The sequence below is a fragment of the Rhinopithecus roxellana genome, chromosome 8 (assembly GCF_007565055.1).
Source record: "Rhinopithecus roxellana isolate Shanxi Qingling chromosome 8, ASM756505v1, whole genome shotgun sequence".
NCBI lineage: Eukaryota > Metazoa > Chordata > Mammalia > Primates > Cercopithecidae > Rhinopithecus > Rhinopithecus roxellana.
In genome coordinates, this window is record NC_044556.1 from 116,761,160 (window position 1) to 116,833,248 (window position 72,089).

At 42.7% G+C, this 72,089-nt stretch overlaps 2 protein-coding genes across 4 annotated transcripts; one reads left to right on the forward strand and one right to left on the reverse strand.

Moving 5' to 3' along the window:
* Positions 1–15,971: 15,971 nt before the first annotated feature.
* On the forward strand, positions 15,972–31,370 carry POGK (pogo transposable element derived with KRAB domain). Of its 3 annotated transcripts, XM_030936415.1 has the most exons (7): positions 15,973–16,352; positions 17,699–17,832; positions 23,498–23,624; positions 24,380–24,478; positions 25,807–26,609; positions 26,664–27,292; positions 29,476–31,370. In XM_030936415.1, the coding sequence occupies exons 2-6, from the start codon at positions 17,701–17,703 to the stop codon at positions 27,276–27,278; spliced, it is 1,776 nt and encodes a 591-aa protein (XP_030792275.1). In that variant the 5' UTR covers positions 15,973–16,352; positions 17,699–17,700; the 3' UTR covers positions 27,279–27,292; positions 29,476–31,370. The 3 variants fall into 3 exon arrangements, with proteins under 3 accessions (XP_030792274.1, XP_030792275.1, XP_030792273.1); XM_030936414.1 differs by having other exon boundaries at positions 15,972–16,515; positions 25,807–27,292; XM_030936413.1 differs by having other exon boundaries at positions 15,975–16,352; positions 25,807–27,292.
* Positions 31,371–33,672: 2,302 nt separating this feature from the next.
* On the reverse strand, positions 33,673–53,320 carry TADA1 (transcriptional adaptor 1). The gene is made up of 8 exons (XM_010373376.2): positions 53,030–53,320; positions 46,655–46,746; positions 46,335–46,400; positions 41,027–41,124; positions 39,405–39,614; positions 37,369–37,520; positions 35,288–35,450; positions 33,673–34,884 (listed from the first exon to the last, which is right to left on the reverse strand). Exons 1-8 carry the CDS (start codon positions 53,101–53,103, stop codon positions 34,732–34,734), a joined length of 1,008 nt encoding a protein of 335 aa, XP_010371678.1. The 5' UTR covers positions 53,104–53,320; the 3' UTR covers positions 33,673–34,731.
* Positions 53,321–72,089: the final 18,769 nt, after the last annotated feature.

Below are 72,089 nucleotides of genomic sequence, written 5' to 3' on the forward strand. Positions count from 1 at the left end.
AGGAAGGTCAGTTAAAGGAGATATGAAAAGCCATTTAATTGCACACTTAAAATGGGTGAATTTATGGTATATGAATTATATCTCAATAAAACTTTTAAAAAAACTATTGAGAAAATCTGTAAGGGAGAAAATAAAGGAGCTATGAAGACAACGACAGATCTTAAGAAATACTTCTAGATTACTACTAACCTAACAACTTTAATGGAATTAAATTGTATCATTTTATCTTCTCTCTTCAATTTTGAATGACTGAATAAAAGTCATTTTATTTCCTTGCCTAGCAAGCCTATCCACATTGGTAACTCCAACACCCATTTTTAATAAATATCCGGTACCTGATTCTCTCAGTTGTTCTCCAGTGATGAACCTGCTCATGAGGGCCAGTTGTTAAATTTTAAGGCCTTTTGTTAAACACAGCCATCAGTAAAAATCAAACTAAACGTAAAATTAAATAAATTAAATTAAATACATAGGTGATAAATACCTCAAAGTTATCCCTTCCCCTATGACTTTACTACTGTTATTATTATCTATGCTCTGAAGTGTATTTATATCTACTGAGGTTATTTATGTCTATTGGAGAGAAAAAGACCATCCTGTGCAAGAGTCAGGAATGGCAAGAGAAATAGGAAGAAAGGAGGAGGCTGTCTGCCACTGTTAGCTATTAGTATTGTTATCACTGCTGCCGTTGTTGCTACCCGGAGACACAGAGCCCCACACTGTATAACCTATGACACCCTTAGCAGTTGGCACCCTTCTAAGAGTTCATCCCAAAAGATCTTGCACACCATGGCCCAAGAAAGCCTGGTCACCAACAAACTCAGAATTCCACAAGGCTCAGAATTTCCAACAAGCTCAGAATTTCCACAAGGTTCTCCTCTACAGTTTTGTCCTTATCTTTTATTTCTCCTTCCAAAGATAGCAATAATGTTTTGCAGCCCCTTAGAATGTGTTGTTGTAGATGGCAATTCTTTGTCCACCAGCTTGGTTCTCTCCTCTACTCTAAGAGAGACTGAGCTCCAGTAGAATCTGTCTGTATTAGTCTATTCTCGCACTGCTATAAAGAAATACCCGAAACTGGGTAATTTGTTTAAAAAAAAAAAAAAAAAGAGGTTCAATTGGCTTATGGTTCCACAGGCTGGACAGGAAGCATGACAGCATTTGTTCCTGGGGAGGCCTCAGGAAGCTTTTACTCATGGTGGAAGGCAAAGTGGGAGCAGGCATCTTCACATGGCCAGAGCAGGGGGAAGAGAGAGAGGGGGCAGGAGCAACACATTTTTATTATAAACAACCAGATCTCATGATAACTCACTCACCATCATGAGAACAGCACTGAAGGGATGGTGCTAACCCATTCATCAGAATTCTATTCCCATTAACCAATCACCTCGCAACAGGCCCCACTTCCAACACTGAGGATTACAATTGAACATGAAATTTGGGTGGGAACACAGATCCAAACCATATCATTCTGCCCCTGGCCCCCCGCAAATCTCATGTCCTTTACACATTGCAAAATACAATCATGCCTTCCTAACAATCCCCCAAAGTCTTAACTCATTCTAGCCTTAATTAAAAAGTCCAAAGTTCCATCTGAGGCAAGGCAAGTCCCTTGTGTCTATGAGCCTGTAAAATGAAAAATAAGTTAGTTACTCCCAAGAAACAATAGGAGCACAAGTATTAGGTAAATACTCTCATTCCAAAAGGAAGAAATCACCCAAAAGAAAGGGGCTACAGGCCCCATGCAAGTCTAAAACCTAGCAGGGTAGTCATTAAATCTTAAAGCTCCAAATATAATCTCCTTTGACTCCATATCTCATATCCAGGGAACACTGGTGTGAGGGGTGGGCTCCTAAAGCCTTTAGACAGTTCCACCCATGTGGCTTTGCATGGTTTGGCCCACACAGCTGCTATTACAGGCTGGTGTTTTCCAGGCACAGGGTGCAAGCTGTTGGTGGATCTACCATTCTGGGATCTGGAGGACAGTGGTCCTCTTCTCACAAATATATTAGGCAGTGCTCCAGTGGGGACTCTGTGTGGGGGCTCCAATCCCAGATTTCCCTTCTGCACTGCCCTAGTAGAAGTTCTCCATGAGGGCTCTGCCACTGCAGCAAGATTCTGTCTAGACATCCAGGCTTTTCATCCTCTAAAATCTAGGCAGAGGCTTGCAAGCCTTAGCTCTTACACTGTATGCACCCACAGGCTTAACACCATGTGGAAGCTGCCAATGCTTATGGCTTATACCCTCTGAAGTAGCAGCCTGAGCTGTACCTGGGCTCCTTTTATCCACAGCTGGAGCTGGAGCTGCCTGGATACACAGAACAGCGTCCTGAGGCTGTGCAGAGCACTGGCGCCTTGGGCCTGGCCCTAGGAACCATTCTTCCTCCTAGGCCTCAGGCCTGTGATGGGAGGGGCTGCCACAAAGTTCTCTGAAATGCCTTGGAAGCCTTTCCCCTTGTCTTGACTATTAGCACTTGGCTGTTTTTTTTCCTTATGAAAATTTCTACAGCTGGCTTGAATTCCTCCCCAGAAAATGGACTTTTCTTTTCTACCACAAGATCTGGCTCCAAATTTTCCAAACTTTTACACATTGCTTCCCTTTTAAATATAACTTCCAGTTTGAGATCATTTCTTTGTTCATGCATATGAACATATGTTGTTAGAAGCAGCCAGGCCACATCTTGAATGCTTTGCTGCTTAGAAATTTTTTCTACCAGATACCCTAAATCATCACTCTCAAGTTCAAAGTTCCACAGATCCACAGGGCAGGGACACAATGCCTCCAAGTTCTTTGCTAAAGCATAACAAATATGACCTTTACTCCAGTTCCAAATAAGTTTCTCACCTCCATCTGAGATCTCATCAGCCTGGACTTTTTATCCATATCACTATCAGCATTTTGGTCAAAACAATCTGCCAAGTCTCTAGGAAGTTCCAAACTTTCCCTCATCTCACTGTCTTCTTCTGAGCCTGTCACACTCTTCCAACCTCTGCCCCTTACCCAGTTCCAAAGTCACTTACACATTTTCAAGTATCTTTACAGCAATGCCCCACTCCTCAGTACCAATTTTCTGTATTAGTCCATTCTGGCACTGCTGTAAAGAACTGCCTGAGGCTGGATAAGTTATAAAGAAAAGAGGTTTCATTGGCTCATAGTTCTGCAGGCTGTACAGAAAACATGGCAGCATCTGCTTCTGGGGAGGCCTCAGGAAACTTTTACTCAGGGCAGAAGGCAAAGTGGAAGCAGACATCTTCATACGGCTGGAGCAGGAGGAAGAGAGACAAAAGGGAGGTGCTACACACTTTTAAACAACCAGATCTCATGAGAACTCACTCACTCAGTCATGAAAACACCACCAAGGAGATGGTACTAAACCATTCATGAGAACCCTATCCCCATGATCCAGTCACCTCCCACCAGACCCCACCTCCAACACTGGGGATTACAATCAAGCATGAGATTTGGGTGGGGATACAGATCCAAACAGTATCACTATCCAACTTGCATTTTTTTTCTTTTACTAATCTAGTAATTCTAATGGATGTAATAGATCACATGTTATGATACCATTGCTTGGCTATTTTTGTTAGTTAACAATAAATATCTTTAAGCTTTTATCATATTGTAAACCTTCTGAAGTTTCCATAAATTATAAATGTAATTATCACACGAAATGGCCTCTTTCCCTCGGGTTCTCTTGAAATCCTTTTGGTCTCACCTATACTACTTCCCCCTTTAGGATCCTCTAACCTTTGAAACTTTTTGTAAATCTAAAGGCTTTTGAAGAATAATATGAGGCATATTCATTAACTCCTTCTCTTCTTTCTACTTATTTCAACTCTGCACCCACCTCCTGCTCCAGGAAGCCTCCCCTAATCACTTTAGCTCCATCTTGAGCCACCTGTGGGAAATGGAGTGCAGTGGTTAAAGGAAACGTTTTGGTCTTTGGTTTGTTTAGGGCTCACACACCAGGCATAGAGACTTCTCTTCTGTGGGAGGGACGTCTTTCCTCTTGGTGGGTATGGAGTTGAATAGATAATTACTTTTAAGGACACGTTCGCCAATTTCCATAATCAATATGTATCTAAAAAGATAAAAGCAGCAAAACTCAGGAATAAATATAAAAAATAGTTTTAAATTTTTAAATTTATGAAGCGAATATATACTCCATTAAGGTAGTCCATTGTTAAGTGTTTCTGATGCCTAGAGTATCTTTGTCCCGTCTCTGTCTTCTTTTTTTTATTTTTCCACTGTGTGTCCTTTGTGTTCCAGATACTATGGGAGGCATTTGGCACAGATTGGCTGATTTATTTCTCACTAAAGCAGGAAGTGAGGTTACAAAGGTGGGGGTAATTTCCCCAAGGCCAAAAAAGCTTATCAGTAGCAAAGTTGGTATTACACCCTTGATGTGTCTCATTCCAAAACCCAGGCTTTTTGTAATATTATTAATATGCATTTTTACTAATACGATTCTTATTACTTCTAATAATCCCACCTGATTATTCAACATCCTCATAGTATTTTTTTTCTAGGGGTGCTACAAAGAACAAGTAGGAAGTGAATTTCTTCAAAGGTTGCTTCCTAGCTTATTATCGTGAATTTTACCTCAGTATCTATTTATTGGTGTAATTTAGATACACCTTCCTCCCCTCCCGCGCCCGCTTGGTTCAGAGCTCCTGCCCTACCCAAAATGGACAGCAGAGGGGGCGCTCAGCCTTCAGCCCTCCCTCACTCTGCAGGGTGTGTGGTTGTAGGGTTTGATGCTGTCCTTTCTTAGGTTTCCAAAGCACCTGTCTCAAAAGGAAAGTTTAAGGAGAAGGGGAGAGGGGAAAGAAGTAGAAAAGACTGAAGAGACGCTCCAGAGAGAAAAGTGCCATCGTCACTTAGGCTTGGTGTGGGGAGCACGGAAATAGCACCAATGAAAAATAACAGTGTGGCCAAAGGGGTAGTGGCATTGTGCAGTGCCGGCGGGGACGCCTCTATTTTCCACATCCGCCTTTTAATATTTGATGTTATCATGAGAAGGGCGCTTCATCTACATAAACCTTAGTCTTCTCATCTGTAAAACAGTAGAATAATACCTGCCCTGCTGATTTCATGGGAGTATTGCAAGGATCAAATAAAACAATGAGAGTGAACATGCCCTGAAGTGTCAAATCTTGTGTAGGTCTGGACTGCGGATATCAATATGGAGCGGCAGGCGGCATGGAGGGGAGCTAAGGAAGGTAATAGCCAACATATACTGGTGTTAACCTTGTGCCAGGCCATGATTCAAGAGCTCCATGTGTACTGAGAAACCTAAGATGGTAACCCCCTAAGAGGGTCAGACAAGAACTATGAACCCTCTGCCTTGCTGAGTCACCCAGATGGAAGCAGTGACTGACTTTTTTTTTTTTTCTTTTTCTTTTTTGAGATAAGAGTTTTGCTTTTGTTGCCCAGGCTGGAGTGCAACGCAATGGCGCGATCTCGGCTCCTCAGCAACCTCCACCTCCCGAGTTCAAGCGATTCTCCTGCCCCAGCCTTCCTGAGTAGCTGGGATTACAGGCATGCACCGCCACACCCTGCTAATTTGGATTTTTAGTAGAGACGAGGTTTCTCCATGTTGGTCAGGCCAGTCTCGAACTCCCGACCTCAGGTGATCCATCCACCTTGGCCTCCCAAAGTCCTGGGATTATAGGCGTGAGCCACCGGGCCCCGCCGTGACCAACATTTTTAATAAAAGAAAAAGAAAAAATAGCTGTCTTTGAAGATGAATAAACTCAGTCCTGCCACTAACTGCATCAATCTATTATTAAATATTTCTAAGTTTTGCTTTTCTTTCAGTAAAATGGGAATAACAATACCCACAGTGATGCAAAAATTATGTGAGATAATGCAGTTCCTTCCTCATTTTTCCCATCTTCTTTTTGCTCTAGTAGTTTCTCACCATTGACAGAGCAGAAAACACAGTCGTAGGGGCTCCAGCCCCTACAACCTCATTCTATGGAGGACCATGTCCAGCCACAGAGCCACAATCCCGCGAGATCTAACGTTAGGACCAGTTCCACAGCATGCTCATTTCCCTGCCTACATGGATTTCCGAGCATGATAGTACATTGCACACACCTCCAAACAAAAACTCCTTCATCGAGAACATGTTTTAAATGAAAGATGAATGACTACATTAGGAGACTGCGTATTCTCATACTGGGCACTATTCACAATTGTCTGAAAATCTTGGTTTCAAATAAGCTGCCTTACTATTTATCCATCATCAACTTGGAATGTGTCACATTGAGTGTTCTCATTGTGGGGTTAAAAATAAGGTCACACTGCTTTTTATAATTAGAAATCTCTTCTTTTAAAAAAAATTCTAACTTATTAAGTAGAATTTTAGATTAATTTGGTTTACATTACTGTTAAGAAAAATTATCCAAAACTTGGGAATTAGGCAGAAGGCGAACTGCATGCCCTTTCAATGTGAGACTGGAACTTTGTTTAACAGGCTTACCCCAAAATTACTTGATTCTCTAGTAGACATACCTTTGTTTGACTTGCTATTTATTATTGATTGGGGCCCAGATACTGTGAGGTTAGATGGTAACTTGTAGATTTTCATTAGGTAGCAATGCAAACAATTCCTGTACTATAGAAAAGAGAACCACAAAGTTATGGTTTTATTGGCCAGTATGATATTAACCCAGGTTTGCATATAACCTGGCATTCAACATTCTTTCCTCAGTGCCTAAAACTTCTTCAAAGGATCTTGACACCAGCTTTACCATCTTGCTGATCCCCTTATCAACAAGCTTAATAAATCTTTGATATATGTTCATTCTATTTTTGTGTGAGTATATATTTTGTTTTGTTCTGTTTTGAGACAAGGTCTTGCTCTGTGGCCCAGGCTAGAGTGCAGTGGCACACTCTTGGCTCACTGCAACCTTAGTCTCCCCAGCTCAAGCAATTCTCCTGCCTCAGCCTCCCGAGTGAGTAGCTGGAACTACAGACAGGCACCACCCTGCCTGGCTAATTTTTGTATTTTTAATAGAGATGAGGTTTCACCATGTTGGCCAGGCTAGTCTTGAACTCCCGGCCTCAAGTGATCCACCCACTTCGGCCTCCCAAAGTGCTGGGATTACAGGCGTGAGCCACTGCACCCAGCCAAGTATGAGCATATTTTTCATTTTTAAAGAATTATTCTTTGACATTCCTTTCCCTCCCCTATTTTCCACCACTGCATCAGTGAATGATAGGATAATAAAATTCCTGATTGTATATCACAGACCAGAAGTGGCTGCAGTAAACAAACAGTCTGATTCTGTAACCACTGCCAGAAAAAATAATTAGCTATTCTGTACTAAAATGAGATGTATTATCTTTAGGACAAACAATCTCCATAATCTAATACGTATACATCAAATAACTACTTTCTGAAGGTCATCTCGTCCTGTTCCTGAAGGTATGTTTTGCAGATTTACATTCTAGTATAAACACCAGGAGGCAGAGTTACTCGTGATTTCTTCATCTATTGAGCATTAATTTCTTGTGGGCATCCTATTTGCCATGGACTGCTCTCGCTGCCAGGGTTGCAGCAATTAACACAGTAGACCAAGTCCTTCTACCCATGGAGCTTACATTCCAGTCAGGAAAAATATAATAAATAAACAAGTACATGTAAAGGATCTCAGATGGTGTTAAGTACAATGGAGAAAATGAAGTGGAATGTATGAGGTAGAGAATGTGGGACATGGGAAAGCAACTACTTTATAAAGAGTAATCATGGAGGGCCTTATCTGGATGGGGACATTGCAACGGAGAAAGTGAGAGTGTTCCAAGGGAAAGGAACAGCAAATTCCAAGGCTCAGAGGAAGAAGGGATGGAAGGCCATAGTAGACACAGTAATAGCTGTGAATTGTATTATGCTGATTAGAGAGATTTGAGCAGAGGAAGGACCTCGCCTTTTTAAAACATTCTGGCTACTGTGTTGAGAACAGGCTCTAGGGGAGAAAGGTAGAAGCCAAGGGACCAGCTATGAGGTCATTGTCAGTGGCCTAGTGAGAGGTAATGGCAGTTTACTCAAGGATGGGGATGGTAGAGGAGGACAGACTCTGCATATATTTTGAAGACAAAACCTACAGGATTCACAATGGCTGAAAGGATAAAGAAAGGAATTAAGAATAACAGCCAGATCAATTGAAATTATGGAGCTGTTACTTAATAGAATGGGAAGACTATAGGAGAATAACTTGAGAGTAGAGTCAGGATTTCGTGTTTGGACAGATTTAGTTTGACATGCCTATTAGACATTCAAATAGAAATTTCTGGCAGGCAGTTGGATACATGAGTCTGCAGTTCAGAGGAGAGGTCCAAACTGGAACATCAATCAATGTGGGTCTTGTTTCAAATGTGGGTATGTAAAGCCAGGAGAACAGATGAAATAAGGAAATGAGTATAGAAACAGAAGTCTAAGAAATGAGCCCTGAGGCATTCAAATGGTCAGCTATGGGAAAAGAGGACAACAAAGAAAGCTAAGAAGAAGCAATAAGAGAAAAACAAAGCAGTGATATCCTGGAAGTCAAGTTAAGACAAGGTTTCAAAAAGTAAGTCATGATACATATACTCAAATAGATACTTGTATTCTAACCTTCATAGCAGCATTATTCACAATAGCCAAAGAGTGGAAACAACTCAAATGTCCATCAACAGATGAATGGATAAACAAAATGCAGAATATACGTACAATGGAACATTATTCAGCCTTAAAAAGGAAGGAAATTCTGACACATGCTTCAACATGGATGAAACTCAAAGACATTATGTTAAGTGAAATAAGCTAAACACAAAATGACAAATATTGTATGACTGTATGTATATGAGGTACTAGAATAAGCAAATTTACAGGGATAGAACTAATAATGGTGTTGCCTGCAGATGGGGAATGGAGGAATAAGAAGTTATTATTTAACGGATAGAGTTTGATGCAATAAAAAAGTTCTGGAAATGGACAGTGGCAATGAGTACACTAAACGTAAATATACTTAATGCTACTGAATTCTACACTTAAAAATGTCCCAGCACTTTGGGAGGCTGAGACGGGCGGATCATGAGGTCAGGAGAGCGAGACCATCCTGGCTAACACGGTGAAACCCCGTCTCTACTAAAAAATACAAAAACCTAGCCAGGCGAGGTGGCGGGCACCTGTAGTCCCAGCTACTCAGGAGGCTGAGGCAGGAGAATGGCGTAAACCCGGGAGGCGGAGCTTGCAGTGAGCTGAGATCCGGCCACTGCACTCCAGCCTGGGGGACAGAGCGAGACTCCGTCTCAAAAAAAATAAAATAAAATAAAATAAAATAAAATGAGGTGGCCCAAAGAGCATGCTATGATGAATTTGCTGATGAAATACTTGTGAAACTTGGACAAACCTAATTATCAAGGGACAGTTTCACTTAAGAGGGCAAAAGTTTCACTTCAAAGGAAAGCCTACTGCTCTTGCTTTTAATGGTTTGAATTATGTTTTTATCTTTCATCAGCTGAAGAGTTTGTACTTCATGGTCAGAAACAAAACTTGTAATAAGGGTCAGGCTGAGGTGGCCTCAGATGGAGATGAGGAACTTACTGGGAACTGGAGCAAAGATAACTCTTGTTTTGTTTTAGCAAAGAGACTGGCGACATTTTGCCCCTGCCCTAGAGATTTGTGGAACTTTGAACTTGAGAGAGATGATTTAGGGTATCTCATGGAAGAAATTTCTAAGCAGCAAGGTATTCAGGAGGTAACTTGGGTGCTGTTAAAAGCATTCCATTTTAAAAGGAAAACAGAGCATAAACGTTTGGAAAATTTGCAGCCTGACAATGCAGTAGAAAAGAAAAACCCATTTTCTAAGGAGAAATTCAAGTTGGCTGCAGAAATTTGCATACATAACAAGGAACCAAATGCTTAAAATTTTTCCAGATCAAAATTATTTTACCATGCTTGAGGTTTAGAACTTTAGGTATTCCACCAAACATGTGCTGAAACTGATCTAAAATTACTTATGAAGAAAAGTTTGGCTTTGTCTACAGATGCCTTTTTATCCAGGCCACTTATTTTTTGTAATTTTGTAGTTAGATATCAACTCTTCCTCTGCTGAAGTGGATTCCAAAGCACTTAGAATCTTCCAGTGGGCAATATAAGACACCAGCATTTCACTCTCTCATTAGAGAAGTGTCTCCTTTCTAGCTCCTAGCAAAAGCTAGGCTGGGAGCAATGACATTTAGAGAAGACTAAACAACAAGTAAGCTCCAATTTACCCCTCCAAAATCTCTAAATTCATTCCTTCAGTGAAAATTTGGACACCTAATGGATAAATATTACAGTTCATATATTTATCACCTTACTTAGTTATCTTCACTGAGCCACGAGTTGATGCCATTCCCTCATCTTTCCTTAAGAAACAACCGTATTCATCAGTTATATGCGTCTGATGAGAATTTCAAGTGATTTTCATTCTCTTCCATGAGTAAAAGAATTTTTTTCTAATAAGAGAAGCAGTTTCCAGTCCAAACATATGAAGAATTTAGAAGTAGTAACTCCCATCCTCACAAGAAAAAAATGCTGAACAAACTGAAAATTAACATTTTTTTAGATCTATCAGAAAATGGAGGTCACAGGGCAAGTTGCCACCTCAATAAACGGAGAGATGGGGGAATACAGAGAATCATGGCTTACAGGTGCAGAAGCCACTACTGGAGCCAACACGATAGGAACACTTGTCAGAGGCTCAATGTGGACCTGCAGGCAAGGTAACCTCTCCCCACCAGGGGAGGGGCAGTTGCAGTGGAGCCCCCACACATTCAAATTTTACCTCCAGAAGCTCCATCAGGTTCTCAGGGTTAAAATCAGAGAAAGTTCCCCTAATGCTTTTGGCAAGGGGAATAGGACAAGTAATCCTTTTGAAACAATCCCAGAGCATTCTGTTCTCAACAAAAGCCTGCCTTCAAGGGAAACTATTTTATCAGAGCCTAACCAACAAGGGTTTTCCCAGAGTCTACCAGACTTGGGGAAGGGAAATGCCCAAATCCAGCCTGCTCTTCCTGTCTCACTTAAGGGCGAATGGGAAGACCTGAGAAGCACCTGTGACAGTCCTAGCCCAGGGACACAGGTTCGCTAAGACTGAGACCTAATCTTAGGATCAAAGAATGCTTCTTCTCCCTCCAAATCCTAACACCACATCGTCTAGTAACAGGGGCTTACAGATAAAAGAAATGCAAGCCTCCGACTGCTTTTAGGAAAGAGTCTACAGAAATCCAAAGATGACAGTGCAGACGAAAACACAGGTATGAGAGGAAATTTTAGACTCCAACACTACAAGCACAGCAAATAGTAAACCCAGCCTAAGCTCCAGCCAGATATATATGAAACCTCACACTGAAGGCCTTTTCATCTCAGTTCCTTTTACCTGATAGATCTTGTCTGGTTTTCAACAACAAAAAAATGACAAAGCATGGTAAAGGGCAAAAAAAAAAAAAAAAAGGCAAACAAAAACACAGTCTGAAAAGATAAAGCAAGCATTAGAACCAGACTCAGATATGGCAGATAGTTGGGAATTATGAAAATTGAGATTTAAAATAACTATGATTAATATGCTTAGGGCTCTAATGGAAAAAGTAAACAACATGGAAGAACAAATGGGTAATGTCAGCAGGGAGATGGAAGTTGAAAGAAAGAGGATATTCTAGAAATAAAAACTATCATAACAGAAATAAAGAATATTTTAATGGGCTCATTAGTGTACTGGACACAGGCAAGGAAAGAATCAGTGAACTTGAAGATATGTCAAAAGAAACTTCCCAAACTGAAAATTAAAAAAAAAAAAAAAAAAAAAAAAAAAAAGAAAAAAAAAACCAGAACTATGGGAAAATTATAAAAGGTTTATAATACACACATAACAGAAATATCAGAAGGAAAAGACAGAAAGAGAGAAACAGAAAAAAATATCTGAAGTAATAATAGCTGAGAATTTTCCATAATTAGCAATTGACACCAAACCAAACAGATCCAGGAAACTCAGAGAACACCAAGCAGAATAAATATAAAAAAGTTTACACCTAGAAATATCATACCTGTGATGGCTAATTTTATATGTCAACTTGACTAGGCTAAGAGATGCTCAGATAACTGGTAAAACATTATTTATGGGTGTTCCTGTGAGGGTATTTTTGGAATAGATTAGTATTTGAATTCGCCCTCACCAACATAGGCAGGCATCACCCAATCCACTAAGGGCCTGAATAGAACAAAAAGGTTTTATTGGGCTGGGTGTCCATCTTCTCTTGCCCTCAGACATTGGAGCTCCTGGTTCTCAGGCCTTCAGACTCAGGTTGAATTATAACACCAGCTTTCCTGCCTCTCCAAATTGCAGACAGCACACTGTGAGACTCAGCCTCCATAATCACAAGAGCCAATTCCCTTCTTCTTCTTCCTTCTTCTTCTATACAGAGATACACTCCCCTTCTATATAGAGATACACACACATTTTCCAGCCTTTTCTCATACAGGTGTGACCATGTAACTGATCCCAACCAATGGAATGTGATAAAAGAGACAAGCTTCACTGTAGGGGCAAGAAAAGGGTGTGCCTTTTTCATTTTCTCTCCCCTTCACTCTGGCAGATGGAGAAAACCACAGGCCCGAGATGGTGGCAAAGCCCAAAGACGGAAGGAACACGGATCCTAAATCACGGCATCAGGAGTCACCTGTGGACAGAAACACGCTGGACTATTACATCAGTGGAAATCACACTTCTGTTGTGTTTGTGCCTTTATGCATTTGGGGTCTGTTTATTACAGTAGCTATAATAGTATGACCCTAAGTGTTTTAATTCCCTTTCCTCTTCTAGAGAAACCACTGAGTGTTCCTTAACTCTCTGAGGTGCTCTAACAACACACCTCCTCTCCAAGAACTTCTAAGTCCTTCCAAGGAACTCCCCAGAGCAGGATTTTCCCCATTTTATCAAGATGTACCAGGAATAACTTCCGGCTTTATTGGGCAATATTTTTGAAAAAAGATACAGTCTCACTATGTTGCTCAGGCTGGTTTTGAACTCCTGGTCTCAAGCAATCTTCCTACAGCCACCTGAGTAGCTGGGATTACAGATACAAGCCGGCATGCCTGGCTTCTTATGGGGTAATTTCTAGGGCTAGGGTTCATACCTTGCTCTTTCTCTGAAGTGCCAGAATCCCAGGGAAGAGAAAGATACAGTCAGCAGTGATGCTCCTTCCCCATTTGGTTCTCTCCTCCTTTCCTCCCCAACTAGGATCCCCTTGTCCACATACCTGAGGATATCTACCACAAAATGGTCAATTCTCCTTCTCCTGCTTCAGAGCAACTCCTTGAGGACCAAGGTTGGGAGCCCTAAGGCCAAGGTTGCCTCTTGTCATCATCTCAATAAGCTACACCCTCAAAATTGCTCTATAAGAAGGCACCCCAGAACTCAGTAGCTTAAAACAACACTAATCTCTTCTAATGGTCACCGGTATTCATGTTAGCAAGGATAGCTCTGTAACACATGCCTCCTTCTAATGCCCAAGTTGGAGGGTCAGTGACTACTTAAGCATGCTTTTGTCATAGCAGAGATCAAAAGCTCCCAGAGGTGCAAGGAGAAACTTCTGAGGCCTCTTAGAACCTCGACTCAGGACTCACACACAGTCACTTCACCCCACATTCCATTGGCTGAAACTCACCATAGAAGCAGGCCAAGTGAAGGGGCACTGAAGTACATTCTGCACATGACACCACGGCAAAGGTGTGGCTTATAACTACCACAGGGACACAAAGTACCAAGACTATTAATTCAATCTACAGCAGTTCCCGAGGAATAGAGGTATGTGGGCCAGTAGCTATGTTGACCCGGCCATGGGGCCTCTGCTGAAGGAAATCAGAAATGTGTATTCACCAGGGAACACTACAGTTAGAAATGAGTATTTTGTAAAATTTGAGGCTCTTTGGAACTCCTATGGTTTGTGTACTGTAATACTTCAATAGGAGGAAGGATGAGGTCAGACCAACAGCATCATTAAAGAACTATTATGTTGATTAAATGAATGTTCAGCTGATATTAGCCACCAACTAAGAGAAACCCATCCTACTGAATTACCAGAGTAATGCACTGTCTCAAAGACTGGCTTCAATCACTCCCCGTTCAGACTCAGATAGTCTTATGGACAATGGGAACAATAATAGAGCTGAGAGAATGTCAGGACAATGTATGGTTCAACTCTCTTTTTGCAGATGAAACACCAGCAGAAAGAAGCACAATGACTTAGAAAACCACTTAAACATGAGTCTGCAGTGTATTGTGCCTAAGCCAGCACCTTGCTCCTGGGGTAAGTCTTGTTAGCAATTCAGACTCGTAAAAAGATGGATCCTCTGACAGTAATTGAGATCATGGGACTGTGGGTTCAAAGTCAAGAATTCGGGTGGGTCACTGTTAGTTTCTTCTTGGGGACACCTAATCCAAGCCCATGAGAACATTAGGGCTCTCAAAGACTAAAACTCTAACATAGTAGGGGTGTGTGTGTGTGTATGTGTGTGTGTGTGGCTATCTCATAACTGTATTAATTTCTTTTCTAAGATGCTGCGGTGCCAGCAACATCCCTAGTACCCTTTTCCCTTCCAAATGCCCTCCTCAATTTCTATTTGAATCTGCCATTTCCTCAGAAAAATTAAGAGGGCAATGTCAATCAATTCAAACTAAGATGTCACTCCTGTTCTACAAATACTTACTTTATACACAAAAATAATTGTTCATTAAAACAAAAAAATAAATTCTAGCCTCCCTCCCAATATTTGAACGATCTTTTCCACCCACAGATTAGATCTTCTATGGTCTTGGGTTGTCAGCCGTGGTTGCACTTCAAAGACGTGCATGTCATGTCATGCTACATTTTATGTATTAAGAGCACAGTGCACAGTGACCTCTCCCATGACAGAAAGAAGTAAATTTCACATATAAGTAGTAGTGGTCACGAAAACTTGGAAAGACAGGTCTTTTCCAACAGACATTCAGGTCTCAGGGACAATCTAAAGAGTTTGACGGACTCTTTCCTTTACCAAAGTTTTATCAGGCTTAAGCCCTCTTCTTCAGCAGGCCTCCACCCTGGTCCCCTGACCACTCACCGCCCCCCCCTCCCCCGCCCCGCGCCGAACCTGTGTCCTGCCCAGCTCTATTTTAGCAAGAATCCTGCTAAGTCAGGTTAGAGAGAAATCACCACCCTTGATATCTGATCACCATGGATATCTGATCAAATTTCTCCTTCCCCCACCCTTGATACCTGATCGCCCTAGCCTGCCTTCAGCAAGAATCCCTCTAGGCGCTTGATGTCCATCTACTGACCCCTTCATTCTGCTCTTTGGCTATACATCCCCAGCATTCCGTGTTAGACCTCATCTCTCCCTAGTGTGATCATCTTTACACCTATAGCAATAACCCTGTATAAAGTCTTCCTTACTGTTTTAACAAGAGTCACAATAATTTTTTCTTCAACAAGTTCTCAACAAAAACCCAAACCCAGAATCATTTTCTGGAATGAAAAGGGCTTCAGGGCTTCTTGGGTCACTTTTGTTGTATTGTCCACAGGGCTGGGAGTAAACAACTCCTTTGGACGTTCTGGAGAAGAAAGGTCCTTCTATACACCTACTTCGTCCAATGGATTACATGCTTGGGATTCAACCAACAGCTACAAAAATCAGGAAGTTCCTTCTCCATGCATATGAGGAAGTTCTGGACAGAAGCCTGCTGCCAGAATACGAATATTCTTCCTCCAAGACCCCTCCTCATGCCCCTACACTCTCTTGCCAGTCTAGTGTTTCATTCCCTGAAACACGGCGAGAGCGCCTGGAGAGCTCGTCCAAGCAAGTGCAACCCGCTGGTGACTGCAAATGAGCACATGGAACTGTGCGCCCACGCTACGCTCAGTTAAAATCAATCCGGGCTCTTCCTGCCTCGTCCACGCCGAGGTCACACGCAGCACTGAAAGCGGCCTGCAGCGGGTGGGGCAGGAGAAGGCCGAGGGCACGGCTGCCCAGGCCCGCGAGGGACTGCCCGGGCGGCGCGCGGACCGGCCGGAAGCCGCGCCGAGAGGAGGGCCCCGGAGCTCGCGCGGACGCCGTCCCCCGGCGCCGCCGAGGCCTGCTGACATCAGCCGCGCTCCTCCCCTCGCCTCCCAACACCCTCAGCTCCGGGCCGGACCCTCCCTCCTCCCACCACGTGTCCTCCCCGCTCCCTCCCGAGGGGCCGCGCGCACGGGAGGACGGAGAGGCGGAAAGGATGGCGCTGTGACAGCCGGGCCGGAGCCCTCACGTCCCCACCCCGCGCCCTGGCCGCTGGGCCCGGCGGTGAGTGCGCGCGGGCGGGGGCGGCGGCGGCGCGGCCCCTCCCCCGGGTTCCGGGCGGCTGGGCCGCGGCGGGGGCGGGGGCGCCGAGGCTGCGCCGCCGCCGCCGCCTTTGTTGCGGGCCCGCCGGGGGAGGCGGGCGGCGCCGGCTCTCGCCGCCCGGCAGGTGCGCTGGGGCCGGGAGGGGGCCCGGCGGGGAGGCGGGCCGGGCGGAGGGGGCGGCGGAAGCGCTCCCGGCGCGGGGCCGCTGAGAAAGGGAAATGGGGCAAGATGGCTGGAAAAATCCGAACGCTCCCGGGGGCGCGGCGGCGGTGGCGCAGGCGGGGCAGGGCGGGCGGCGGCTCTGGTTGCGGCACCTTAGCGCGGGGCGGCGGCCCCTCCCACCTCTGTCCCGGAGCCGGCCGGGAGACCGCGGCCAAGTTCGGGCCCCAGCTGCAGGCATCTGAAGCCTAGACCCATCCATGCCGCGTTCGCCCATCTTTTTGGAAATATCGAAGGAACCGACTTTGAACTCCGGAGGGATCTTTTCTTTGGAGGTTCCCCGATGCAGCCCTGAAGATGCACCCGCACTCCACACCTAGGAATTGCCCGCGCCCGTAGAGGGCAGGAGCGCGGCCCTTTGTACTGGCCAAGAGTCAGCGAATAGGGAATTTGCAGCCCAGAGGCAATGGGTCATTTCCCTGTCGGGGTGGGCCACAGCCGATTTCTGCACCTTTTTGGGTCTCCAGGCATACCCCTCAGTATGTTTCACTGACTCCTGGGTTTGCAAAGTCCCTAAAGGTAGAATGACCCTATTTTCTGAACCAGCTCGTGGACAGAACCTTTGAATTTGGAAAATCCAGGCGATGGGCCTCCTGAGCCAACCGCTCCGCCCATGCTTAACTGGCTTCTAGCACCCATTCCAGTTGAGTAAGTGTCCAATCTGTGTTCAGACACCTTCACTGATAGGAAATCAGCACCCTTCCCCTGCCTCTGATTCCTGTTTGGGTGGCACTGGCTGCGAGAAAGTATTGCCTTTCTCACTGCTTAAAACCTTTTCCAGGAATATTTACCCACTGGCCGGCCTCAGTTCTGCCGTCCGGTCTCTACAAACCAGTCTGGGTTCTCTTCCCCAGATAGCTTTTTAAATATTTGAAGGCAGCCAGATGCGTTATCTACCCATAGCCTCTCTTATCACAATTAAACATGTCACCCTGTAGCTTCCTGGCCGACCCTGTTTCCTTACTTCCCTCCAGAGGGAACAGTGCTTGGGGCTAAAGAGGTTTGTATGTGGCTCAGCGTCTCCCATCATAGGCTTTGGGGAGGTCACAGTGACACCTGGTTTTTCTGAACCTGAATCTTGCTTGCAGAGATGGAGTCCACAGCGTACCCTCTCAATTTGACCCTAAAAGAAGAGGAAGAGGAAGAAGAGATTCAGAGCCGGGAACTGGAGGACGGCCCGGCAGACATGCAGAAAGTACGAATCTGCTCTGAGGGCGGATGGGTAAGTAAGAAGGTGTGGAGTCCACACAGCCAGCAGAAGCAGGCCTGAGAGCCCAGCTTGCTTTAAATCTCCTCCTCAGACAGACGTGGGAAGTAAAAATAGCCCAGCCCGGTGTGTTTGCATTCCTGAGAAAACAGCTCTGTGGCTTTAAAAGGCAGTGCAAAGAATGGAGGAGGTGGTTATGGAAACAGTCCCTCAGTCATGTAGCTTGTCATCGTTCGATTGGAAGTCCTAGAAGCCAAGACCTTGTCTCTCTCGTTCACCCACTTTTCCTGCACTGTGTTTGATGCCAGGCACATTGTAGGCACCAAGTAAATGTTGGTTGACTTACTGCTGGTTGAAGGGAACCATTTTAAATAAGACTCAAGTCATTGGGTTGACATGAGAGCTTAGGCTAGTTGATTCTGTGTGAGCACCTCTTACCACAGTTCACACAGGAGAGCTGCCTGTCCAGCTGGCCTGGATAGAAATGGTGGGCAGCAGGGAATATAGAGATTCAGGGTATACACACAGGATAGTATGATAGAGGTCAGTGTATACAAATGCAAATGCAGTAGATATTTATAGTTACAGATAGTTATTCACAGTAGTTAACTGGACTCCGTGGTAATTAGGCATGAATAGTAAACATTTTAAATAAGCAACAAATTGACATTCCTTTTCTCTGCTTATTTTCCATTGTGTATAAACATTGTCAGTATACATAATATCCTTTGCTTCCATGAAGAGCCCCTGTCCATACAAGCATGGTACTTCTAAATTGTTCTCTACCACATGAGGGAACTGGGATGCAGAAAGATTATTTGCCTTGCCCTAAGGATACACATGAACACTGACATTTGTTCTTCAAAACAGGTCTCCTGAGCTGCACCCTTAAAAGTAATGCATTTTACCATATGTATGCTATACCTTAATTTTTTTTTTTTTTTTTTTTTTTTAAATCAGTGCAAGCACAGGCTCTCAGTTTGCCAGTCTAGCTGTGGACGCTGCGCTGCCTTTGTCTCATCAGTGTTCTTTGCCCAACACATCCTTCTTCCCAATTCTGATCCAAGCAGGCATCAGGTCCATGTAGCCTGGAACAAGACCTCAAGGCAGTCGAAACTCAGGGCTTTGAGGCTCAGTTGGTCAACCCAGAACATCTAAATGGAGAGCCTTAGAGAATAGGTGCAATAAAAGTGAATGTGTTGGGACAGTGAGGAATGAGCAAGATGAAGACCAACCGTGCTTGGGTGGGGAAAGAAGGAAGTAACCAGAGGGGCTGGAGGAGGGACTGCAGCAGCTGGTGGTGCTGGGGATTGGGCATTTGTGGCCTCCAGGCAATCGGCCATCCATCCACAGTTACCAGGCACAGTGTTGGGCATAAAGAGAGGCTTTTTTCCTGATGTAATTTCCAGTCTTGTGAGCAAGACAGGGAAGTAAACGTAAGTAATAGTAAGCACAGTCTGCACAGTGCAGTGGTGGAAGTCTGCAAGGATGCATCAGGAGCCAAGAGGGGCATGCCTCATTCAGGCTGAGAACTCCAGGGCCTCCTGGACAAGGCCTAATCTTGAGCAGTGAGCAATTTTGCCCCCACCCCTGGACATTTGGCAACATCTGGAAACACTACCCCCTTTCCCCACCCCTGGATATTTGACAATATCTGGAAACACTTTTCGTTGTCTGACTTGATAGGGGTGCACTGGGGACTGGGAGATCCTCCTGGCATCTAGTGGGTAGAAGGGGTGCTGCTAGACATCTGCAGTGCACAGGATGCCCCCCCCCCACCCGCCACCCACACACATACACACACACAACAAAGAAGTAACTGGCCCAAAACGTCAGTTGTGCTGAGGTTGAGAAACCCTGCTCTAGAGCATTAAATTAGAAGAAAAGAATCTATTTTAAAAATACGTATTTTGGTTATAGAGAATTATGTTAGGGTGATCAGTGAAAGCTTTTCAAGGATAAGAACTATGATAATATATTAGGATAAAATTCCATAGACTTGAAATAGAAATACAATTTTAAGTAGAAAAAAAAATGTACTTTGAACCGAGTCTTAGTCATGATGGAATCAGCCAAGGGAAGGGGAAGGGGGTTGCGTTCCAGGCAAGAGGACAGCACAGGCAAAAGCTCTGGGGAGAGGAACTTGTGTGCATAGTTAGTTAGGAGCAGCTCCTGCAGCTGGAACCTGAAACTCATGGCAGGGAGAGGAGGGGGATCAGGCATAGGAGGCCAGGCCAGGGGCCAGAGCCAGCCAGGAGGACATGGAGTGTTACGCTGGTGAGTTTGAGCTTTCTCCTTAGCTCTGTGGAATGAGGCCTTAGCCCATCTTTCTAAGGGAGGCCTCAGGCTCTCTACAGCCACCATGCTAAGGCCTGTGTGGCCTGCTAAGAAAGCAAAGCTTTGGCATCAGACTTTTTAGCTCTGTAACCTTGAACAAGTTACTTAAACACTCTGTTGTTTTATGGGTAACGTAGAAGTGAGGTAGTGATCCCCATGTCCCTAGTTCAGAGGATTCAGTGAGAGAATATATTTATATGATTGAGTGTCCTATACAGTGCTTGGCACATAGCAGGCACTCCATCAGTGGATCAGTACAAACTCACTCCCCTGAGATCCCTGCATCTTTGCTGGGTGGCTGCAAGGCTTTAGTGAGGCTGGGCAAGGTGTAAACACTTTACAACATTTACCCTTTGAGATAGCGTTAGAATGCCAGCTTCCTTAGCAGAGCAAGGCAGTGCACACAAGCTAGAGGAAGAACACTTATCCCGTGAGCCCTTGATCTTCTGAGGAAAGGGAGGAGGGCAGGGATTGAGGGTCCCTACCTGCAAGGCCAAGAAGGGGTGTCTAGAGGTGGTACACAGACTGCCTGACTTCTCAGTTTTGCCCAGGGCCGGCCCTGTTTACCTTCTGCTGTGTTCAGCCAGATAAAAGGCCTCTGTGGAGCGAGGGGAGGCCTGCGCAGCAGGGCCTGGCTGAAGGATCACTCCATTCTCACAGAGGCTTGCTGTGAGGAGAATTTCTAAGCCACTGTACTGTGCCTCTGGAGCATAATGTGGGCTTGTTTGAAGATCCTCCGTGGCTCAGTCATCAATGGGAGGAGATGAATCCTGCACCAGCCCCCAGCTTTCTTCCTGCAGCTTCAGGGCTCCTGGTACCTGATGTTTTTACCAGGCCTAGAATATGTTACCCCCCTAAGAGTATTGATGGCCCCTCTGAAATGACAGGCATAGCCAGTCCTGTTCCCATTTTATCAGCAAAGGGAAAGGGACTATAAATAGGTATGGCCTAGATCTGGAACTTCCCAGGGAGAAAAAAAGGCCAAAGAGACAGTTCTTTAAAAGCCTGGGAAGTGGGAAAGGAGTGGGGTGGAAAATTCTTGGGCTGACTGGCTTTCCAGGGCAAGGAAGTCTGAGGAAGGCCTGGAGACAAATCCGTTTTACCTCCTTGTATTTCACACTGAGATTTTCGTCCATTCTTACTCCAAAGAGTAGGCTCCGTTTTGTGACAGATAAAATGTAATGATTCTCTGAAACAGTTCCAAGTGGAACAAGAGAAGGGAAATCCAGAGAAGATTTGCCTAGATCGTATATTCAAAAACACATTTTTCAGTGACTGCTAGCTACAGGAAGTGTCCTGGGCTTAGGGAGGCAAAAAGGAGTAAGTACAGGTCCTGCCTTCAACGAGCTCAGATTCTAACGGAGGGAGCAGACAAACCAACCAAAAGAGTTCTGCAGTGTGATGAGTGCCCCGGGAGTGTGGAGCCCAGGGCATCACGGGGATGTTTGGGTGTGCTCACAGCATGGCACAGAGCAGCCTTCTTGGGGAGCAGGGATTTGGGGCTGAGTCCTGGAAGATGGGTGGGTGTCCGCCAGACCAAGAAAGGGGAGGCCCTCCAAGGCCAGGGGAGAATATGGGCCAAGGTGTAGGGGGCATCGGGGAATGGTTGTTCAGGGAACTGTACACAGCTGAGTACAAGCGGAGCACAGAGCTGGGGAGAGTTGAGGGTTAGTCATCAGGGAGGCAGCTGTGCTCGGTATTGCTGGATCCTTGCGGTCAGGCAGTGCTGGGTCCAAGTCGCAACCCCACCATTTATTGGCTATGACATTAGCCTGGAAATGAGACCTCTCTAAGCCCATATTCTCCTTGATTAAGTAGGGGCATGGTGGCTCACGCCTGTAATCCCAGCACTTTTGGGAGGCTGAGGTGAGTCAATCACCTGAGGTCGGGAGTTTGAGACCAGCCTGGCCAACATGGTGCAACCCCGTCTCTACTAAAAATACAAAAATGATTACAGGTGCACGCCTGGTGGCGTGCACCTGTAATCCCAGCTACTAGGGAGGCTGAGGCAGGAGAATGGCTTGAACTCGGGAGGCAGAGGTTGCAGTGAGCCAAGATCATGCCACTGTACTCCAGCCTGGGCAACAGAGCAAGACTTCATCTCAAAAAAAAAAAAAAAAAATAGGCATATCTGCTCCTCCACAGGCCCGTTGTGGGGAATAAATGAAGCAGTTACAGGCCCTTTCCTAGTACGTGCTTCCTATGTGTGAGGTGCTGTGGAAGGTGGGGAGAGAACAAGGGGGCTTCCTTCGGTCAGGGAGGAAAGGCCAGTGTGACCGATGGCCTGAGCCCTGAAGTGGCTGCAGGCTGTATAGTGTATGGACACTAATTTTCTAAACTGAGGAAAAACAATATCATAATCACCCAGACCCAAGATACAGCTTTGGGAAATAGCTTTGAAGGCAAGAATACAAAATAACCAGACTGAAACAAGCTGTCCAGTGCCTTCTTACCACTAAATAGGATGAGCTTTGGAGTAGGAGTTTTAATGACTGAAATAAGACATACAGTTAAAAAGAGGAGGGTGGTTTGGGTGGCTTGGATGCCTTGGGCTACTGAGGAGCCCCCTGGTACTGGGGCCAGGAAGCAGAGGAACAGGGGAGGGATGGAGTCTTTTGGGCTTTCTGCTTACCTGGTCTAGGATCAAAGTGAATGAGTTTGCTCTGGCATCTCATTACATATATTAAGCTCTAATTAGCCCTTCGTTCTTACTCTTCGTGCTCTTGTGGATCGGAAAGGCCAAGTAGGGCCCCTTCTCTCAATGGCTCTACTCTGGGCAGCTTTGGGTTCCAAGTCTAACACTTTGGTTAGTACCCTTAGAAATGCAGTGCCCTGGAAACCCACAAAGATCCCATGGAGGGCAGTGATCCTATTCAGATTTACAAACCCAACTCACCCCGCCCAGGGCCGAGGGTCTTTTTCTGGGGTGGGAGGGAATTGGGGGTGAGTGTGTTGGTGGGACACTTTGTCTGGGTGTGGGTGGCTTAAATCTTGGGTCAGAGGTGAGCCGTGAGCAGCTCTCACCACAGCGCAGGAGGGTACAATGTCCCAGTGTCCCCCAGCCAGTGATCATGATCGGGAGTTTTCTTCTCAGGGTGCTGCTCACCTTATCTGAACGGAGAGTGGCAGCCGCAGTGGTGAGCACAGAAGGACTGTGCTCTTGCCCTCGTTGGCCTCCAGCAGCTGTATGAATGTGGACAGTCCATTTTCCCCTGCATCAGGGTCCCTCACCTGACCTGTGAGAGGATGGGCTGTCCCAGGCTGTCTGTAAGGTCCTGTCCGCTCTGAAAGCCTGTCTGCTTGTGCCTGTTCGTCATTGTGAAAGGGCTGTTCACTCTTCTAGGTACCGGCCCTATTTGATGAGGTGGCCATATATTTTTCCGATGAAGAGTGGGAAGTTTTGACGGAGCAACAAAAGGCCCTCTACCGGGAAGTCATGAGGATGAATTATGAAACTGTCCTGTCCCTGGGTAAAACTTTGTTTTCCTTTGTCTCCTGGAAGCTCTGAGCCCAGAGAATTGTTTCCATGCCTCTCTTCTCTGGTATATCCAACATCCCTTTCTCCTGAACTTAGACTCTGCCTCCTCAATGTCTGTGCCCATTTAATTTCCAGTTTTTGATTTGGGCAGAATATAAATATTGTGTCATCCTACTCAGCAACCCGTGCTGCCTCAGAACTGCCCCCATTCAACCCAGGCATTCACATTTAAGGAAAAAACCATATAACCTTAGAAATGTCACCATGGATCTGGGCCTGTGCCTCACTGTTCCTTACGAGAGAAGGCAGGCATTGATGTTACCCTGCCAGCCTCAGAAGTTTGGGGACATATCCTCCCAAAGACTGTTTGCTCCTCTCCCGAGCCCCCGCCCCAAATTGATATCACACATCTTATCAGCAGAATGTAACCATTTGAAGAGATTTCCCAGTTTGCTCATACAGGTACCAAAATGTTAATTGGATCAGCAGCTGCATTCACCCTCTTGCCTGCTAAATGCAGTTCTTTTATTATTGGTGCCAATACCATCCTCATTAGGAGAGATCTACCCATTCCCTTGGACAGACCTATTTTCCATTATCTTTTTTCTTTAAGTATCCCTGAGCCTTTTTCCCCTTGTTTTTCACAGAGAAGGGGAGAGTGGCTCTTAAGTATTTTAAAGTACTTATTTTGGTAGTGCTCCAGGACAGTAATACACAGCTGTTACCTATTTTATTTCTTATAAACAGAATTCCCATTCCCTAAGCCAGACATGATCACCCGGTTGGAAGGGGAGGAGGAGTCTCAGAATTCTGACGACTGGCAGCTCCAAGGAGGCACCTCTGCAGGTACTACAAGTAAAGCAGTTCAGCATCCATCCAGCTGGGAACATTGTGAAGTGGGATTTTCAGTGTACATTCCATGGGGTATTTAAGAGGTAGAAGGATTATGGGCTTTGGAGTTTTGAAATCTCCCTTTGCAGTGCTAAATATGTGACCTTAGGCAACTGCTTTTACCTCAGAGCTTCCATTCTTCCTCTATCAGCTCTGAGTAACAAGACTCGATGTATGACCTTCTATGTGGATGAAGCAAAATGAGGCTTGTGCAGCGTTTGGTCCAGTGCGCCTTCTAGCTGAACAGGGCTACCTCAGTAGTGTACCATATGCCTCTGCAAACTAAGAATAGTGAGAGGAAGCACGCTTCCTGAGTTACCTGGCTTCCTGTCCATTTCATACTGGATAGAAAAAGCATTAGCAGTCATAGTATACGTTTGAGCAAATGTATCTAAGAAGTACCTAGTCCTTTGTCAAGAAAAATGGTTATTGAGGCCGCAGTTGAATAAATACAGCATTGCTTCCAGACTGCCAAAATAGTTTTGTCTTTTCTCCAGAAGAGTTTAAAATCCCGTATTTCACTGACTCTGAGACATGTTTCTTCCCCCATTGCTTCACTGTCTCTGAAATTGAGAATGCCTCTTAAAATCAGTGGCATGTCATAGCTTAATTAGTAGTATTTTCTTTCTTAATGGCACATAATGATACATCCTACAACTGATGGCATTTTAGTTTGGGTGAGATAGGGTAATTTCCCCAAGTCATACTCAACTTCTGTGACCGCCTTCTAAATATAAAGTGAAACTCGGTTCCACCGTTAATGTGCAAGAACTAATTTTGTGCCTTATAAGCTTAACTTTGCTAAGTGTGGTTTTTGCTATAGGTTTTCTTGGTTCTAAAGGGATATGATTCAGGCCATGATGTGTCTCTGTAATATTATATGGTAATATGGTTTACATTTGGCTTCTCATTCACATAAAAAGTATTTTGACACAAACATGGCCCCCAAATTATTTGGTCCAAGCTTGGTGCCTCTGTTCAATTCTCAGCTCTGCCACTTTCTGGCTTGTCTCCCTTGGTATATTATGTAACCTCTGTAGCCTCCCCTTCTTCATCAGCAAAGAAGGAACAGTGATACTTAGAGTTATTAAACGAAGTAGGTGTGGGTATTCCATATAAATTGTCATATGGATAAGGACTTAGGCAATGTTATCTGTTATTAAAGTTACTATTTTTGGTGAACCTCAGAGTAAGGTATTCTTAGCATTTCAACTCCCCAAAATCAGGGTATAAGCCGTTTTACTTACTGGCATTATTTTTGCCCCTCACTATTTGTCTCCCAGAAAATGAAGAATCTGACGTAAAGCCTCCAGACTGGCCACACCCAATGAATGCTACCTCCCAGTTTCCTCAGCCTCAGCACTTTGACAGCTTTGGCCTCCGTCTGCCTCGGGATATCACAGAGCTGCCCGAGTGGAGTGAGGGGTACCCCTTCTATATGGCCATGGGCTTCCCAGGGTATGACCTCTCTGCTGACGACCTAGCTGGGAAGTTTCAGTTCAGCCGGGGCATGCGGCGCAGTTACGACGCAGGGTTCAAGCTGATGGTGGTGGAATATGCCGAGAGTACCAACAACTGCCAGGCTGCCAAGCAGTTTGGAGTATTGGAAAAGAACGTTCGAGACTGGCGCAAAGTGAAGCCACAGCTTCAAAACGCCCACGCCATGCGGCGAGCATTCCGAGGCCCCAAGAACGGGAGGTTTGCTCTGGTGGACCAGCGTGTGGCCGAATATGTCAGATACATGCAGGCCAAAGGGGACCCTATCACCCGCGAGGCGATGCAGCTGAAAGCTCTTGAAATCGCCCAGGAAATGAACATTCCAGAGAAAGGGTTCAAGGCAAGCTTAGGTTGGTGTCGAAGAATGATGAGAAGGTATGACCTGTCTCTGAGGCATAAAGTGCCCGTGCCCCAGCACCTGCCGGAAGACCTGACTGAGAAACTCGTCACTTACCAACGCAGTGTCCTGGCTCTGCGCAGGGCGCATGACTATGAGGTAGCTCAGATGGGGAATGCAGATGAGACGCCCATTTGTTTAGAGGTGCCATCACGGGTAACTGTTGATAACCAGGGCGAAAAGCCTGTCTTGGTCAAGACACCAGGCAGGGAAAAACTGAAAATCACAGCAATGCTTGGTGTCTTGGCTGATGGGAGGAAGTTACCTCCATACATCATTTTGAGGGGAACGTATATCCCCCCGGGGAAGTTTCCCAGTGGGATGGAAATCCGCTGCCACCGGTATGGGTGGATGACTGAAGACTTGATGCAGGACTGGTTGGAAGTGGTGTGGAGACGGAGGACAGGAGCGGTGCCCAAGCAGCGAGGGATGCTGATCTTGAATGGCTTCCGGGGCCATGCCACAGATTCCGTGAAGAACTCCATGGAAAGCATGAACACTGACATGGTGATCATCCCAGGGGGTCTGACCTCACAGCTTCAGGTGCTGGACGTCGTGGTCTACAAGCCACTGAATGACAGCGTGCGGGCCCAGTACTCCAACTGGCTTCTGGCTGGGAACCTGGCTCTGAGCCCAACCGGGAATGCTAAGAAGCCGCCCCTGGGCCTCTTTCTGGAGTGGGTCATGGTCGCATGGAATAGCATCTCAAGTGAGTCCATCGTCCAAGGGTTCAAGAAGTGCCATATCTCCAGCAACTTGGAGGAGGAAGACGATGTCCTGTGGGAAATCGAGAGTGAGTTGCCAGGAGGAGGAGAACCACCAAAAGAATGTGACACTGAAAGCATGGCTGAGGGCAACTGAAGGGAAAGGGAAAGGTAACCACTCAGGAATAGATACTCAATGCCTTTGCTGATTGACATGCCCTTCTCCCTTTCCATTATTTTTCTGTTTTTAAGTTCACTTAGAGCCTACAGTGCAGTACTATAGATCAGGGGTCTCCAGCTCCCAGGCCACAGACCATACCAGTCCATGGCCTGTCAGGAACTGGGCTGAACAGCAGGAGGTGAGCGGCATTACCACCTGAGCTCCACCTGTCACATCAACAGCGGCATTAGATTCTCATAGAAGCACGAACCCTGTTGTGAACTGCGCATGCGAGGGATCTAGTTTGCATGCTCCTTATGAGAATCTAATGCCTGATGTTGTGAGGCAGAACAGTTTCATCCCAAAACCATCCTGCTGCCCCCCATCCCGCATGCCCTGGGTCCATGCAAAAATTGTCTTCCATGAAACCAGTCCCTGGTGCCAAAAAAAAGTTGGGGACTGCTGGTATAGATAACAGACCATTAGCATTTTCTCCTTTATATGGAACATTTATTGTTTGATTTACTTTGTTTCTATTTTGCTCTGTGGCCTGGACCCAGAAACACTTGTATAATAGGTGAAATGAACAAAGAATGAGCTGCCAGAACATCTGAGGGCTGTAAAGTTGAAATTATTTGAGCCCAAAGAAGCATAGTCTGGCATTGTTCAGTTCACACAAAATTTTGTCTGAAAAGCCAACTTTTTTCTTTCCCTTTTAAATTATGCTGAACATTGAGGGCCAGTATGTGTAACTGTGTAACTGACATGCTGGGACAGTTGTACTCACTTTTGCTGGCCTGTAGGACCGTGACATAGGGAGAGCATTAAGTGTGCCTTCAGTACAGTGTCCTCTGGGCCTCGGGTCTCAATCCTGGAGCTGTCTACACAGTATGCCACCAGCAAATAAGAATAATAGCTTCTGCTTGCTTTTCCCTCGGGAATTCAGGGTTTTTGTTTTCTTTTAAAAACATCTTAGTCTCATTATGACCTTCACATGGGCTATTACAATAATTTCCTGTAGTCAGCAGATGTCTGAAGGAAGGTATTTTTAAACTGAATCTTTACACCAAAAAAAGAAAACAGGGTGCATATCTAGGACTCTAAGTGAGTAAAGTTTGAGGGCTGAAGACAATAGGCCTGGAATTTTCTGGGTTGAGTACACAGGAAGAGCAGCTTTCAAAGGAAAGTAGGAATGGAGGCCTGAGACAACACTAGTGAAATGACCCCACCCACCTATACCTCCAGAAAGGAGGAGGATGAGCATATACAGCAGCGGGGACACGCACAAAGAACAAACAGTTCATTTACCTCTTTGTTCTTATCTCCCTAATTATAAATTAATTTGATCCTCTAGACAGTGTTTTATATGAAGAAAGAAGCCACCTCTTTCACAGAGGACCTGAAACCATCAACCATCTTCACACATTCTTTTTCTTTTAATTAGGTGTTTCCATCTTCCTTGCTTTTTTCTACAAATGAAATGCTAATGGGAGCCTTCTTTTACCCACTTCAGCTATATAAGTCTGTATGTGTTTCAAAGAGTGACTTACATCTCCTTCCTTGTCCCCAAATTAAATTGTACTCATATTGCTGAATCCCACTGTAATTCTGGGATCCCTGGAATTACAATAGAGCAAGGATAAGTTCTTACTATTACATTCAAAATCACCAAAATTGCTTTTTTTCCCCCCTTGTGTCCTCCATGTTTTGAGAAACCCAATGAATCCTGCTTCCCTTTTCTGCTGACCCTTATATTGCCTACGTTGGATTTCAAACTGAATTACACTGAGTTTCCATCTTTTCCTCATTTACCTTTTGCTTTTCCCTCTCCTTGTTAGATAACATTTTTGTGCACTTTTAATTTCCTAAGCTCCTTACCACTTCAGGGACATGATTAAACACTTCCAGAAGAGGAAAGGAGAAAAAGCGATGCTGAGTTGCATTCATGAATGTTGGCCTCTAATATTGGTCATGCGCTTTTGCTCTTCTAGACTGCCACCATTCTCTCTGCAGCTCCAGAGGAAGTGATGGGAGTAGACAGATCCACAGTGAACACGAGATTTGGGAGACCAAGTTGGCATAAAACTGCCTCTTGTCATCCGTTTGGAAATCTGACTGATGGAATTATTATGTCTGTTAAAAGTTATACCAAAAAGCCAAGGGTTAATTCATTTAGGTTCTCTCTGTTTTCTAGCAAATGGAACTCTGATTGAAACAGCTGGAGAGGAAAATCCTCAAGAAGATTATTCCTGAAAGTGTGGATGCACTGGATGCACAGGGAACATCAGGAAAAGGCCACAGGGCTCTGAACAGCCCGGATTCAGACAGCAGCCTATACATCCATCCCAGGACACAGCCCAGCCCCTCCCCACACCATAAAAGGTATTCGACAAGTCTGGGACCTATCATTTCATCAGAGACATGCTCAGAAAAGAAACTGCTTCTGCCCCATTTCTTGTTTTGGAGATTATTCGAATAATCTGTCCATCAAAAGAAACCTGTAAATATGAACGAACAAAGGTTATTTCCTAGAGAAAAGACAGTTTGTTCAACACCAACAAGGGACTCATCATATGGGCACAACTCTGGTGTCCTTCTATGGAGAAAACCTCGAGTAAAGTTTTATTCTGCCTTTGAAAATGCTTCCAAAAGTAGACCCTGTCCCCACACAGGTCAAGACTACAGAGAAGGCTTTGTAGAAATGTGTCACTTACGTACACCTGCTACTTACACATTTCCTCCTTTGGAAAAATGAGATATTTAGGATAACAAGAAAATTAAGACATACTGGCCTGGTGCCAGCAGATGGCTTTTCTATAGACTAGGTTAGTGTGGAAGATATAGGTTAAAATAAACTATGCTGTTTTATTTATCTTCCCAACCTGATTGGCAGCTAGACTTTTTTTAGGGTCCCATTTAGTGGCCCTGTTTTTTTCATTATTATATTTAATGATAGGGCAGGATTTCGTATGCAAGCTCTTGTTTCTCAGGCTGCCTGCAGAAGAAGTCACTATAAATTATCTGCTGTCTACATGGTACAAGGCCCATTGACTCATCTGATGCTTGTTTTGTTAATTTCTTTTAATATTTTTATCACAGGGGCAGTGGGAGGGCTTGGCCTTTTAGCCACAGCTGTTTTAAGACTTCTGATCTCCTGCCCTGCAGGAATAGGTGGGAGGTCATTGAATTTTTACACTATAGTAATTTGCATTCCCACATAAGTTTGAGTGTTAGGAAAACATTCCTTTAAAGCGATCTGTGCTACAAAAAATATGCCAGGACTTCACAGACAAAGCCATTGCTAGAAATGTCATTCCAATGATCAAATCTGGAAACAGGCTGCCATAACCACTTTTCCTTCCTGTAGACTCAGCTCACCTGTATATTAAACTGTTCTTGGCATCTTGAAATACCTATTTCTACTCAGGTACTCATTTTCCTATTAGTGATTCACCTTTCTGATCCTTTTAAACCAGTTTTCCCCTAAGGGGGGAAATTTTACTTAACCTCTAGTATCTGAACAACTGTCAATATTTGAATTGTTTCCCCATTTGCTTTTACCTGTACTGTATTCTTGGTCATCTCAAATGGCATCTAAACCCAGCTACTTTGCATTCCAGAAGTTTTCCATTCCCTCCAATTCCACCTAATTTTTCGTCTGTCCTAGTTACTGGCTCTTTCTTCTTCATGTCTTATTTCTCTTGCTTTGGGAGCTTAAAAGATTTTACAAGACCTAATTTTGGGTTCCTTCCTTGGAGCCATAATTACCCTGCCGAGAAGAGTGGAAAATGGGTTCAACTTCTGTTTCACTCCACCAACACCTCCCTGAGTCTCATCATCGGCTACGCGATGATGCCTTACAGGTTGCATAGCACTGGAACTTTCCTAGAGTAACGGCTCTGCTGCCAGGGTTTCTCTGGGCTCATTCTTCCACTGACTTAATTATGATCTATGCCTAACAGAGCCCCAGTACAACTATTTTGCAGAATGGCTGTTACCCTAGAATTACTATAGCACATATTGAGACATAGTTGTACTCCCTAGTAGATAGGAACTGACCCCAACAATAAACTTTGATAATAAAGACAATAGGCTATGGTGGTTTTATTTCTTTACCTATTAGCATTGTGAAAAGTTACATTCAAGCTGTTGGCTGCACCTTATTCTCCATCCAGTTTGGTACCAATATATTACATCTTTGAATCAAAAAGTGTTCATGAGATGCAGTATAAGTAATACTGGTATCTGTGAAGACACAGGGAAGATTGTGCAGTGGGGCAAGTTTGGCATAACTTTTTTCCTCAGTCATGTTTTGTATGCTCTCAGCAATGGTACATTACCAAAATCACATGAAAGAAATCCCATAAAGGGATCTAAATTTTAAATGAAAGTATGATGAGCCCATGTCTTAATTATGCACTTTTAGTAAAATTAGTCCTGACAATTTACAGTGCCCATAAAGTGGTACTCGATTCTCCAGGAATAATCTGGCAGTGTTATTTTTCCTTTTTAACCCATCAGCATTAAATGCTGAGCCACTCTCCAAGTCTGACCCCTAGACTAAGCTTCCTTACTCTTCCTCCCAGAGGCATCTTGGGATGAGTCAAAGGCATGGTAGGACAGTGGCATTTACCTGTGGTCATCACTTCAGGCAATGGAAAGGAAAAGTGTCTGTCCCTGGTTGATCAGAGAAGTGGGTGATAAAGATGATAAGAACGTGCTAAATAACAAACCTGCACACTTGTACCTCTGAACCTAAAAGGTTTTTAATTCACAACAACAAAAGAACATGCTAAGCGAGTCCTCCCACCTGCCTGGTAAAGTACGGCCGGCCTTATCACACCTGGTTTTGCACAGTGATAAATTCCTGCAGGAAAAAAGTTTTTTTTTTTTTTGAGACAGTCTCGCTCTGTCGCCCGGGCTGGAGTGCAGTGGCCAGATCTCAGCTCACTTCAAGCTCCGCCTCCCGGGTTTACGCCATTCTCCTGCCTCAGCCTCCCCAGTAGCTGGGACTACAGGCGCCCGCCACCTCGCCTGGCTAGTTTTTTGTATTCTTTTAGTAGAGACGAGGTTTCACCGTGTTAGCCAGGATAGTCTTGATCTCCTGACCTCGTGATCCGCCCGTCTCGGCCTCCCAAAGTGCTGGGATTACAAGCTTGAGCCACCGCGCCCAGCCTGAAAGAAGTTTTATTCTAAGTCTGAAATTATATGGTTTCTAACAGCTTTTTCCCTTGTTAATTATTTTTCTACATGATGCTTAATAATGTTTTTGTTTTTTAACCTAATTAGAGAAGAGATTGCACTCAGAGTCCCCAAAGCTGGCAGTAGTGTTACAGATGGAACCAGCCTTTGGTGGACAGAGTTCAGATGTTTCAAGAGGCTTTTGTGAAAATGCTAAGTATTACTGTTTCTACCTTCCTGCCCTGCACTTTACCCCATCTCCCTCTTTAGAAAATGATTTCATAGGAAAACTGGCATGAAGAGCAGATAGTAGAGTGTAGACCTGAAATACATAAGGCAAAGGGAGTCCTCCAGCATTCTATGGTCCCACCAGGTGGGTAGGTGACTAGGAATTCAGGCCAGGTCATAAAGAGTAGTGGGAAGTTTTCCTGTTTGCAGTTTCCTCTGTGCTGTACATACAGCCATACAGCCTATGGAACCTGACATTGCAATGGACAGCAGGACATGGTCAAGGCTCCTGGCTGCCTCTCCATCTATGGAACTATGAAATTTCACACATACTCCCTAGGCAGCATTAAGGCCCAGGTATATAAGTAGTCAAACCAAAACTATATTCAAGTATCAGTTCAAATTATTCCAAGCCCTAAAAGTTCTTATGTAGTTTCTCACCCAAAACTAATGGCTTGTGCCAAGAACTGAAACTAAGCTATTGATTTTTTTTTTCCAAGCCTTAATCTATACATAAGAAATTACATACCTGGCCAGGTGCAGTAATTCAGGCCTGTAATCCTAACACTCTAAGAGGCCAAGGCAGATTGCTTGAGCTCAGGAGTTCACAACCAGCCTGGGCAACATGATAAAACCCTGTCTTTAGAAAAAAAAAAGTTTGTAATTACCCGGGCATGGTGGTGTGAATCTGTAGTCCCAGCTACATAGAAGGTTGAGATGGGAGAATCACCTGAGCCCAGAGGTCGAGGCTGCAATGAGCCGTGATCACACCACAGCACTCCAGCTGCGGTGATAGAGTGAGACCCTATCTCAGAAAGAAAAAGAAAGGAAAGAAATGGCATACCTTAATTGGAATCTGCTTTTTAATCTTTCTCATCTAGTACATTATTTTGAGAAGTCTCTGCCAAGCCCTCATAAAGCAGGCAATTTTCGTATTTCTGTAGAAGGCAATATTCCTTATAATGTTTAATAAACAACAAAGTTTTCTCCCAAAAGGTTTATTTGTCACATTTAAAGTACAAAATCAAATACACAGATCCAGATATGTGAACCATATATACATATCTATACAGCCATTATTTAGACTGACACAAACCTATCTATACATTCTAATTTATCTATCAACACTATCCCTTAAGTAACAAGCAACATATCTCTTAAAGTAGGTTTGTTATCAGTAACACTGTCGAATGTAAATTATTTTCACTTTATCACTTGAAACGGTAGAAACAGGTACCTCCTAGAAACTGGGGAATTACCAAGCATATATCCAATTTGTATAGGTTTCTTAAAATACATTCTATAGGAATAATTAACCAAAGGAACTGCCAATCAAAGTTTTTGGGCCTATTTAACAAAACTTGAGTCATGGGAAGACATAAAGTTAACTAACTGCATTACAAGAGTTTTGTTTTGACTTTGGTTTTAAATGCAAAGAGGGACTTTATTTTGTTTAGTACACAGAGCACTTCCATGTCATATTTCCTGTGGAGTTATAGTGATAAATTTCTCAGGGGCTACCTATGGCTATTAAAAATTAAACTGGTCACTAAAGGAGGTATCTGATTTTTAACACTGTGTAGGTTATTTCAACCAAAATGCAAGAACACATTATTTAGGAGAAAGGCAGAAATTTTAGACTACTAGATACAGAATGTATGATGTCACTGAACACACAGGTATCCTGCTGATCAGGGGGATTAAGTTATAACAGCTTCTTTGTTTTAGGATGTCATCTATCTTACATGCAAACCACAGGACACTAAGCCTCAGGTACTAAATATCTCCATTTCAGGCACAGGATTTCATTAGTGCCTGCTCCCACAACTGGGAACATACACACATATAGAAATATGGGTCATTACCAAAGATTTATATTAACGGCTTCACAATAGCAACACAAAATGTACTCAATGTCACATTTCCATAGGAAAGGTTATATATACACTATACACTTCAGCCTTGAAATGTGGACCCCAAAAACATTCAATTTTCAGTAATCAATGAATTTGGTGAGGGTCCCACACCCTCGAATCCTAATTTAGCACAGCAAAAGCCCCTCCTTGGCTGCCAAGCGCTGGCGGTGAACTTTGTCTTGCTGCAGCTCTTCATGATTTGGATGCCAGAGTTTCGTGATGATCCTTTCAATATTAAGGGCATAGACAGTATGTGTAGGGATGACTTCCCTGTGTACCTGGGATTAAAAAATTAACGCGTCTCCAATTATACTTCAGTAGACTTATTTTTCTGACATATAGAAGGGTTCAGATCAACAAAATGTACACACATCTATAAACTTTCAGTCAGACACTAAAATGAATCACCAATTGAATAGTAATAAGATAAGGAAATAACAAGCTTCTGAAACAGGAATAGAAGAATGAGGGATGTTTTTTCTTTTCTTTCTTTATTGGGGAGATAGAAGATGGGCTCAGGATTTGAAAAATGAGGCTAGTATTAATAATGGCTTTTATAACAGACAAAACTGAAAAACACAAAGCCAAAAGTGGAAAAAAATAGTGAGTACCTCTGTAGACTTAAAAGACTCTCTTAACCTGTCCATAAATCTAGGTAAACTTCAAGGAGCCAAGACTTACCTGCAAAGCTTCAAAAAGGTCATACATGTTCACCGGAGGCAAAGATGCAGGCAGCGTGTCTCCAGAGCATGCCAGCAGGAGTGCAGCCTGCTGCTCGGCATCATCAGGGGGTGGCTGAGAAGCTGGATTCTGACCAGCACAGGGAGCGGTAAAAGCTGGAGGGCTGAAAATAAAACTTTCAGAAATATTCCCAGCATGGAGACAACTGAACAACAAGGACAGGAGTGGCCTGCTAGAATCTTATTAAAAATATATTTAATTGAATTAGAAATCCATTCAATGTCTACTCCTGTAGATATTAATAGTCTGTAATTTTAATGTGTAAAGGCTGGAAATAAAACGTAATGCAACTACATTTACCTTCCTTCTTCCACAATGGTAAAATACTTACTTAGCTCAGGATACTGAACCAAAATTGTTTCCTACCCTTAAAGAGCTTCCAGTTGAAAAAACTAATAGACCTTAACTACAGGAATATAACATTAAAAACAGAGGGAGGTGAATGGTACTGGAGACAACTCGTTCTAAAATAAATGAGAAGAAAAGAAGACATAGCACAGAAACAACAGGCAAAAATGGAGAGTGGGGAAAATTAATCCAGAACCTGCCAATTTCCCAAAATAGAGGAAGATACAAACTGAGAAGTCAGACATGGGTTTTACTTCATAACCCAGTAGGAGATAACCTACACAATGCTGAGGACGTATCAAGAGGTAAAACAAAAGAGTAAAGCAGTAACTCAGAGGAAAGCACAGTGGAACGTTAGCGTGGGACCGAAGCATCAGACAAAAGCAGCCCTGTTAGAGTAACAAGTGGCCAATAGAGAGGCAAAAGCCCTCAGAGACCAGCCAGCAGGGCAGAGAGGGCTTGGGAGTCCCGCCAGGGCCAGACGCTGCTCCTAACATCACCCACGACAAGGAGCCACTTTTGGGGATTTGTTTTTTTCTAGAGAAGAATGATCCCAAACAGATACGCCTGAATGGGATTCAGACGATAAATCACCACATATGGCAATCTAAACAGTGAACCCAATTTAAGATGGGTTAAAATAGGCCCATGACCCCTGTAAAGGTCTTCAGAGCCATGAAATGGGCACTGGCACAAACTCCCACATGTGGTATCAACATTTTCTCTAACCAACTCTCTTAGCTTTTCACCTACACCTCCTGCCTTCCCTTCCTGTCACTTCACCAATCACCCTGCCAGCCTTCCCAGTCATACATACTTTTTTCTCTGAACTTGCAAGTCCCAGTTATCTCTGTACCTCTCTTCTCCCAAACTAACCAGATATGCAAAGTCCAGCAAATCACAAGAAATTCAAGTCACTTCAGTAACCATAAAGAAAATTATATTATTGTTTTTTTTTTCTTTTCCAAAGGCTTAAAATTCAGACTAAATTCCCTTTGGGGGAAGTGGAGGACAAAGGGAGATGGAAGGATAAGAAAGACAACACAAGGATGAAAGTAATCTAGGTTCTTTCATAAAGGGGTGACTCAGGACACAGAGACATCCTGAAGCCCTCAATGGGAAGAGGACACAGGAATCCCAGAGGTAAACTGAGAGACCATGTCTGCACAGCAGGAGGCCAAAAGCAATGTCATGACACCAGGCACAGGCCACTATCTTGAGCTATACCTACAAGAGCCAGATGAGGGCCTGGAGTAACATCTACCACTCCTCCTCCTCCCACCACCAAGACACCCAGTTGTGACCCAACAATCACAGGCCCTGCCTCTAACTGAAAGCAGGCTCACTTCCCCACTGGACAGGTGATGCCCCTCAGGAACCCTCAGGATGCACTGCCTATGCACTACTCCATTCCCCCTAAGAAAGCTGGGGTGGGAGGGACAAGCACATTAAACCCACATGCAGCAGCCAAACTCTGCAACTTCACTTCTCATAAAAGGAGTACCAAAATAATTCACTAGATCTCAAGTATCAGACTTTAAAAAATAAAATTGTACTCCTATTAAAGGTACTTTAAACCAATGAAAACACAATTATTTAACAATGAATTACACATAAAAGGAGTATAAACAACTAGCAAAAGATGGAAGAAAATCACAAGAAACTTCATTTACCTTTCTATTAAGTTGTTGTAAGCTACTACACTATTCTTCAGGTATGGCTGCGGGGTCACATTACTGCCAAAGGCATATTTAAAATGGCCATCTCGTAACCGATAAGCTTTCCTTCTTGACACAACTGACGTCAGTATATCTTTCAGGTGATTCTGTAAAAATAAGAAAAATAGCATGATAGCCTCTTTAAAAGCAAATCATAAAACTTCCATTGACCAAAAAACATTTATTGGCATTTAGACGGAGATGCAGAATAGGTTAGTATATGCTAGAACCAAATGAATGTTCACATGTAGAGCCACAGAGCCACACCAAAGGAGTAGGAGGGTATGGGAAAGAGGGGGACATGCTTATTGTCATTAATAGTTCTCTTTAAGATGGGCTTGCTATACATGAAATTTAAAAAGTCTTTACATCTCTAAATTGGCTCTTCTCTCTCAAAAATGATTTTTAGATGGCTTTAAAAGAAGTATACAAAAATGACTTTTTGAGATGGAGTCTTGCTTTATTGCCCAGGCTGGAGTGCAGTAGCACAACCTCGGCTCACTGCAACCTCCGCCTCCCAGGTTCAAGCGATTCTCCTGCTTCAACCTCCTGAGTAGTTGGGATAACAGATGCCCGCCACCAGGTCCAGCTAATTTTTGTATTTTTAGTAGAGGTGAGGTTTCACCATGTTGGCCAGGCTGGTCTCGAACTCCTGACCTTGGGTGATCCACCCACCTCAGCCTCCCAAGGTGCTGGGATTACAGGCATGAGCAAAAATGACTTTTTAAAAAGAGACAAACTATGCTGAAACTTTGTTTAAAATAGGACAAAAAGTTTTAAGATCTGATATTACTGGAACCAAAATCCTTGCGTGAAAAGAATCTTGGCTCTCTCAAAAGCCACATAAACAACAAATATATAGGAAACAAGCACAAAATAAATTAGGTACTTGATTTCTCTTCACTTTCATGAGAGCCAAGTACATAAGAAAAGGTTCAGGAAGCCTGTGAAAATAGTGACAGAACTCGTCCCAGGCTACCATTATAGGGTACCATTGTAGGGGAGCCAGGATCAGGCAGGGTGCTTCAATTATACCAAGGAAAATCCACTTATATCAAGACATTATTGTACTATTTAAGTTGGTTTGCACACCAACTTACATATTAATGTTTATAACTTATATTAAATAGTTTATAACTTCATGAGACAATTGTTATTATTTTTGAGGTACAGATGAAGAAAATAGGGCTCAGAGAATTGAAAATCCAATGTCACCTGACTGTACCCATGCACTATAGACCTCAACGTCAAATTAGTTTTGTCAAGCAACTAAATGAATAAAATGAATAGACGAATGAAATCATGTGCAGAGATAAGAATCCTGCTGTTCAGATGCCAAGACTAATACTCTTAGGTGCTGTACCACAGCAAAAACAAGTGACTATAATCTTTAGGATTCTCAATTTCATTTCTTTCCTTAAAAACTGTTCCCCTGTTGACAAAACATCAGATCAACCAGAAGAGTTATGCCATAAATAACCTTTCTGAAAAGCTTAGTCTATTAACTGAAGACAATTATTTGGATTGTAATGAGTTTCTCCTCTTAAAAGAAAACAACTTTCAGCCAGGTGGTATGGCTCACACGTGTAAATCCTAGCACTTTGGGAGGCCAAGGCGGGAAGACCACTTGAGCCCACGAATTCGAGACCAGCTAGACGACATAGAGAGACCCCCATCCCTACAAAAATTTGTTTAAAAAATTAGCTGAGTATGGTGGCGCAAGTCTGTAGTCCCAGCTCTTGAGAGGCTGAGGCAGGAGGATTGCTTGAGCCCAGGATTTCCAGATTGCAGTGAGTCATGATCGTGCCACTGCACTCCAGCCTGGAGACAGTGACGCTGTCTCAAAAAAAAAAAAACCAGAAAACTTCAACAATGACAATTCTGTGAAATCACAGTGACATTTGGATTCCTTTCTTGCAATACCGACTTTAAACAACACACAAGCCTATCACATTCAACCTGTAAGATTATTTCTACCAACACAAACCAACCTCCACAGCATAGACAACAGCTGAAACTGCCTCCTCGGTGACATTGTCCAGCCCATGCTCATAAGCAGTCACGATCATTCTCCCTTCAAGCTGGCCTCGAGTGGGAAGCATCATTGTGTGGGAACAAAGTTTCAAGTCGTCATCATCTTGGGGATCCTTTGCCACAAATTGCTGAGCTCCTGAGAGAGGATTTTGAGGCTGGAATCTATGCTATGAGTAAGAAAAACTTTAAAAAATTACTCATCACAGTGGCAAACAAGACACAAAAGTTAACTCCTGTATTGAAGTTGAGATCCTACAAATTAATGCCACCAAAACTATACCACAGGGGTTAACGGAAAAAAAAAGTTAATTCATGCACAAATAATCACAGATTCACATCCAATACAAGGTAATAATGAAGACATGGATTAAGGGGAATAATGGTAGTTTGCATAGTAGTTTATTCTATTCAATTAATACCTTGGTGATCACAGAATGTATGGCACTGTGTTAAAAATAACTGAGGGAGAAGGAGAAGTATAGAACTATATTCAAACAAGTCAGAGCATTTTAAACCTAACCATAAGTAGGTTCTAAAAGTACAAACATATAATGAATGATTCAATTAAATGTTAAAAAGCCTAGCTAACCAATATGGCAGATCTAGTAACAAATATTCCAAGATAATGTTATGTAGTGTAACTATTTAACTGCTGTTATTTTCTACTTAGAATTCTCAACACAGAACCTAAGACACAGTCATGACTATTTATGTCAGTCTTTTTCATTCATAAAAATCTCAGCCTTCCCCTGGGAGATTCTGATAGCCCATTCATCTTCTCCATTACCACTGGGAGATATGCCCCGGTAGCTTTTGCTTAAGGCCAACATAAAAGATTTTGCAGTGAAGATGTTTTGTCCCTGTTTAAAATTGATATTATGAAAACAACATGGTTATTTTTCCATTTTCCAAGCACAAAACTACTTTATATTGAACATGTCTTTTTAAATCAGACATGTCTCTCTAGAGATCCCGATGCCATCTAGATTCTTACTGATATAAAGCATAGAGTCAAGGTGAAAATAAGTAATTGTTTATTGATGTTCATCAATAAAGCTATCAATATCCCATAAACCTATAGAAGGGTTACTTTGGGGAAGTTTCTTTTCCCTAAATATACACTGAAAAAAGCAATTTGTTTTAAAATGCTTCCAAATTTTATAGCCAAATGCCTTTATGACATCTCTACGAGTCCCCAAAAGGCTCAGGGCCCAGCTGAGGATCACCAAGATCCCACCAAAGGCCTGCAGGCTGCCTGAGCCCTTGGGACAGATGTCTTCATCCAAGAAACATTATTCATTCAAGAAAAATATTTAAGAGGAGAGACAAAGGCACTGTTTTGAATAACTGAAAAATCATTAGGTACTAATGATAACATTAATATTTAAGCAACAAACAAGAACTATAAAAATTCAGACACCTAGAACTCACAATCCTTGAAACCCTTTTCTTCCCAAATCATACTCCCTTTTTTCAACTCTGCTACCAGTATTTTAATATTCATTTAAAAACTAAAGCTAGTCCCAACATGCCAGTACTTCAATCAGTCATTATCAAGATCTATTAAAGAACAACCTACATCAAATTTCTGACGAACAGAAGAAAGCTTTTTCTTTCCCTTGGGTTTTCCAGGTTTTGCTGCGGAACCCCCTGGCCAGGGCAAAGATCCAGCACCATCTAGGAGACAGAAATATATAACCCTAAGTAAAAATAAGGACAACTGATAACTGCTACGTTTGTTTTCATTTGGGGTAAAAAGCATGGAATGCTCATGAAATGCAAATAAATAATGAATGCTTAAATCAAAATCTTCTCTTTCTACTTCTCTAAATAAAATCATCAATCCTCTCAAATCACATTTTTTTTTCCTAGCTGCAACTAAAATTTTTTTAGGAAGACAAATTTTTTTGTATTTTTAATTACTGTTTATTGGGTGTTTTGTTTATTAGCAGTAGTATTATTATAGACTACACCAGCAAATTCTGGTCTAAGATGATGAACTGAGCACATGTATTTATCTCCTCTACCAAGACGTTAGAAAATATGAAAGTAAGGAAGGTAAATGGCACACTTGCACAACAGAGATTAAAAAGGAAAATGAGTGGCAGACATGATGAGATGTCAACAAATTTCTAGGATGGACTAAAAGGGTGCAGACTCACAAAGCAGACCCATGGAAGCTATAACCTAGGCTAGGCAAGGAAGGTGGCAAGTGAGGCAGAAGCACGTCAACCTGCCTGGTAGAAACCCACAGCCTGGATTGGGAGAATGTGAGTGAGTGGAAACGAGGAGGGATCTGTAAGGCTAAAAACAAAATTAATGGAATGTCTATATCCTTAAATCATCCACACAAACCCATTCACTCACCCTCAAAAGTGGGTTCAGTACAAAATCAAAGTGCTGGGCCTTGTGTTCAAAAATTAAGGATTTCAAGATAATGATGGTACAAACCCAAGTACAGGGCCCTTCTGTGCAACTGCAGGTCACAGGCCCATGAAGGCTCATTCCCATGCACAGAATGACACATAGCAGGGGATTTGTAACAGCTGGGGCAGGGGGTTAGAAGGAAGGTAGGGAGGGAATAAGGACTCTTCTCTAGTTAAACTGAACACAATTTCTGGGATTTACTAAGGTAGTTGGTATGGATGTTGGTACCCTACAGCAAAGCTCTCTGCATACAGGAATTTGGGAGACCCCAGTTGAACAGTAGGCTTCCTGTCAGCTCACTCTAAAGCAAAGTCTCTAGGCAGTTTTATGCTTCATTCTTAAACATGAAAAGGACAACAATGAATCACCAGATATTTGACAATATTCTTTCACATGACAAGAAACAGCAAGCTAAAAAAAAAAAACAAAAACAAAAACAAAACAATAGAGGTCCTAGACAGGAAACGCAAAAGAATTCCGATAAAATTTCCACCTGGTATCTGCAGAAAACTTTGAGAACATGTTTATCCATGAAACAAGATGCTATTAAAATTGCTGAATTAACGAATGCATTCAACAGAAAGGCCAAAAGAGTTGAGGAAATCTCAAACACAGAGCAATAAGACAGAGATGTTAAAATCAGTAAATCCAGAAACAGATTTAAGCAACTATGAGGGCTATAGAGGTCCCACCAGAAGAACAAAAAAACAAAAAGTAGTTGCCTTTGGGAATAGGTCTGGGGTGGGAAAAAGCTTTTATCATAAAACCTTCTGTGCTATTGATTTTTTTAAACCATGAACATATATTGTTTAATGTTAAAAAAAAAAAACAACCTCACTATAGTACACTTAAAACAAAAAAAAGTTTAAGAAAGAAAAAAATCACCCATAATCATAGTAAAATGTTCCTGCAATTTTGGTATTTTTTGAAAGAAACGTTTTTAAAGCTTTAAAAAAAAATATTCCAGATTCCTCAGCTTAAAAAGAACTGTTTGGGAAGTCAGGTTCCTCTTATCTTTGGCATGCACAGATCTCACTTGATAAGGTCAGTCAATCTTAGATGATTTTCCCAAGAAATCTCTTCCTGATAAATGAAACTGGATGCTAAGTAATGATAGGAAAGTAGGCTGAACATGCAGATGATGATGCAAAGGAGCAGGCCTGCAAACTCAGAGCTTACCAGCTGCTGCTGTATGGCCAAGCCAAGTATGGTAAGGCCTAACCATGACAAAAGGGAAGGCTTTTTAGTAGCACTTAGATTTCAGTTTTGATCCAACACGTCCAGGCCTAAGGCAAGTTTTTATTTTCTTTTGTTTTGTTTTCTCTTCTCTGAAGTTTGTGTCTATCTATAAAAATAGGCTAACACCTACCCTGCAGAATTGTTGTGAGGATTAAAGACAATGCATGTAAGTGTCTAGTATGCTGCACTCAACAAATATTATTATTAATATCATCTCTCCTGACAAGTTTAGAAAACTAGAAAACAACCCATCCAAAACTGTGAGGTACAAAGAACTATATTTTACTTTTAATAGAAATCTTCTCTTTGTTGCTAACAAATATTAATTTCATTTTGAGAAATTTGGGGTGTTCAATGGAAGAATACATTCTCAAAATCCAAATGCTTCTTCATTTGTTTTAAAATAACTATTAACAAGCATTCAGAATATCAAAGGTTTTTATCTAATTAAAATCAGCCACCTATACTTACGAATACCACTTCAACACTTGTTTGGCAATTTTTATTTATTCTTTTAATTTAATTTACTTTCTTTTTTGAGACAGAGTATTAGTCTGTCGCCCAGGCTGGAGTGCAGTGGCACAACCTTGGCTCACTGCAACCTCCGCCTCCCGGGTTCAAGCGAATCTCCTGCCTCAGTCTCCCTAGTACCTGGGATTATAGGTGCCCGCCACCATGCCCAGCTAATTTTTGTACTTTTAGTAGAGAAGTGGTTTTACCATGTTGGCCAGGCTGGTCTTGAACTCCTCACCTCAGGTGATACACCCACCTTGGCCTCCCAAAGTGTTGGGATTACAGGCTCGAGCCACCGAGCCTGGCTGGCATTTTTTATTTTTAAAATCACTTTTTTATAAGTTCATAATCCTACAGGGTAGATATTGCTGTACTTATTTTATAAATGTGAAAGTTAAGAACACCCAAGTAACTGTATTATGTAAGCTAGTGGCAAAACCTACAATTGAACCTAAGTCTCTTGACTCTTATCAACCAGGGTTTTTATTTCTGATCACTCCATTTATCTTTTGCATATGTGGCAATTTACAATATGCTTCCCTAAAAAGTAAGATGTAATCCTCACAATATTGGCTTTTCTGATCAAACTAAATTTTATACAACCAAGAAGATTATGATTTAACTTTGGACACAAAAGAGGAATGGCTAAAGTCTACTTGTATATAAATTAACTAGCACATCAAAAATCTGACACGGTGTAAGAATGTGCGATGATGAGTGTGGTAAGGGGAGGGAAGCAGTCACTGCTCTCTAATACAACTCCACAAGCAAGTGCTCACAGTTTACTACACATTAACGACTTCTTTGAAGGTCAAGGAATGTGGTGTTAGGAGATCTTACATGAATTCTTTTTTTTTTTTTAAACAGAATTTCACTCTGTCACCCAGGCTGAAGCGCCGTGGCACAATCTTTGCTCGCTGTAACCTCTGCCTCCCAGGTTCAAGCGATTCTCATGCCTCAGCCTTCTGAACAGCTGGGACTACAAGTGTTCACCACCACACCCGGCTAATTTTCTTTTTTGTATTATTAGCAGAGTAGGGGATTTCACCATCTTGGCCAGGCTGGTCTCCAACTCCTGACCTCAAGTGATCCGCCCACCTTGGCCTCCCAAAGTGCTGGGAATATAGGCATGAGCCACCATGCCCTGGCTGTGAGTTCTTTGTCATACAGTAGAAGTAAACAGAGAGAGAGGATAAAAAATACCAGGCATTTATAGATAAAACATAAGCTTTCGGTATATGATCATCAGAATCACCCTAAGACCTTAAAAAATTTCCATTTAATCTACAACAGGAGTTGGTAAGCACAATTCTAAAGGTAACTTTTGTAGTCTTACGAATTGCAATTTAGAAACAAAAAAACTATTGAATAAATCATTTGGCCTAATTTTTTTAAAAAAGTCCAGAATGACTTTTACCATGAGGAAAGTTTTCAATGTATTTAATTACTTGTTTCTGACTGATTAAACTAAGATGGTTGAAAGAGGTGACTTATAGCTTAATCTTCTCTTCAGGTTAAAGTGACAGGTTTTGTTTCCACCTACCCCCTCAACATGCTACTATCCCCTGCCTCTTGTTCTCTGCCAATAATCTGCCAAACACAGGAGCTGAAGCTTGACCTTTCAGGTGCTATCTTGCTTAAGAACATAGTGGAAGTCCAGGTTCCCAACACATGCTGGGTTCCTCCATCTCCCAAAAGCTACGGACACCTTTCAAGTTAGGTATCCCTTAGGTACAGGACACCTAACACCAACTGCCCTCTCTTCATCCCCCTTACCTTCTTCATCCAGACTTCCCATCCTCTTCCTCACTTCTCATTTACTTACGTAATCTAAAATGTAGCTGAGTGGGGAGTCAATATCAAAAGGCAATATAACATAGTACAGGGACATGGCCTGCTTTACAAAGGCTCTGCACATTTGGGCAGTCCCTGCTGCGGTGCTCACCCCGAGCCCTCTTGTTCCAGGGCTATCTCCTCGCTTGCCTTCTGGCTCTCCCATGCCCTTTTCTGAAGGACACCACCATTTCCCCCATTGAGCAAACTGGCCTGTGGGGGAGGGTGGCACACAGAGCAGCCTTGCCCAGCTCTCCCAGCACATGCCCGGACCCAGAGGTCCACAGGGGCTAGGACTTGGACATGCCAAGGATTACACAATACCACCTAGGGAGAAAGCGCTTGTGACAATGAACATTCAGATAGCCCTTCCTTCTGGGTGTTAGAAAAGAGAAGCCCCATATTTGGCTTGGCTGAAAAACACTTTATTGATGTAGGAGCTGGCATCATAAGATGAAGATTATAGAGGAAATGTTGGTGTTGTACTATTCAATTTTGGCAAAGAAAAGTTTGGTGTCAAAAATGGTGATCACATTGTATAGCTCATTTGTGAACAGATTTTTTCTCCAGAAATAGAAGTTCAAGCTTTGGATGACACTGAAAGGGGTTCTGGAGGTTTGGGTTCCACTGGAAAGAATTAAAATGTATGCCAAGAATCAAAAATGAGAAATCAAACCTTTTTCTCAAAAATAAAGAGTTTTTGCTTTTAAAAAAGAAAAAGATTCTATAAAAGAATTTGTATCTACCTAATAAAATTTTTCTTCTGAGCAGTTCAAAAACATCTGCTTTACAAACACTAGCTGTGTCTATCAGAGAAAGCTAAAGTCTAGTGCTTTGCTGACTGACACACACTGGAAGTATTTCCACTCCCTTACCTGGTGTAGAAACCAAAATCTGACAACGCGTGAGAATGGCCAGGAGGAAATCATTGTGAGAATGGACTGAAAAAGGGAAGACAGTGACAATCAAATTCAAAACATTTTCAACATAAGGAAACCACAACTTTGGTCTACCTTGTCAGGATTTTGGATATCCCCTATTCTGCCATGCTTTATACTTAATTTTAAATATCCACATTATTCAGATAACCTTATACACCACAAAACCCAAATTTTACTTTTTTAAAAGGGAAAAGACTTTACTGCAAATCTAGAACTATGGAATAGTAAAGTAACTCCGCGGATAATTATTTTACCATTATCCTGTGTGAGCAGTCTATGAGCTTCAAGGTCAAACTCCTCTTTGCTGATTTTCTGCTTGAACCACAGCTTTAGGTTTGCCCAGTATCTGTAGAGGCAGAAACAATTTTAAGAACCACAGATTTGGCTGCTTCTAGTTTTTTTTTCAATTGGTGTTTTTTTTTTTTAGAGACAGGGTTTTATTCTGTCACTCAGGCTGGAGTGCAGGGGAACAATCAGAGCTCTGAACTTCTGGCTTTAAGCTACCCTCTCACCTCAGCCTCCTGAGTAGCTGGGACTACAGCACGAACAGATCTTGCTTCTTCCCCAAGTTCAGCATACATGCTCCAACTCTCAGGAAAGGAAATTCCCTGGCTCTATGGGCTGAATTGTGTCCCCCTACAAAAGTCCTATGTTAAAGCCTTAACCCTAGTACTTTAGAAAGTGACTGTATTTGGAGATTGGGCCTTTAAATAGTAATTTAAATGCGGCCATTAGGGTGGGCCCTAATCCAATATGATTGGTGCCCTTATAAGAAGAGGCAATTAGGACACAGACACATTCACATACAAAGAAATAACCATGTGAACACACAACAAGAAGGCTGTCATCTACAGGAGAGAGGCCTCCTGCCAAAATCTTGATCACAGACTTCCAGCCTTCAGAACTGTGAGAAAATAATTTCTGTTGTTTAAGAGAACCAGTCTGTGGTACTTTGTTACAGCAGCCCTAGCAAACTAATACACCTAGGAATCAGAATACCAAGAAAGAAAGGAAAATCCTCCTTAAAAGGGGACTGGCCAGCGCAGTGGCTTATGCCTGTAATCCCAGCACTTTGGGAGGTCAAGGCAGGCAGACTGCTTGAACGTAGGAGTTCAAGATTAGCCTGGGCAACATGGCGGAACCCCCTCTCTACAAAAAATATAAAACTTAGCTGTGCATGGTGGTGCATGCCTGTAGTCCCTGCTACCTGGGAGGCTGAAGTGGAGGGACTGATTGAGCCCAGGAGGTCAGGACTGCAGCGGGCCCTGATCACACCACTACACTCCAGCCTGGGTGACAGAGCAAGATCTTGTCTCAAAACAAATAAAAGGGAATTGGCAGGTAGTCACAGAATTGGACTCGTGATTCACTTAGCCCAAAACTATAGCTATACCTTTGTTTCTCACTGTCACCCTTCTAACAGACCTACTCTCCAGAATCCTGCATTTAAGATTTACATTTCAAAGTGTGTGTGTTTAACAGAGAGGGGAGTAGTCATTTATATCTGTTTTAGGTGACATCCTTCCCTTCAGATAAACTCAACTTTCAATCTAACTGGCTGAAAAAAAAAATGGGTTTCTAAACATCTCAGCACAAAGAAAATGCCTGGGGATATGAGAAACTTGGTAGTTTTTAAAGTGAAAATCAACACCTAATAATAAAAATTACTAGGTAACTGGTAGAAAAAAAAAATGACTTAACCTTTTACACTTTAACAAGAGTGTTAGAAATTAGAGTAAAATATGTCACTTTTCACATCACATCCACAACCCTTGTTTTGGTACTTAAGGAAGCTGCTTCTTGTTTATGGAATGGGATGAAAAATTACTCAGTACTTGAGTTCCTAACAGGAAAAAAAAAAAAAAAAAAAAACAGATTTCTAAATGGGATGATTTAATATTTTCACTGCCATATTATGCCCATGGCAGGACTCCCCCTGTGCGTGGATTAGCTTCAAGTCATCTTAGTATCTCTGTGCGTAATTGACTATGATCATATGTAGTTGCATGCAAAGCTTTGGGTTCATGTTTGTTGTTGTGTTGTTTTTCAGGAGAAAACCCATCGCTTTTATGGGGTCTTAAGTGGCCCAAAACCCATGACACTGCCATCTTTCAGGCCCATTTCACTCAACAACAAAACATGTGCCACTCTAGAGCTTGGTACCCTTTCCACTTGATAGCTGCACATTCATTAGTCAATAGATCAACAGCAACTTTCCCACGGTGGACACTTTTATACATTTTTTAAAGGACAGGAATAATAATGAAATAAATAAAATAAAGTTCCACAGAAAAACAAGGTCTTTTCCTATCCCATCCTATTCAACAACAACAACAAAAAAAATAGTAACCTAGAGAAAAACTCTATTATTTAAAAGTCCTATGTCAGTATTTCATTAGAAGCAAATATATATTTGGAATGAGTGAACTTGTTCCAGAACTAAAACAAGGCTCTACCAGGGAGCTCTGTCAAAATAATGCAAACTGTTTTCTCCAGTGGCAAACATTTTCGCCCAAAGAGCTAGAACTAGCTACCAAAAGTTAAAAGACCTGCTCTCCAATCCTGGTCCCTGTGTTAACTCACTGTATAGCCACAGACAAATGACTGTTTCCCTCAACAATACTGCTGTAGTTTGGACATTTGACCAAACCTCATGATGACATTTAATCCTCCATGGTGGAGGTGGAACCTAATGGGAGGTGTCTGGGTTATGGGAGAGGATTCCTCACCAGCGTCGGTGTGATCTTTCCTGGTGGTAATGAGTGAGAGTTTGCTCACTCTGTGAGTTCCTGCAAGAGATTCTCCAAGCGCTGGTTGTTAAAAAAGAGCCTGGCACCTTCCTCATCTCTTGCTTCCTCTCACAAACTGATCTGCAGGCCTGGCACGGTGACTCACGCCTATAATCCCAGCACTTTGGGAGGCCAAGGCAGGTGGATCACCTGAGGTCAGGAGTTCAAGATCAGCCTGACCAATATAATGAAACCCCATCTCTACTAAAAATACAAAAATTAGCCAGGTGTGGTAGAATGTGCCTGTAATCCCAGCTACTTGGGAGACTGACACAGGATAATCATTTGAACCCAGGAGGCAGAGGTTTCAGTGAGCCCAGATTGTGCCATTGCACTCCATCCTGGGCAACAAGAGCGAAACTGTCTCCAAAAAAAAAAAAAAAAAAAAAGTGATCTGCACATGCAGGTTCCCCTTCATCTTCCATCATGAGTGAAGCGCCTGAGGCCCTACCCAGAAGATGCTGGTGCCATGCTTTTGGTACAGTCTGCAGACCTGTGAGCCAAATTAACTTCTTTATAAATTACCTGGCCTCAACTATTCCTTTATAGCAACACAAATGGATTAAGGACAAATACCAAAAACAAAGTCAATCAATCCCTGTAAAGGTGAGGACAATGGGTAGAAGTGTAAGTAGGTCAGATTACGAAGCACTGGATATACCTAAAGAATATTAAATAACATATGATCATGGCCAGACGCAGTGACTCACGCCTGTAATCCCAGCACTATGGGAGGCCAAGGCGGGTGGATCACGTGAGGTCAGGAGTTCAAGACCAGCCTGGCCAACATGGCGAAACCCTGTCTCTACTAAAAATACAAAAATTAGCCAGACATGGTGGTGGGCACCTGTAATCCCAGCTACTCAGGAGGCTGATGCAGGACAATCACTTGAGCCCAGAAGGTGGAGGTTGCAGTGAGCCGAGATTGCACCACTGCACTACAGCCTGGGCAACAAAGTGAGACTCTGTCTCAAAATAAATAAATAAATACATAAAGAAATCACATATGATCAAATCTATAACAGAAATGAGGCAACTATTTGAACATGGCATTCTACTGGCTACCATACAAAGTGAGTTGTCTAGCAAAGCCCATGTCTTCCTGGAAACAGCTTGGGCACACAACTCAACCAGTCAGACATGAAGGATGTTCAGACCACTGGATAAATAGCAAGTAACTCATATCCAGCCTCTGTGCATAACTTTGTATGTTTTGCCTACCGCCAAGGACCACACTTAAATAGGCTGTGCAAACCAAAGCAAACTGCTCATGGAGGAAATATAAGAAATGACTGTACAGTACAGCAGTGTTACTATTTAACCAAGAGGCACTTTTTAAGGAGAACGGAAAAGAACAATGAGAGAATGGAAAAACAAATTTAGAACTATACCGTACCATTAACTGTTTCAGGCATAAAAACTTCTTTTGATTGCATTTTAGTGGGGATTCATGCTCCAGATGCACCAAATTTAGCTTCAGCATCAGTATTTGACCAACATCACATAGTCGGTTTTGGCCTTTGAAACCTAAATAAGAATGCTAACTTCAAAAACACTTTTGGCAGCCCTGAACCTGTAACTGATGAGTATCGGATGACAGAGGTCACCATTGCATCTAATCAGGGTTAAAGGCAATCATACACAAATCAGGTCCTTCAGATTTATTTTGGTATGTAAACGTTCGCTTTCAAATATTTGTAAGCATTCTAGACGGAATAGAGTGAAATGCCTCTTATGTGCTTAAAAATGTAAATTTTGGCTGGGCGCCGTGGCTCACGATGGTAATCCCAGCACTTTGGGAGCCACGGCGTCAGGATCACGAGGTCAGGAGTTCAAGACCAGCCTGGCCAAGATGGTGACACCCTGTCTCTACTAAAAATACAAAAATTAGCCGGGCATGGTGGCGGGTGCCTGTAATCCTAGCTACTCAGGAGGCTGAGGCAGAGAACTGCTTGAACCCAGGAGGCGGAGGCTGCAGTGAGCGGAGATCATGCCACTGCACTCCAGCCAGGACAACAGAGCAAGACTCCATCTCAAAAAAAAGGCAAATTTTATCAGTCGGTATTACAAAAGTAAAAAGCTATAGTAATTAGGGTGAAAGCTGTCAATTTTACCTATTAAAATAAGTAAGAATATTTAATTCAATAAGCACAGTGAACATGTTAAAAGATAACTTTCGGGGAACATTATAGTTGGCTGTGGTGGCTCATGCCTGTAATCCCAGAACTTTAGGAGGCCAACGCGGAAGGACTGCTTGAGGCCAGGATTTGAGATCAGCCTGGGCAACACAACAAGACTCTGCCTCTGAAAAAAAAACTTCAGCCAGGATTGGTGGGGCGTGCCTATAGTCCCAGTTATAGGCTCACGGCACGGGAGGATCTCTTGAGCTCAGGAGATCAACGTTGCTGTGAACTGTGTGATCAGACCACTGTACTTCGGCCTCTGCCACAGAGCAAGACCCCAATCCAAAAAACAAAAAAAAGTGGAACATGTCTCTGGGAGTAAATAAATGTTCACCAAAAATTAATTATGCTAAAATAGCAGTTTAGATTTTAATTCTAGTCTTTTTATAGTTTCCATTATTATCTTATTAGGATGAAAAGCAGACTGTCAACTCCGCCACCCCAAAATTTCACATGAAGGAAAAACTCCGAAATTCATGTATGACTTCCAAGGTAAGTAATTTCAATCCAGTAATAACAAAAAACAGAGAAGGATGAAAAGAAAGTATTGGAGAAAAATTAAGTATTCCCAAATTGCTCCTCCACCAACATCATTTAAAAGTATGCATCCATTGAGTCATGCAAATGTGTAGAATACCACAGAAGCCATCTAGCAGCAAAAACACAGGCACTATAATTTTAAACGTTTACATTTGCTTCCTGTATTTTTGAAAAATAAACTTGTAATAACAACGTTTTGAAAATTTCCAAACTCTTCCTTGTATCCCAGTGGTTCCTTTTACGCTGTTTGGCTTTGGCCTTGGCTGGATACTGATTTTACCCTTGGCCATTCTGAATCTAACCCGACTGTGCACTAGGTCCCCTGCCATAACCTGGATGAAGGTCTGGCTGGGCGTCTCTGGGATCCTTTACGGCCCCTCTAAGGAATCAGTCGGGAATCAAAAGCGTGGGTCCCAACCCTGACAGTGACTTTTGAAGTTACTTATCTGCACTAGGTGTCTCAGTCTTCTCATCTGTCAAATGGAAATAACAAGTGTACCTACCTCACATCCGTTGCAAGGATTAGATAATATATTTAGTGAGCTTAAAATGTTTAAACGTCCGCTACTGCTATCATCACTATAGTTGTAGTGTTCAATGACTATGATTTCACCAGAGGGTCCGTCTGCCTTACGAAATTGCTGTCAAAAGAGCTTACCGATAATCCCTAGCAGATCACACGAGCTCAACAGGCCTTCACCTCCAGGAAGCCCTCCTGGGATGGGCCGCCCTGAGCGATGCCCTCAGGCTGGGCGCGTAGGGCCCGGTTCACTCCGCCCAAGTCAGCCTCCCGCATCCCGCAGGCCCGCGCTGGGGCCCGCACCTGCTCAGCAGGCCCTTGAGTGCGAAGTGCGCTTCTCCCGCCCCACCCAGGGCAGAGTCCCGAGCAAAGGCGCCCGCCGGGGTCTCCCGGGCGCCCAGGAGGCCCGGTCTCTCCAGGGCTGTGAGTTCAGGTGGCCGCCCCGCCCCGGCTGGAGAAATCCCGAAGCCCCACCGCCGCGGACTCAAGGCTGCACAGGCCCCCGGGCGGTGCGGGCGTCTCCGGGGCGGGCTGGCAACACGAGGCCAGGAGAGCACCCGCGTGTTGGCCTGGACGCTGCGCTGGGGCAGCTCTTACTGTTTCACGTTGTCCCCCAGGGCCTCGCTCAAGTTCTTCTTGGCCGCCTCCAGCTCGCTCACAAAGGTCGCCATTGCTCCGCGCGTCTCAGCCCGACCGCAGACCGCCCGCCCACCGCGATCAACAACCGAAAAACCAACGCGGCGGAAGGCCTTGGCTCTGGAAGCTAAGCCTGCCGCCGTCAGCCCCGCCCCCAATCTCTCAGAAGTCGTTTGTTTGGTTTTCGGCTCCGCCCGCCTTTTTGTAGGGAAGGTGCCCAGCCAAATTGCTCTCTTCCTCCCGCCCCTCGAATCACGTGATCCGCTTCACCTTGTCGCGCGCCCAACCTAAAGCCGCACGCCCCGCCTCCGCTGCAGCGTTGCCGGCAGGCTGGCGGGTCTCAAGCCCTTTCCTTCTGGTACGGCTGGGGCAATTCCGAATTCAGCCTGCTGTCCTTCTGCCTGGAGGAGTACCTTACCGCTCCATTTCAAAAAGTAGATGCAGTATCCGTTTTACTCTTTCCTTGCCTTATTTTTCCCCGAGCACTAATCGTCTCATATGACATTTAGTTGATTTATCTTGTAAATGTTATGGCTGGAGGACAGGAGTTGTGTTTTATTCACTATTACCCGCAGTTCCTAGAGCAGCGACTGGCACATAGTGGATGCTTAATAAGTGTTTGAGTAAATGAGGTAATTATGTAAAATTTGGAAAATACACAGAAGGATAAAGATAAAAAGAAAGAAAAAGTGTTTTACCACTCCCGGGCAAACACTTAGATTTCTCCTTTACTTCTCACACTCCCATGACTTAAAATACTCTGTGTTCAATTTTGCACGTTTTTAAACTTAAGGATTTATCTGTAGTATTACGTTGTCTTTATAATAATTTTAATGACAACATATTAAATACCCCCACAGATAGAAAGTACACAAATAACTTGTTTCCCAATTGTTAGACTGTTTCCATTTTTTCTCTGTTAAAAGCAATACTGTAATATTGCTTTTGAAGCATATAGCATAATGAAGCAAAACTTCTTTATGCGTAAAACTTTTCCTCCTTTAGGATTATTACCTTAGCATCGAGTCCAACAAATAGAATTACTGGATCAAATGATAGGAATATTTATAAATGCCTTGGTGTATATTGTCAAATTGCCTCCCAAAGATTTTAAAACAATCCTAGATAGCTTTTAAATCTTGTGTGATTTCTCCAAAGAAGTCCCGTTAAGTTCATTCATTCGACTTCCTCACTGCCCAACCTAAACCCACAAGCCCTGTCCTGGTCGCAGTGCCAGCAGGGCACCTTCTCTTCACTTGAATTCTACAGTGAGCTCCTATTATGTGTCTGGAACTCTGGGTACTGGAGATGTACAGGTGAAAGGAGATACAAAGATCAGGCAAAGTTTCCTCTCTGTGTCAAAACTCCGGTAAATTTTGACACATTTTAAAAATATCCACTTAAGTTTTCCATGGCTCCCCACTCTCTGCTGAACAAATTCCAGACTCCAGCATTCAAATGTTCTCATGAACTGAACTCACCCTACCTGTGTACCTCACACACCACTGGCCTTCCCACTTAACCCCCACACTTGCACTCAGCATTCTAATTAACTTGACTTTAACAAATCACACAGCTCTGTCCCTTTACACATATCTCCTCTCTGCTGGTTTTGAGACTTATGGTTGATTACCTCCACTTTTTTCAATCAGGTTCAAACATATATATGAATTTATTCAAGGATCAATGCAACAGGACTAGGAAAGGCTACAGATGGTTGGGTACATCTTCCAGGAAGAGTCCCTGTTTCTCATTTGTCTCTAGCCACGAAGAAAGATAGGCCTCCAAGATTTTCTTTTTGAACCCGTGCTTAACAATACTCATACATCTAGCTCAATTAAATATTCCTTTCTGTCTCAGCACTTACACACCTATTAGCACAATTTTACTACAGTTACTCAGTTAAATGTCCATTTAAACTGTAATGTTAGACAATATAATATACATAAATGGACATCTGACCAAACAATGTAATATTGAGAGGTGAAGCCAGCTGGGCTTCTGGGTCAGGTGGGGACTTGGAGAACTTTTCTAACTAAAGAATTGTAAATGCACCAATTAGCGCTCTGTGTCTAGCTAAAGGTTTGTAAACACACCAATCAGCACTCGGTAAAAATGGACCAATCAGCACTCTGTGTCTAGCTAAAGGTTTATAAATGCACCAATCAGCACTCTGTAAAAACGCACCAATCAGTGCTCTGTGTCTAGCTAAGGGTTTGTAAATGCACCAGTCAGCACTCTGTAAAAATGGACGAATCAGCACTCTGTAAAATGGACCAATCAGCAGGATGTGGTCAGGGCCAAATAAGGGAATAAAAGCTGGCCACCTGAGCCAGCAGCAGCAACCAGCTCTGGTCCTCTTCCACACCGTGGATGCTTTGTTCTTTTGCTCTTCACAATAAATCTTGCTGCTGCTCACTCTTTGGGTCTGCACTGCCTTTATGAGCTGTAGCACTCACTGAGAAGGTCTGCGGCTTCACTTCTGAAGTCAGCGAGACCACAAACCCACCAGAAGGAAGGAACTCAGGTCACAGCTGAAGGAACAAACTCTGGACACACCATCTTTAAGAACTGTAACACTCCCTGCGAGGGTCCGCGGCTTCATTCTTGAAGTCAGCAAGACCAAGAACCCGCTGGAAGGAACCAATTCTGGACACAATATTATAAATGAATACCAAGCACATGCCTGTAGTCCCACCTACTGGGGAGGCTGAAGTGAGAGGATTGCTTGGGCCCAGGAGTTCAAGTCTGCAGTGAGCTGTGAGAGCACCACTGCACTCCAGCTTAGGCAACAGAGTGAGACCTTGACTTTAAAAAACAAATTCTTTTGAAAGGAAATGAATATTAAAACCACTTGTAATTTGGAAGTTTACTTTAAAGAAACTAATTCTAAACCTTTTACTTATAGCAATATTTGTACAATGCATAGTGCAACTAATAGCTTCAGAGAATGTGTGTCAAAATGCTTTATAAAGAGCAAGGAACTTGACTAATGTTTAGTCTAGTTTTCTTTTTCCTTTTATTTCTTGGATCATCCAACTGGTTAAAAGCTGGTTTGAGAGTAACTAGTAGAGTTAACTCAATAGGTTGCTGAGAACAGACATCTGAGGGTCCAAACTTACCTAACATCTAAGTATTTATGAATATTTCTCCAAGTATATGGATTATGTGTATAAATATTTATATATGTATTCTCCACTTACATAAAACAAAATTTCCTTTATCTTATCCATATCTTTTTTCCATTTCATTAGATAGATAATTGAAGGTTGGTGGTATTATTCATATATGCTGCCTGTTTCTATACAACTTTTTTCCTTCATAAATATAATTGTGTACAAACAAAGGAAAACCCTCTAAACGGTGTATTCTCATAGATAGTTTACTTACATATTTATGAGAGCCTGGCCTGTACCTCCTTAATTTTTCCCATTCTTATTCTGTATTTTATTAAGCACTGGTCTTTTAACATTAGGATTTCTTTTTTTATTGTGGTGAGAACACATAATACATGATCTTCCCTTTTAACAATTTTTTTTTTTTTTTTTTTTGAGACAGAATCTTGCTCTGTCACCCAAACTGGAGTGCAATGGCGCAATCTCGGCTCACTATAACCTCTGCCTCCTGGGTTCAAGAGATTCTCCTGCCTCAGCCTCCCGAGTAGCTGAGATTGCAGGTGCATGTCACCACGCCCAGCTAATTTTTTTTTGTATTTTCAGTAGAGACGGGGTTTCATTGTATTAGCCAGGATGGTCTTGATCTGTTGACCTCATGATCTGCCCACCTCAGCCTCCCAAAGTGCTAGGATTACAGACATGACCCCCCATGATAAGCCCCCCTTTTAACAAATTTTTAAGTGCACAATACATTATTATTGACTACAGGTACTGTGTTGCACAGCGGATCTCTAGAGTCTATTCATGTTGCTTGACTAAAAGTTTATGATTAGTGACTTCTCATTTCCCCTCTCAACAGTCTCTGGTAACCACCATCCCACTCTTTGAGTCTATAAATTCGACTATTTTAGATACCCATATAAGTGGAGTCATGCAGCAGTATTTGTCTTTCTGTGACTAGCTTATTTCATTTAACATAATGTTCTCAAGGTTCATCCATGTTGTCACATATTGCAGAATTTCCTTCCTTTTTAAGGCTAATAGTATTCCATTGTGTACACACACACACACACACACACACACCCCACATTTTCTTTATCCATTCATCTGTCGATGAACATTTTGGTTATTTCCACATCTTGGCTATCGTGAATAGTGCTGCAATGACCATAGAAATGCTAATATTTCTTTGAGATCCTCATTTTAATACTTTTTGATAAATGTCTAGAAGTGGGATTGCTAGATCAGATGGTAATTCTATTTTTAATTTTTTGAGGAACCTCTACATTGTTTTCCATAGTGGCTGCACCATTTCGCATTTCTGCCAACAGTGTACAAGGATTTCAATTTCTCTCCATCGTCGCCAACATTTGTCTTTTGGATTGACATTAGAATTTGATGTTGAAGGAGTGCTGAGATGTTCCAGCTCTGGAGATTATATAGTTATTATTCTGTCTTTATCCAATATATGATATTTAGATTTAGTTTATTTAGCTTTTTAAATAAATCATAGACTCCTTCTTTACATGGCCAGGGCCTAGCATAGCAAAAATATTTGATTGACTTTCTTACTCCACTTACCCATTACCATTGACTCATTAGCCTTCTGTAAGCACTGTCAGCAAATGTGAGTTATTTCCATTTCAGACATCAGCAGCTCTGCTTTCCTAGAAGGACTCTTACAGTTCAGCTTTAAAATATTATTAATCATATATTCAATTTTCTTGTTGAACTTATAACATTTGCTGTAGTTTGTAATACTTATATGTATGCTATGCTGTGGTACATAAGGTACATGCATATGGTAACTATACATATGGTACCTATACATATGGTTATACTATGGTACATGGTGGCTCAAACTCAACATAAATGTTTGTTGGAATTAAATATTGTAGAAAATTCTGTGTAATGTTTTCCTCCTCTATATCTGCATCCAGTCTACAGATTTTAATATAGTTAAAGGTTATAAACATGGGACATATTAGGCCCTAGTAAAATTTATGATTGAAAATAAGTTGAGAGTCATCTTGTCTTGATACCACATCTATTTATTTTTTGCCTGATGGAAGGAGGTAAAGAGGTTCTCAATTCTTTTTCTTTCAATGCCATGGGATCTCACTGCCAGTCCGGTGATGCCTTTGGAGTCCTTCTAAGAATAATGTTTTAATGCGTAAATAACATAGCATTACATTTAAAACAATTTTATTGAACACAGTTCTATCATGGGCCTTTTTGGGGCCCATAGGCCCCAGCTTAAGACACTCTTAAGTTTTACAGGTACTTGTCTTAATCCATTCAGACATCTACAACAAAATACCATGGTCTAGGTGGCTTAAACAATTGAAACATTATCTCACAGTTGTGGAGGCTAGAAGTTTCATGTTTGGAAAGGTTTGGAAAAGAACCCCTTCAGACTTCTGTAACTACGTAGCCAAATAAAATTTGGAAATTTTGAAGCCTTTGACCACTACTCAGAATGTGGATAAGAGCTTCTCCACAGTGCTAAAAAATATGTTTGTATAGTGATGAAGGTAAAGCATTGAAGAGATCTTTGGCACTCTGGGCAGGTAGAGATTCTAAACTGATGCACTGTCACTGAAGTTGCTACTAACATAGCAAGACTATGCTTGATGAAGAATAGGCTACTGACATCACCCACCGGAAGGAGGAAAAGCCACAAATGCTGATCCAGAAAGATGAATTGCTGTCTGGTGTTGCCCTGAAAAGTCTGACCCCAGGGAAGGAAGTTGATACATGAATTTCAGAAGATTTGGCCAGGTTTGTTGGTGGAAATGTAGGAGGTGGTTCATTGTCTGGAATTACAGTCACAATTGTACCAAACAGCGTTCTCCATCCTTGAGAGCCAGGACTTTCCCCAAAGTAACGCGTTCAGTCTTGCATCTTTTGTGAGCTTTACACCTAATTTCTTTTACAAATGTTGTTCTCGTGAAGACTTTCTTTTTTTTTTTTTTTTTTTTTTTTAAAGACAAGGTTTAGCTCTGTCATCCAGATTGGAATGCAGTAGCGCAGTCTCAGCTCACTGCAACCTCCTTCTCCCAGGCTCGAGTGATCCTCCCACTTCAGCCTCCATCCAGCGTCGCTGGGACTACAGGTGCGCACCAGCGTGCTTAGCCAATTTTTAAATTATTTTGTTGAGATGAGGTTTCCCTATACTGCCCAGGATAGTCTTGAACTCCTGGGCTCAAAAGATCCTCCCACCTCGGACTCCCTAAGTGGTGGGATTACAGGCATAAGCCACAATGCCCAGCCTCCTATTATGCTGTCTCATTTGGTTTGTTGGGACTTCGGAATGCAATGGAGGCAAAATAGCATAGTGTTAAAGTGCAAACTACAGAGCTAGTTTGCCTGAGGTTTGAATCCTGGCTTCTTCTAATTTAGCTGTGTGACTCTGAGCAAGTTAATCACTCTGCCTCAGTTTCCACATCTGCAATGTAGGAACAGTAGTGCTACTTACTTCAGGGTTCTTGTAAAAATTAAATTATTATAACATGTAAGAGTACATGAAAGCCTTGGCATAGTGCCAGATGTGTAGTAACAGTCAATATATCATAGCTATGATTATGCCTATCTTGTGTATACTGACGTTGCTAAACTCCTTTATTATTTCTAATAGTTTACCTGCAGATTTTTTTAGATATTGATGTGGATAATCATAGTGTCTACAGATTAGGAAAACTTTGCTTTTTTCTTTCCAACCCTTAGGTCTCTTTTTTCATTTTTTGGTTTTTGTGTTGGCTAGACCAGCTTTGTCCAATAGAACTTTCTACAATGATAGAAATGTCATATAGCTGGCTTCTCCAATACAGCAGCCATGTATGGCTATTTAGCACTTGAGATACAGTTAGTGAGACTCAGGAAGTGAATTTTTAATTAAATTTAAATTTAAATAACCACCTGTGGCTAGTGGCAACAGTATTAAACAGCTCAAGACTAGAATTTCCATTGCAGTGCAGAGCATTGGTACTCAAGGTGGGCCTCTTCGCGGAGCACCTGGCTTTCATGGCACTCTTTCTCACATTTCACCAGGAAGTATGATATTTGTTGTTACATTTGGAAAGACACCCTTTATTCCCAGTTTGCCAAGAAACAGAACCAAGAGAAAAAAATGTATGTGTGTGTGTGTTTATTATCGCTCATGTGATTATGGAAACTAAGAAGTCCCACCATCTGCCATCTGCAAGCTAGAGAACCAGGAAAGCTGGTGGTATAATTCAGTCCTAGTCCAAAGGCCCGAGGAATGGAGGAGATTGCGGGGAGGTGAAGACACCGATGTAAGTCCTGCACTCCTAAGGCTAAGGAGCAGGAAGCCCCAAACCATGGGCAGTGAGCAGAAGCAGACAATGTCTCAGCTCAAGAGAGAGAATTGGCCTTTCCTCTTTCTTTTTGTTTTATTCAAGCCCTCAACAGATTGGATAATGCCCACTCACACTGGACAGGAAGGACATCGCGCACTTTCAGGCCGGCTGGTTCGGTCGTGGCCTCGTTGACTTAAGCTGACTCTCAAGGGCCATCACCCAGGCACCTGCCCAGGTGCGTCCTAGGCTCTCTCAAGTTCAAGAACTCACCTGCTCTGGCGGCGCGGGCGGCCCTTGTCCCTCAGGAAGGACTTTACTTGCAGTCACCAAACTCTAGGCGCTCACGGCCTCTCAGCTTGAAAACCCTGCCTCCTGTAGAAAGCGGGTGTAGGAGGGTTAGTTGGCTTTACACTTACTCTAGTGTAAGTGCCCCTGTCCAAGCGGGTGCTGCGCTGAGCACTAAAGCGGCTGTTGGCCGAGAAATGAAGCGAGAATGCAGAGCTGGTCCCCCGGCGCGAGCGAAACGTCCCTGCAGCAGCACCGCTTGCCTTCGCTAGAGGAAGAAGAGACGACCCGGCGCGCAGCACCACCTCGGCCGTCGGAGTCTGCCCGGCTGCCACCAGGGGGTGATGCGCCCTCACCTTTCCTTCAGGATGCCGGGGATGCCAAGGAGGGCAGTGGGTCTCCACGTCCCACCCTGGAGCCTCGGCCCAGGATGATACCCTTGGCCACCAGCAGCAGGTCTCTGGTGGCCACCTGACGCTTGCGCATTCCTTCTACGGACCCTGGGAAGTCCTGCCCCCTTGGACTCATAAAACACCTTGGTTGTCCAAAGGTGCGACTTTCAGACCCTCCAATAATGGCAGGGATGGACTCAAAATCATTGCCATATTACAGTCAGGGTTGTTACCTACAGGAAGAAATTGACGAATTGTCACATTTGGGGACAGCCTGGGAGCTGAGGACCAAAGGGGCCTGAGAGTAGTTGAGTGTAAAGGCAGGACTTACAGAGGCCACCTGTAGAGTTTACCCTCTCCCCTGCCCCACCCCCGACCTTGGGTCCTGAATGAGGAAGAGAGTAGAGTGTAACCCATTGTGAGCTCTTTCTCATCAGGCTGTAGGAAATAACAACAGCTGAAATGTACGAACTACCTGCTAGGAAGTGGGTCTACTACATTACCTCCTTTAGCCCAAACCATAATCCAATGAGGTTTGAATTGCTGCTATCCCCAGGCCATAAGTGAGGGAGCTGAGACTCAGGAAAGTTCAACTGCCCTAGGTTACACAGGAAGTGGCAGAGTTAAGACTGGAACCTAGATCTCACTGACACCAGAGTCCATTTTGCCACAATAATCACAAAAATATGTTAACTCCAGTGAGCACTTACTATCTGCCAAGCATTGTACTGAATATGTTTTCTGGTAGTGCTTTAAAATCCTCACCACATCCCTCACAAGGTAGGTACTATTATTGTTATTCCCATTTTACAGGGAGATAAACTAAGTCAGAGAGAGTTAAGAAGGTTGCTCACAGTTACACATCTAGTAACATCTAGTAGAACTGGACATAAGCCCAGAAAGCCCCATTCCAGAACTCATACACTAGCTACCATGTTCTACTGCTTAAGTGCCCCTGTCCATTTCTTCCCAGAGATTTCATCTGAGACAAGCTGGAATGGTCTGAAAACTCCTTGATGCCCTCCAACCAATGTAGCTGATGCCATCCTTTCAACCATCCACATTCTACTACACCTCCCTGCAGCTCCATGATTTCTGCACACTGTGAGGATGAAGCTCATGCATGCCCTGCACCCACATTTTGAAAGACCCTCCCCTCTACAGGCTGCACTGTCCTCATTAGATGCACATCAGATAGGTAAGAGATTTAGGCAGAATAATCTTTTTTGTTTTCTTTCTCTTCCTCCCTCTCCTTCCCCTCCTCCTCCTCTCCTTGCTCTGTCACCTGGTTAATTTTATTTTTTATAGAGATGAATTTTGTTTTTTTGGAGACAGGGTCTTGCTCTGTTGCCCAGGCTGGAGTACAATGGAACAATCATGGCTCACTGCATCCGTCCACCTCCCAGACTCAAGTGATCCTCTCACCTCAGCCTCCCAAGCAGCTGAGACTACAGGTGTGTACCACCATGCCCGGTTCTTTTTTTTTTTTTTTTTTTTTTTTTTTTTTTTTTTTTTTTTGTAGAGATGAGGGGACTTTCTATGTTGCCCATGATAGTCTTGAACTCCTAGGCTCAAGCAATTGGCCAACCTCAGCCTCCCAAAGCGCTGGGATTATGGGTATAAGCCACTGTGCCCAGCCCTTTCTTTTTAAATTACAAATATATGTCACCTGAGTTTATTGCTTTCCCCAAGTTACCAATTGTTTTGTAGAGTACAAACCTAGAAAATAGTATCTGAATGGTTGACCCCAGTTCAAGAAGATGAGGCAGGTCTCACCCAGGCTTCTTCCACATGAAACTAGGACTACTGCAATTTCCATATGTTATTTAAAATGGACTTTGTGGAACTGTACCTTTATGATAGATCCTAACCCAGATGGCTTTGCTCTGTTTCCTAGTAGGATTTGGGGGGCTTGCAACTTCAAACAAAAAATCCCAGAAGTGTGCCCTTTGCTACCTCTGCATTATTAGAATCTGTTGGAAGCCTGTGATGTTCCATTTGCCTGTGAAGAGGGTGATGGCTGGTGTAAACCAGGATCTTGAAATTTGGCTGCTTCCATGGCAGTGATTTCAACCTGAGGGATGCCTAGCCAATACTAAACAGTAAATAGTGGTCACTACTAGATATAATGGACTGCTGGGTAGCCTCAAACCTCAAAGTAGTTGTATTACTTTAGGCCTGCATGACAGGTTTTTATAGAATGCCAATAATAGGAGCCTCAACCTTTCCCATTATGTGCAGAAAAGAGGACACCGGAAAGAAGGAACAGTCTGTGTATGTTCTAATGCCCAGCACAGCCAGCTTCTGACCAGATAATAACGTTAGGAAACATTTATGAAATACTTAACATGTCCACATAAATTAATGTCTAGTCTATTCCAACAATTTCATGTCATGTAGGGGATAGCGTGGAACCAACCAGGCCAGGACAATGGAATCCATTCCATCTGGTTGCTATGGAGAGCCCAACGGGGACTACAGAAAACATGCAGTGTCACCCATAATTTCTGGAGCCTGATATAACCAAAGGAGATTACTGGACTTTGCTTGCTTGAACAGATTATTTCTATTTAATTCACCATACAATAGCTTTCATAAGAGCAGTGGTTCTTGACTTTGGTGTTAGAATCACTTGGGAGAATTTTTAGAAACTCCATACCCTGGCTATTCCCCAGAAAGATTAAATTAGAATGTCTGGAGGAATGGAACCCATGTATCAGTATTTTTCAAAGCCCTCCAGAGATTCCAATGCACAACCATTCCTCATAGTTTTCCCCCTAAACCCTATTTAATAAGGGATAGGGCACCTATGTGATAGGCTAATAGGTGCAGGGCACCTACCACATCAGCCAGGGCAGAGGACCCCTGTGGGTTGAGAACCCCAAACATTCCTGGAGAGTCTAAACGTTAAGTACGCTGAATTAAAGCAGGCAAATTCCGAGATGTTTGCTATGGCTCAAAGCAGAAACCCATTTTACAGAATCATTTTATAAAAAGTTATAGATTCTTGTTGAGGGCATTCCAGGATGGAGGTAAACTGGCCTCAGTCACATGGAGTTGGTTGAGCCTGGGCCTTGTTCCCCAAAGCAGTCTCATCTGGTAACCAGCTATAAGTTTCCCTTTGGCTATCCCGAAGCTTTAAGAAAATTCACACCTGGCTGGGCGTGGTGGCTCACACCTGTAATCCCAGCACTTTGGGAGGCCGAGTCGGGTGGATCATGAGGTCAAGTGTTCGAGACCAACCTGACCAACATGGTGAAATCCCATCTCTACTAAAAAAAAAAAAGAAAAATACAAAAATTAGCCAGGCGTGGTGGCACACACCTGTAATCACACCTACTCAGGAGGCTGAGTCAGGTGAATTGCTTGAACCAGGGAGGCAGAGGTTGCAGTGAGCCAAGATCGCGCCACTGCACTCTAGCTTGGGTGACAGAGTGAGACTCCATCTCAAAAAAAAAAAAAGGAAAAAGAAAAAGAAAATTCACACCTAATGTGACAGTCTACTTTGAGCTGTGCGTGGGGAATTAGGGAAGAGTCTAAAGGTGAACAGACAGAAGAGAAGCAGTCACCCCGTTTAAGCCTAGGCCTACATGGTGGCTGGACACTGCAGGACGGGGTTGGCAGTGGCGTGAGCAGTGACCAGAGCCAGGCAGTGGCAGAAACACAGTGCTGTTACAGACTGACTGAAAGCCTGTGTGAACCCCTTCAGCTGCCACGACTGCCGAAGTTCCCAGTGCCCCTGAAAGTGAGGCTGGAAGTTCTGTGTGCAGAGGGAGGGGCGAAGAGACATTATTATTTGGACATGATGATGAATGTGACCTTAGCTGTACTCATAAGCAAGTCACGTTTGCCACATATTGTCAGTAATCAAATAATTCAATCCCTAATCAAATTCCCCATTACAACCAAGTCTCACTCCCAAATACATGTGTTTCTCTTGAGCCATGTTGGACAGAGGTCTTCATGGTTGCTGCAGGGAAGAAATGTATGAGTAGTCTCTCCAAACAACCAAGCAGCCTGGGGATCAGAGGTCCAGGACACTGGGCCATATATGTAATATCTGTTATATTGGATGCTGACATCTTTCATTGAAAGGCTGTTCCCTATCTGGTACAGTCATGAGCAGAAATGACCAAATAAAGCTTGTGCTTGTCTTAATCCATGTTATTTATGAATTATTTTGTCTCTAGTCTCCGCAAACAGAACAGTGGGAAAAAGCAAGACACTAACCTCGATTTGGCAAGTAATAGTGTCATTTTGAAACATCTGTAAGATACCTGTTTACCTTTTTCAAAATTTTCACTGACAAAATCACACTATCCCTCTAGTCATAATCTGAAGCACTGTGTCTCCATAGTGATGATTCAGGCTCCTGTTGCCATGGTGATCATCTATGGGCTAAAACACTTCCATCAGTTCTTCCCCTCATTCTCATTACCATTGTCAGTTTCTCAATCCAGGCTTTTATTATGTCTTTGGGATCTAGCACTGGGCCTGACAAATAATAGGTGGTCAATGTATTGAATGAATAGCCCAACGGAAATAATTAAAATACGTCTTACCTCGTCTTTCCGTCTCTAGGCTTCGTCCTGTGGGTTGTTATGCCTTATCTCTTCATTTCATTTCATTCATCTGTTTTCATTTACTGGCACTTTTACAGAAGGAACACTTGCTCATTTTAGAAAATTCAAACAATTTTAGATACCTACAAAGTTAAAAGTAAACATTCCTCTCCACCAAAATAAATTCCAGCTGGATCAATGATTTAAGCATAAAAAAAAAATGATAAAAGTTCCAAAAGAATTTATAATCTGTGGTGAGAAAGGCTGCTTTAAATAAGAACAAAATCTGGAAGCCAAAAAGAAACAAAATTAACATGTTCAACCATATAAACATTTCAAAACGCTGTATGAGAAAAAAATGCCATAAACAGTCAAAAGATTAATAACAAACTGGAAAAATGTGTTTGCAGAACAAATGGTAAAAAGTTAAACTTCCTCAATTACCAAAGAACTTTTACAAGTCAGTATGAAAAAGATGACCAACCCAGGAGGAAAATGGTCAAAGGTTACTAATGTTTGCAGAAAAAGGAATACAACTGGTCAGAAAACAAATAACAAATTAATGTCTCATAATTAAATAAATACAAATAAACAACAATGAATAAATAAGATTTTTTTTTTTCACCTCTCTGGCAAATATAGATGTTTAATGACACCTAGCGCTGCAAACCTAAAGGGAAAATGAACACTTTCCTAAGTCATTGGTGGAAATGTGCATTGGTGCGTTCTTTCTGGAGGACAATTTGACAATATCTTTCAGAATTTAAAATGCACATCTCCTTTCACTGGTAATCCCTCTGCCAGAAATTTACACAATAGATATAGTTGCAAATGTTTAGCAAAATATATGTACAAGAATATTTATTGCTAATTGTTTTGCAACAGCAAAAGACTGGAAACACCCAGTATTCATAAGTGGGGGCAAGTTAACTAAATAACAGTAAACCTGTATGATGGAATAAGGATGCTTCTGTGAAAAGACTGAGGTAGTTCTGTGACCTCAAGAGTCAAAAGAACAAGTTGTAGTACAACATGTAACATTTTTATAAGAACAGACAGATGCATATATGGTGTGAACATATGCATTAAGAGTTTTTAGAATAAATTACAGAATTAGTTATCTGTGGTATGGAGACTGGTATGAAGATAAGGAAAAAACCTTTTACTTTCATTTTGTATCTTTTGCTCATTAAATTTTTCATCTTACAGGGAGCCAAGCTATGAGGATGCAAACACATAAGAATGATACAATGGACTCTGGGGACTTGGGGTTGGGAAGTAGGGAGGTGGGTGAGGGATAAAAGATCACACTTTGGGTACAGTGTATACTGTTAGGGTGATGGGTGCAGCAAAATCTCAGAAAATCCCACTAAAGAACTTATTCATGTAACCAAACACCACCTGTTCCCCAAAAACCTATTGAAATGAAAAATTTATTTTTCATCTGATACATGTTTCATATATCACATTTAAAAGAACTGTCACCAGGGGTCTCCTTTACTTCCCTCAACTGCAATGCCCAAAGATATATTTTACATTCAGTTTTTTCTATATGTATATAAGAGAGATGCAAATATGTATCTTTGAATATGCATAATTATCATCTTTGTTGTTAAAAAATGGGGATTATATATAGTTCTGAAATTTGCTTTTCCAAATTTTTATATTATTCACATCTTTCCATTTAAGGATATACTGCATAAAATTCTACAGTAAGAATATGCTGTAATTTATTTATCCATTCTTATATTATAATGTTCTTTCTTTTTTTGTGATCTTTCAATTAATTCTGCGATGACCATAATCTTACATAATTAATTTTTGTATGCATGTATTTTTGTAGGACTGATTCCCTAAAGTGGAATTCTAAGTAAAAACAGAGATGACTGAAGCACAGGAGGGCACAAGAAACCTCCTGCATGCAGGTCATTTAACATCTCTGCTATTATCATGTCTCTTAACCTTCCATTGGACAACACGAGTCACGTAGGTGGTGAATTACACTCTGCCCACAATGTAGCAACAGCAAGGACAGAGACAGAAGGAAGATTTGGGGATATATAATAAAGTTTGCCATATTGCCAGGATGTGTGTATTTTTGGTTTTGTCTTTTTCTTTAATGACATTAATTTCTTGAGCAGATGCTGCCAATGTCCCACTTATATCCCCCTCACATTCACCTCTGCAAGCCAATGCTGTCACGATGAATATCCAAAACTTCTGCCTGAGGACTTTTCTTCAGCCTGGCAAAAACGATAAGCCAGAAATTCTGGAGAGTCATGCCCTCAGAAGCAGTTCTCAACCGAAGATGGGCAAGGAGTTGAGGAATAACTAGTCCAGACTCCTCACTTCTCAACTCAGGTGAAGGAGGCATTCCTGTATAGCCTCCCATATTCACCCATCTGGAGTGAGCTCCAGTTGCAGGAAATGATAACTGCCTTAACGATGTATTCTTTATTGACGTCCTTTCTTTCCCCGCCTCACTTTCCCAGGACCAGCCCTCTCCAATAAACTACTTTCCTCAAATCCTTATTTCAGGGTATGCCTTTTGGGGAACCCAAACCAAGACTGTCTTACTCCAAATATTCATAAATTAATCCTTTGTGTGTTGAGAGTTTGGTGTAAAGATATGTAGAACATATCTATGGATTCCAATTTAGTATATCAACATTAAAGTACAAAATCAATAGCTTTTTTAAAAATCCTAGATAATTCTTATATATTTGATCTAGCTCTTTTTTGATATGACATTAAATTCAGAGTCTTTACCTCACAATGACTGTTACTTCTTATTTTCCCACTAAATTCTAACAAGTGAACTCTGAGAAATGCTCAGAAAAAGTGAATCAAATATAAGATGATTCTTCTTCAAAGAAAAATATAAAAATCACTCTATCTTCCTGCCTAGCTTGCATCTTTATGAACTCCATGTCCAGGCTCACTTTCACTTCTTGTCAGTTATTTTCCAGGAACACAAATTTATTCTTATGCTATTATTGTTATTGTTATTATTTCTGAGATGGAGTCTTGCTCTGTCACCCAGGCTGGAGTGCAATGGTGCGATCTCGGCTCACTGCAACCTCTGCCTCCCAGGTTCAAGTGATTCTCCTGCCTCAGGCTCCTGAGTAGCTGGGATTACAGGCATGCACCACCATGCCTAGCTAATTTTTGTATTTTTAGTAGAGATGGGGTTTCACCATGTTGGTCAGGCCGGTCTCAAACTCCTGACCTCAGGTGATCCATCGCCTTGGCCTCCCAAATTGCTGGGATTATAGGCATGAGCCACTGCGCCCAGCCTATTATTTTTGACTAGAAGCATACTTAACAATTTAATCTCTTGTCACAGGATCTCTGTGACACTCAGAGTCTAGCTAATAAAGGGAAACTATTCCTATTCCTAGGGCAAAAGGGACAAAGAGAGAAGTGTTACTCATGAGAATTGAATTATGGAAGAGATATCACTCCTCTAGATGTCTCTGCTTTTATCAGAGATATGACATCAGGACAGATGTAGTGGGTTAAATTGTGGCCCCCAAAAGATATGTCCAAGTCCTTACCCTTGGTACCTGTAAATTTGACCTTATTTGGAAATAGGGTCTTTGCAAATGTATTTAAGCATCTCAAGATGAGATCATCCTGGATTTAGGATGGGCTTAACAGGTCATCCTGCATTTAAGGTGGACACCAACTACTGGTGTCCTTATAAGAGAAAGGAGGAGATTTGAGACACAGAAAGATATAAGGTAAAAAGTCGTGTGAACATAAAGGCAGAGATTGGGGTGATATGCCTACAAACTAAGGAATGCCAAGGATCGCCAGCAGTCATGAGAAGCTAGGGGAGAGGCGTGGAAGGGATGGTCTCTAAGAGCCTTCAAGAGGAGCCAGCCTTGTTGGCACCTTGATTTTGGACTACTGGTCTTCAAAACTGTGTGAGACAATAAATTTCAGTTACTTTGAGCTACCCAGTTTGTGGCAATTTGTTATGACAGCCCTAAGAAAGCAGTACAGCAGGGAAGGTATGGAGAAGAAATACCTGGCCTCTTTCTCCCCCTGCCCACTGATCTCCTTCTAGTGCTTTCCTCTGGCCAAACTGAAATGGCAAGAGAGCACAAAAGAGGCAGTCTGCAGAGCACAGCATGCAGTAGATCTAGAGAGGAGCAACCGAGAATCCCAGCACCATAATGAAATAAAAATTATTGTAAACAATAACTATTTTAAACAAGGTAATAAATGAAAGCATACCAGAAACAACTGCTGAATTGCTTCACCTAGAAAACCAAGGCTAAAAATAACTCATTTGCTGAGGGGCTATGTTAAATAACAAAAGTAAAAGAGAGCATTGAGATCATCCAACCCAAGTCTTTTTCGTTCTGTTCATCAAAAACAGGCTTGCAGAAATCGGTGACTTGTGCACTTTCACGCAGTAGGTAAGGAAAGGAGTTGGGCCTGAAATAAGATCCGCCCAAATCTCCATTGGTTTCCCCTTGGCTGATGTGTTATTTTCCTCATCTAGAGAGATTTCTTTCCATCAAGAACTCCCTCCGAGCGTTTTTACTTTCTCCATTTTTATGCTATTTACAGAAACAGAAACTGTCCTTTCCAGATGAGCTTTCAAGCAGAGTCCAACATACTACAGGAAGAAATTGCCCCATCTTCCCTGGAGAAAATGCCAATTGCAACACCAGGCACCACTGATTTCCTGCAGAACTGTACTATGAGGTGTCCAGAGGTATGGGTGGAGTCAGCATGTTTTAGGACAGCTAACTGGCTGTTCACACCCTGATTCACTGTTTGAGCACATGTGCATTAACAGGTGCCAGGCCTTGTACTAGACAATGAAGGTGCAGCACTGAAACCAAACACAGTCCTTGCCCTCAGGGGGCTCACAGTCTAGCAGAGAAGATGAATGAACAAATGTGTGAATTGGGGGTTGGCAGGTGCCGGGAGTACCTACCTCACCCATCTTGGGATTCAGGGAGGCTTCTGAGCCACAGAGAGTGTAGGAAACTACTTTTACCTCAAGCACCACAGAAGCTCATGAACAGATGTTTCCTCATTCGATGGTGTTGATTTTTTAAATACAATTTATTTTTAGAACAATTTGGGGTTCACAGCAAAATTGAGCAGAAAGTATAGAGATTTCACACTTATCCCCTTCTCCCTTGATAAGCTCCCTATCAACATCCCCTGTCAGAGTGGTTCATTGTTACAGTGAACCTACGCTGATGTATCATTATCACCCAAAGTTCACAGTTTACATTAGGCTTCCCTCTTGATGTTTGTTCTCTGAGTTTTGACAAATGTATAATGACATGTATTCACCATTAAAGTATAATACAGAATACTTTCACTGCCCTAAACCTCCCCTGTGTTCCACCTATCACCCCTTCCTCCCCACTAACCCCTGGCAACCACTGATCTTTTTCCTGTCTCCATAGTTTTACCTTTTCCAGAATGTCAAATAGTTGGGAACCTATAGTATATAGCCCTTTTCAGATTGGCTTCTTTCACTTAGTAATATGCATTTAAATTTCCTGCACATCTTTCCATGACTTGATAACTAATTTGTTTTTAGCATTGAGTAATATTCCATTGTCTGGATATCCCACAATTTATCCATTTACCTACTGAAGGGACGTTTTTTACTTCCAAATTTTGGCAATAAGGTTTCTATAAACATTCATGTGCAGATTTTTGTGTGGACACATTTTCAACTCATTTGGGTAAATGCCAAAGAATGTGATTGCTAGATCATATGGTAAGAGTATGCTTAGTCTTATAGGAAACCACCAAACTGCCTCCAAAGTAGCTGTACTATGGTCTCTTTCTGAAATGACTTAATCTTGTACCCAGCAGTACCTGGGTATACACCAGGTATGCTTTCAGCAACTCCAACAAAAAACCTCCCTGCTGGCCAGGTCCTTCCTTCTAGTTGTAAGAAGCCTCTCCCTCTGTCCTTTATATGTCCTTCTTAGTCTAAGTCAGAATGTAAACCCCTATACAATTGGTAACAGTTTTTATTGTCATCGATTATGTGTACCTTGAATAGGAACAAACATTCTAGGAATGTTTTAATAAAGCAAAATGCAGTGAAGGTTAAGGGAAAGAAGCAGCAGTGTACACAGTTGATCTATGAACTTCCTGTCCCAGGAGTATTTGCTGTATGCAGGGGGAGAGATTTGTCTCATTTAATCTAATTAGTGGGGAAGGAGCTAACAGCCACCAGGCATTGAACTAGAACTAGGGATACAGAGGTGAGAAACTGTGCCCTTGAGAAGCTCGCCACTCAGACATGTACAAACACAATTTCAATATCATATGATAAGTACTATAATTGCAAAAACCAT

Coding starts and splice junctions, on each gene's coding strand:
- TADA1 (XM_010373376.2), bottom strand. CDS start 53,103: ATGGCGACCTTTGTGAGCGAGCTGGAGGCGGCCAAGAAGAACTTGAGC. Junction 46,747..53,029: donor CTGGGGGACAACGTGAAACA/GTAAGAGCTGCC, acceptor CTGCCTCTACAG/ATACTGGGCAAACCTAAAGC. Junction 34,885..35,287: donor ACCTTTTTGAAGCTTTGCAG/GTAAGTCTTGGC, acceptor TTTTAATCCCAG/GTACACAGGGAAGTCATCCC.
- POGK (XM_030936414.1), top strand. CDS start 17,701: ATGGAGTCCACAGCGTACCCTCTCAATTTGACCCTAAAAGAAGAGGAA. Junction 17,833..23,497: donor TCTGCTCTGAGGGCGGATGG/GTAAGTAAGAAG, acceptor TCACTCTTCTAG/GTACCGGCCCTATTTGATGA. Junction 23,625..24,379: donor TGAAACTGTCCTGTCCCTGG/GTAAAACTTTGT, acceptor TCTTATAAACAG/AATTCCCATTCCCTAAGCCA.